Source organism: Nicotiana tabacum, chromosome 16 (genome assembly GCF_000715075.1).
Source record: "Nicotiana tabacum cultivar K326 chromosome 16, ASM71507v2, whole genome shotgun sequence".
Classification (NCBI taxonomy): Eukaryota; Viridiplantae; Streptophyta; class Magnoliopsida; order Solanales; family Solanaceae; genus Nicotiana; species Nicotiana tabacum.
The window spans coordinates 153,376,345-153,448,433 of NC_134095.1; the positions used below are offsets into that span (position 1 = coordinate 153,376,345).

General features: G+C 35.7%; 2 protein-coding genes and 1 pseudogene across 2 annotated transcripts; 1 reads left to right on the top strand and 2 right to left on the bottom strand.

The window, feature by feature from the left end:
* Positions 1–15,222: 15,222 nt before the first annotated feature.
* Positions 15,223–36,252, top strand: LOC107779210 (MAP3K epsilon protein kinase 1). Its single transcript, XM_016599583.2, has 24 exons — positions 15,223–15,639; positions 16,690–16,824; positions 18,948–18,968; positions 19,124–19,197; positions 19,285–19,375; positions 19,457–19,540; positions 20,089–20,190; positions 21,940–22,071; positions 22,244–22,315; positions 22,784–22,887; positions 23,237–23,327; positions 23,402–23,791; positions 24,603–24,929; positions 25,032–25,076; positions 27,637–27,816; positions 27,929–28,012; positions 28,514–28,605; positions 28,687–28,770; positions 31,114–31,910; positions 32,081–32,469; positions 32,578–32,712; positions 33,850–34,256; positions 35,059–35,173; positions 35,821–36,252. The coding sequence occupies exons 1-24, from the start codon at positions 15,580–15,582 to the stop codon at positions 35,995–35,997; spliced, it is 4,188 nt and encodes a 1,395-aa protein (XP_016455069.1). The 5' UTR covers positions 15,223–15,579; the 3' UTR covers positions 35,998–36,252.
* A 795-nt stretch (positions 36,253–37,047) lies between these two features.
* Positions 37,048–44,762, bottom strand: LOC107779209 (eukaryotic initiation factor 4A-3-like). Its single transcript, XM_016599582.2, has 8 exons — positions 44,331–44,762; positions 41,834–42,074; positions 41,636–41,716; positions 40,870–40,977; positions 40,619–40,738; positions 39,640–39,807; positions 38,208–38,294; positions 37,048–37,405 (listed from the first exon to the last, which is right to left on the bottom strand). Exons 1-8 carry the CDS (start codon positions 44,639–44,641, stop codon positions 37,292–37,294), a joined length of 1,230 nt encoding a protein of 409 aa, XP_016455068.1. The 5' UTR covers positions 44,642–44,762; the 3' UTR covers positions 37,048–37,291.
* Positions 44,763–50,498: 5,736 nt separating this feature from the next.
* LOC107779208 (DNA-directed RNA polymerases II, IV and V subunit 6A-like) lies at positions 50,499–53,878 on the bottom strand (annotated as a pseudogene).
* Positions 53,879–72,089: the final 18,211 nt, after the last annotated feature.

A 72,089-nucleotide genomic window follows, 5' to 3' on the forward strand; every position in this document is an offset into this window, starting at 1 on the left:
TTTGACAATTCCATGTTGTATTTATAATTATAATTTTGGTAATATTACTTTCCATTAATATTTGTTTTAAACTAGTCATTAATATGTTACTTTTAAGTATGTAGAGATTGATTTTATAATTATAGACAAACTTAGTAATAATAAAAAATGTAGTCATTAAAGGGTATTCATAAAATAAGGGAGGATTTCGCTAAAAAATAAATAAATAAAAACAATTCAAAATTTGCAGTCCTCCAATCTTATTTATTTATTTTTTTTAAAAAAAAATAATAAAATACCTAGATTCTGAGATGGGCGATTTAGTAAATTTTACAGTCCTACCTAATAGTATCATAACGCGTAGTATTTTGGCGCATATTTAATAAGGTTATTTTCTTAAATACGGGCGTGCATTTATGTAACCCAAATCACGATCTTGACGAAGTCAAAATGCGTCAACAAATCACGTGTGCACTGGTTGTGGCGTGGTTACCCAGCTAACCCTGCCTCCACCCCATCACTAGCCCAAACTCAGGATAGTCCTGCCACTGAACTATCCCCAAGTTTCCCCATCTACCAACATTACCGAGGTACCACCTCTCATACACCGCAGTCTCCACCTCCTAAAACAATTTCATACCCTCCTCCACCAGTAACTCCTGTCTTCGTGGCACCTCCCCCAGCTACATTCCACAAATCTCCTAGTGAGCCAATATTCCAGGCCCAGGATAATCAATACTACCCCCCGGAGCCCACTTTCAAAGCTTTTGAAATCCATTCATTCACTCCCCATTTTGACCTCCCAACAGAAATTGGCAAGCCAGTCAAAAATACTGAACAAGAAGAGATGTTCAGGAAGGTCAAAAGCTTAGAACAATCGTTCCGAGACATGCGAGGGTTAGGACGTCAGGTCAGTGTAGCCTACAAGGACTTATGTTTGTTCCCAAATGTACAATTACCAGTTGGTTTCAAGATGCCCAAATTTGACCTATACAACGGGCACGGCGATCCAGTAGCCCACTTAAGGGGTTTCTGCAGCAAGATGCGAGGAGCTGGGGGAAGAGACGAATTATTAATGGCTTACTTCAGTCAAAGTTTGAGCGGATCAGCTTTGGAGTGGTATACCCGCCAGGACCATGGGAGATGGTACACCTGGGATGACCTGGTACATGCATTTGCTTATCACTTCCAATACAATCTGGAAATTATCCCAGACCGACTATCCTTGACAAAATTTGAGAAAAAGCACAATGAAAGTTTTAGAGAGTATGGTTTTCGGCGGAGGGAACAGGCAGTAAGGGTGGATCCTCCTATGAAGGAAAGTGAAATGGTAGACTACTTCCTACAAGCCTTGGAGCCAACTTACTATGCCCATTTGGTTTCAGCGATAGGAAAATCATTCAACGAAGTAGTGAAGATGGGAGGTATGGTGGAAGAAGGCCTCAAGACGAATAAAATCATGAGTTATTCGGCTATTAAGGCAACTACTCAAGCTATTCAAGGCGGAGTAGGAGGGATTGGAAAGAAGAAAAGGGAGGAGGCGGCAATGGTTGATTCAGGAACTTGGTCGGGATCCAGAGGTTCACCTCATTACTACAATCAACATCGACCCCACCAAATCAACTTATCACCACAATTCACCCCAACACTACTATCACCCGTCAGAACCTCATTTTTCCGTCAGCCATGTGCAAGCATACAATCAGTCACCTGCCCATGCTCATTGGCATGCTCCTGTCATACCAAGTACCTACCCTTATCCGCGGACCTATCCCGGACCAGGTTTCAGGTCTAATCAAGCATTCAGGGGTGAAAGGGGGCAGAAAAAGAAAACCTTCACTCCACTGGGAGAATCCTACACTAGTCTATTCCACAGGCTAAGACAGCTAGATATGCTAAGGCCAATACAATCCAAGCTGCCCAATCCTCCTCCAAAGAATCTGGACTACACCGTTAGCTGTGAGTATTGTTCTGGTACACCAGGCCATGATACAGAAAAATGCTGGCATTTAAAAAATGCAATACAAGAGCTGATTGATACTAATAAAATTGAAGTTCAAACCCCCGAAGCTCCCAATATCAACAGAAATCCAATGCCAGCCCATGAGGAGGCCAAAATGATAGAGATAGTGCGGGCTGATGGGGAAACAAAGAAGCCGTCACAAACTGTCATGATGATTAGGTCTCATGAAGCCAAGCCAGATGAGCAGTTAGCAGAGGAGAAGTAGGTACCTAAGTAGAACAAAAATGGTGATGAGCCATCTGTGGTAGTGGAGAAGGGATCTTCGAGCAAAGTTGCTACGAAGCAGGTAGGATCAAAAGTGATTGTACTAGGGGTAGGCGAATGGATCAGTTGAGGCAGCCAACAAAAACATAAAGAAGATACTTCGGAAAATGGTAGAAAGTTCAAGATAATGGCACGAAAAATTACCATTTGCATTGTTGGGATATCGCACTACTGTTCGCACTTCGGTAGGAGCAACTCCTTATTTGTTGGTATATGGCACTGAGGCGGTAATTCCTGCCGAAGTTGAAATTCCTTCTCTTCGAATCGTCGCCGAAGCTAAGATTGATGATGATGAATGGGTCAAAACCCGTTTGGAACAGTTAAACTTGATTGATGAAAAACGATTGGCAGTAGTATGTCATGGCCAATTGTATCAAAGAAGAATAGCAAGAGCATACAACAAAAAGGTGTGTCCCCGAAAATTTGAAGTGGGTCAACATGTGTTGAAACGTATTATTCCACATCAGGTTGAAGCAAAGGGCAAGTTTGCCCAGTAATATTTAAGCATAAAATTGTACATTTGTACATTAAATGCTAAAAATGCAAAAGATGCCTATTGTTGTAATTTTTTAATTTTTGTAAAACAAACTTAATTACTAACAATTGTAGGATTAAATCCTAAATGCAAATGCGACATATTTTTTGTATTTTTTATTAATTTAACAAATAAACATGCATAGACAAAAATAAAAATACTTATACAAACATACCACAAAATACAAAAATTGTATACAAAGGAAAATTGTTTTATTTTGAATTTTTTGGGAGTGATTCTCATATAGGACTCCAATACCTGCCCTACCATGTTTGCCATTTCTCCTCCGGTGATGTTGCTTGGTACATATGCCTCACTCAGCACCTTCAACAAGGCATTCTTATGTACGTCGGAACTTTGCAGCAAAGCTAGGATAGAAATTTGTGCCGGTGTTTTGTTCAGCTGATCAATGACTGAGTATTCCTTGGCTTGTATCTTTCTCCAGAGATCATTGAGCCCGGTTTTAGTGATGGTCGGCCGACCAGAGGCCTGCTTACTCGACTCAGCTAAATGCTCCGGAGTATAAACCCCTGCAGGTTCTTGTCATACCCTGTGCTGCAACTGTTTTCCTGAATTTAGCTTTCCCTATCCTTCTCGCCTCGACTGTGTAATCCCAAGGTATGGAATTTGTATAGAACGGTGTTACAGCTGACATCGCCATTGGGATCGGTGTGCACATCTCTACTCCTAACGGAGCATGTGCTTTGGGAGGTAAAATTGCAACTTCAAATTGTGGAGGTGCATTTGCTGGAGTCACGAATTCGACCTCGATTGGTGTTGGTGTCTTTTCAGTTGCTTCGAACTCAAGTTGCACAGACATGTTTACCTTAGTGTCCCTAGAAGGCCGAGTCTGGACTACAATCAGATTAAGGGTGACTATTGGCTTTTTTGGTTCGTCACCTTCTGTGATTAAACCGATCGATCCTTTGGGATTCCAATCATCCTCTATTTCAATCATGTGAACACCTCCACCTTTATGGTCCGGCAAAGGGTTGTTGCAGACGTTCGGAGTAGGCTCCTTTTCTACAATGATCTTGTTATCAATCAAAGTCTAGATCTTGTCTCTCATAGAGCGACATTCATCAATGGTATGCCCTTTATGCCGAAATGGATGCATAAGATTTATTTGGATTGACCTATTGAGAAGGGTTTTCAGGGGTTATAGTAGGGATATAGGTGACATAACCAGCAGCTTTGAGCCTTTCGTACAGTTGGTCAATCGGTTCAGCAATGGCGGTATACTGTTTGGGGCGTCTGCGGTCAAAATTTAGTCGAGGTCTAGGAAAGTTTTGGCGTATGGGAGGTGATTGATAGTGGGATGGCTGAGCATTGTAGGCTTGGTAGACATGTGCAGGTTGGGAATATCTGGGTGAAGTAGGTTGATATGTGGGAGGTAGGGGTGATTGGTAAGTAGGTGGTGGAGTTTGGTAAAAGGGTGAGGGTGTTTGGTAATTCGGGGCAGGCTGATATGTGAGTGGAGGTATCGGATAAGCTTGGTATTTGATAGAGGATTTGGCTCTTTGTGCAACTATTACGGCACCTACGTCCCTTTTCTTGGACGTATCACTAGACTGTAAAGCCTTATTGGTAGATTTCAAAGCTTCAAAGTTTGTAACCATACCACTTTTGATGCCTTCCTTGATCCTTTCCCCTAGCTTGATGATGTCGGAAAATTTCTAGCTCTCAATCAACATCAGCCTTTCATAGTACTACGGGTCTTGAGCCCTGACGAAAAACTTGTTCATTTGTTCTTCTTCTAAAGCTGGTCTGACCTTAGCAGCTTATGATCTCCAGCGAGTGGCATACTTGCGGAATGTTTCTGTGGGCTTCTTCTTTAAGTTCTAAATGTAGAACACATCTGGTGTATTTTCTGTGTTGAACCTGAACCTGTCCATAAAGTCAGATGCTATACTCACCCAGTTCGACCATTTCTTCAGGTCTTGGCTAATGTACCAAGACAGAGCATCTGCCTTCAGACTCCTCATGAAAAGCTTCATGTGAATCCTTTTGTCCTTCCCTACTCCGACCAGCTTGTTGCAGTATGTTCTCAAGTGGACTCTCGGATCTCTTATACCATCAAACATTTCGAACTTAGGAGGTTTGTACCCCTTGGGCAGTTCGACATCCGGTTGTATGCAAATATCTTCGTAGTTCAACCCTTCAATCCCCTTACTTCCTTCGACACCCTAAATTCGACTCCGCAGCCAGGTTCTTGATGAGTGAGTCTTTATCATCAGACTCGGGTGTGCTTGAGACAGGTTGGGTAGAGTATGGCATGGTTTCCACATAGATGGGGGTGTTATGGTGGAAATGGTCATTTGTGGAATTTAGAGGTTCTAGGATGAGCAGCAGAGTATTGCTGGATATGTGGCATGTATTGCAGTGGTGGTGAGGAGCGAGATGATTTTATGGTTTTGGGATATTTTGTGGAGGCGTGGGGTTCTGAGCGTTTGGAAAATTGATATCCGGAGTGGTGAGGGAAAATGACAAGTTTGCCAGATTCCGGACTTGATCAAGTTCCTCCTGAAATTTCAACAGTTTCTACTCAAGTTGGGACGTGCTTTCTTTGGAGACTTGAGCACCATGAGTGACTTCTACCCGTTCAGTTGAGTTTTTCTTTCTGGTGTTGCTCAAATCTTCCATCTTTCCTTTGTTTCTGCTTCTGATAGGACTAGGAGGAGGAGTGGGTGGAGGGCCCTTTGATCTTGTGAAATATGATGATAATGCCAGAGTGCACGAACTAACCTTTGGGGAGGGGAGTAAATAAACAAAAAGTAAAAACAAAAAAGGTAACAAGTCAGTGGGGATTATAAGAAAGTGTTACGATATTTAAACACATAGTGCAAGAATGTAAATCGTGTCCTAATTTAGGAGCCTCGTTGTGCCCGAGGTAGGCCTAGCGACAAATTGATTTGGAGAACTTAGAATGCTAAATGCCTCATTTTATTGATAAAAAGTGGACGAATCCCAAAACGACACTAAATAACAAGGAATAAAATATCACTAGTGGCCATTGGCCTTATTATATTTCATAAAGCAAAAGAAAACTCCTATCTATTTGGTCACTGAAGGACCTTCCCCAGACTCGACATCTTTGGCTCCATCGAACAACTTTACCAGCTCGTGAAGTTCCAGCAGCAGGTAGGCTCTAGTCAGGTGTCCACCCTCGTTTCCTTCAGCATTCTGGCAGTCCTCGATCCTCTTGAAAAACTTCCTTTCCAGCTCCACTAAACCTTATTCCAAGTATCCTGATCGCTTATTGGCACTAATAGTCATGTCTTTCCACTCTTAAATCAGTTTTTGGTGGGCTTCTTGAATCTCGTGGTGCTCGCTTTCACATTCCTAAATCCTCTTGCGCAGTTGGTTGTATTTGACATGTGCTTCAGCCCTTTCATCGATGATTCTGTGACCTCGAACAAACCCGGGTTGGCCCAGACCATTGTGATTATCCTCCAGGCAACCTGAATAGTATGGGGTGCAACCAGCATGGTATCTGTCTAGTTCGATAATATCTCTTCCCATGATGATCTTGCAATGCCACATATGCTGAGCTTGGCACTTATAGGGACTATCATCAGCTTGGAAGGCAGCCCGAAAGTGACTCATCTTGTCGACCCTTGGTATAACCTGCTTCCTACCAGCCTGTCTCATAACTCAGAGAGGGACATAAGGGTAGGTTCCTCTCAAACCGATCAGTATCAGAAATGGTGCGTCCTTGGATCGGGCGATGAACTCTTCAGTAGGGAACCACTCGAACATCCATTGTATTTGATCCTCAGTTAGATTTTCAAACAGCTCCACCCACCCTTTGGCATCTTCTGGCTGAGCAAACATGTTGGGCATGTAGTTCATTCGCCTTGGTTGATGGAAAGCTATGTGATCGTCCTAGTTTCTACGCTGAATCTCTTGCCGATTTTCACCCCTTTGAAGATGCTCCTTGAGCCAGAGCTGGAGTAGCAAGTTGCAGCCCTCGAAGTGTTGGGCTCCTTGTTGACCCTTTTCCAAGACTCGGTATATCTCTGCGATGATCATGGACACTATGCTAAATGGTTGTCCACCAATTCCCTCCATTAAAGTTTTGGTGACCATGGCTAGCCTGGTGTGGATCCTTGCTTTCTTCATTGGAAACACTATCATTCCCAAGAAGCAGAACATGAAGACAAAGACCTTTTGGTGAATATGCCCCAACGATGTCAGGGTGAACTCATCCGGATAAGTACGGTAGGATTTGTTATGACCATACCTCTCGTACAAATAATCAAAGGGAATGTAGGACTCCTTCAAACATGTCAAGTCTGGATTCTTCTTTAGGCCCATCATTTTGAGAAAACCTCTACCCTTGCGATTTTTCGGCATTAACAAACCCGGGGTCTCTACCAGCCAATCCTCCTATTTCCTCTAGCAGGGGTGTCATCTCAACCTCTCCGAAGCGAAACACATGCCTATCACAATCCCAGAACAAAGTAACAACTTCTATGATTTTGTTGTTGGGTTGGACCTCCAGGAGGGAAGGTAGATTACCTAGGTATTTCCAGACAAGAGTCTGATCACTGGAATGAAGATCCTCCCACCAGCTTAGCAACCTTGGGTGGATGTTTATGACCATGCCGAATCTGGGGACTTCGTGCCTCATGTTTTTACAAGACAAAAGGGTTAGGCCCTTACCCCACCAGACTCGACTATTAAATACCAATAATTGGTATAAAAGCATTTAGTTCTCCAAATAAATGTACAAAATGTGATAGTGTCCATTTGATTTTTTGGGAAACCTAGTGGACTTTGGACAAGGCTATCTTATAGAGTCATTATGCGGACAACATAACTGACTCGGCCAGGTTTGACCATGATGCATGAACACTTTAAACAGAGTAAGGTTTCTACGGGATTTTAGACCGGTACCCTTGAGCGGACAACTCAAGAGGGAAAGGCACGGAATCGTCGACTACACTGTTAATCGACTGGTTTTACCGCAAATACGCTTTTACCGGATTTAAAGGGTGATAATATCGAAAAAGCGCAACCACTAATTATAAGCATTGTTATGGTATTTTGTTGGGCACGAGTGGAATATGATATTGAAAATATGCTTATGCAATAATTAAAATAAGTTGTCACATATTTGCATGTTCATAAAGTAATAATTTAAAATAGTAATAAAGGATGCAGTAAAGGAAAGCAGTGAAAGAAACAAGGGAAAGAAACAAAAGGCAAGTTAGTTTTTGCAGTAGAAGAGGGAATTAAATGCTTAAAGGTATTAAACAAATAAAGCACATAAAAAATGTAAAGTCACAGTAATAGCTTGAAATGGTAAAAGCCTAAAAGTCTTCCCCAGCAGAGTTGCCACACTGTCGAGCCCCTTTTTCCTCGCGGAGTCCGAGTTTGTGACATTTGGGAGGACAACTCGTTCCCTTTCGGGAAATGGTTTTGAATTTAAGAGTCGCCACCTAATGATTAAAGTGCATTAGGACACTAGGAGGGGTTTGTTTTGAGTAACCAGAGATTGGGTAAGGGCTTGAAATTATCCCAAGGGGAAGGTGTTAGGCACCCCTCAGGATCTACTAGTATGGTTCCCGACCAAACTATTGTTGTGACTTAAGTGCAAATAACACATAGGCAAATAAAAGCTTCAAATAAGAGGGAATTTTCACGTAATGGTTACAAATAAACAAAAGTAAGAAAAAGGAACTAAAAGAGTTGATTTTCTTAAAAGAAATGGTTTAAAAAGATTTAAAAGAAACAAAGAAAACAAAAGGAAAGGGGGGTCCTAGGTTTATTAATAATATGAATCACCCCACACAACATCCGGTAATCACTCCTCAGTGAGGGCTACACGTGATGTTATCGCGTGGTCATCATATCCATATCTACCCTTTCCCACCCCGTTGAGGTATTAAGCATAGAATGGTCTCGCTTACTTATTGCATGTTATTACCCGTCCCCATTTTATCAGCCCCGGAGGCATTTGGGACTACTAATCCTAAAGAGATGAGGTATTGGGCTTATTTGTGGTTTCAAAAGGTAAAATGCTAATGCGACAATCAAAACACGTATGGCAAGTATGAGGAAGCATATAAACAAATGAAAAGGCTCAAACAGACCTCCTTAAATCAAAGAAAAGCATATAGTTTAGCATGTCTTACACGTACTGATTAGGGTCTGATTAAACTTAAAAGTTGGGGCAGACTGATTTATTGCATATTTCAGATAAGAAGCCCGAATCAGGCCTGCCTGTTGGTTGTAGTTAATAAAATCTGATTCAGTTTATAAACTGTCCTATGGCTTGCCTAAGTGTTAGACAAAAACCTATAGGCATGATATCTACTGATTTCAGAAAAGGTGAAGTATACTGATTTTAGAAAAGGTTGTCAGTTATTTAGGAAAGACGAGTTTTGACAAAAGATCATAAATTCTGTAGACATTAGACATTGTTGTTACTGGTTTTAGACTTATAAGCGAGTGAAACGTTTCAGACTTGGTTGATAGTTCCTATAGACATGCTTTCTATGTGTTGCTGATTTTAAAAAAACTTTTGGACATAATAAGAATGCAGAAACCCTATAGGCATGACATCTAATTGTAGTTGATTTTCATAACCTATATACATGTTCTCTATATGCATATGCAGAAGTCACGATATCTACATGAAAGTGCAGGGTCCCTATAGTCATGGTATCTAAATAAGAATGTTGAAGTTCCTATAGACGTGGTAACTAAATGAGAATGCATAAAATCTTATAGACATGGCGACTAAATGAGAATGCAGAAATTTTATAGGCATGATAGCTATATGAAAAATGCAGAAATCTTATAGTCATGGTAGCTATATGAAAAAAATGCAGAAACTTTATAGGCATGGTAGCTATATGAAAAATACAGGAATCTTATAGGCAAGTTATCTACCTTTTTTTACATGCATGGTTACCCTTCCCTTTTCACTAACCATCCCCAAAAGTTATTACAATCCAAATAAAATAAAGAAAAATACATCAGAAATTGAAAATTACAACCAAGGAGAGCCCGATTCAGACTTCCTGTCTGAAGTATGAAGTGAACCAACTCCAAAGATCATGTTTCAAAGCCTTTCTCCCACTTGGGTGTGTCAGAGTTCCCTAAGAGTTTCATAAGAACTCCGGGCAGTGCTTACACCCAAATATATCACCATATTAAGCCAAAGTGCAGTGTGGAAGGGTCAGCCCTCAGGTGTCCAAGTTTAGAGGGAACTCAAGGTCCCAAGGCAAGGCTCACAAGAAAGGGGCAGAACTTAGGAACTAAGAGAGAGTGTAAGTGCAGAATTCTGAAAGGGGGAAAGGGAAAAGGAAATAACACACATGGGGATATAGGGAATGGGGAGTTACAAGAGGTAAAAAGCAGGCTAGTGGGCATAACCCAACAATGGGAGATGTTGGCACACCCATAAGCCTACTGGAACACATTGTTTAGAGGTTAAGATCCCCTAAGGGATCAAGTTCAATCCATAGACAATAACTTGTATATTGCCATGTCTTAAACTGTAACTCAAAGCACATAAAGGGAAATAGGGAATATGGATTCATAGCAGAAACAAACAAAAGGGAATCAACATGCCAGTTTAAGTATTTAACTCTGCAAAAGTAGTAAAGTAGACATAGATGCAGAAAGCTATAAGTAAACACATTGTGGGGATGCTAAAATTTGAAATTAGGACATACCAGTTTCAAAGAAACAAGTAGAAAAATGCAGTAGTCTGGTAAAACCTCACTGCAGACAAGAAGAGAGTTCTATTATATGAGTAAGAGTTCGGGAGAGATTGTGAATTGTGTCGTTTGCAGTGTGTGTTTGTGAAAAGGGTCGTGCCCTTTATAGTGTAAAAACCAAGTAGAAATAAGGTAAGAAATAATTGAAGAGATGATTGTCAATCAATTACACAAGACTCCCTTTAGTTAAGGGATTCAGATTCAAACGGGTATAAACCAATTAAGGAAAGAAATTAATCAACCACTTTGTGCAAAGTAGGCAATTAGGGGTGAATACATAAAGTTATTTAAGGACAGGGTTTTTGAAATACAAGGTTTGTGCGAATAAGGTAAGAAAATCAATTAACAATCAGTAAATCAAAAGAGCCTGAGATTTTTCATGAATGAACCGAGTCAAATGATGGGAAAGTTTTTTTTTAACTTAAGGGAAATCAGCAAACAATGGAAAGGGAATCAATTAGACCCATATTCAGAGGGAAGTAGGAACTAATCACAAATTCAAAAGCTACTTTAAAGGGAATTCTATCATATATAAGGAGCATACGAACATGTTAAGCATGAAGGAAGACTGTAGTGTCATTGTAAAGTCAGTAGAAAATCTAGTATATAAAAGTTTAGCAAAAGGTCAGAGTCATATGAAAGCAAGGAATGGGTCTGAAAGAGTTAGGGATTTTGAAATAAACCCTAAGTTCAATCAAATCACATAATCAGCTTGGCGGAACCCCCAAATTCTATGGTTTCTACATTGAATCAAGTACAGAGATGAGAAGGCAAGTAGTTGAAACAGGCTCAGAGGTTTCAGAGTTGAAACCTCTTGCATGCTTCTTTCATCAACAGAAACTCACTAGAAAAACATGATAACAAAGTAACATGCAGAACACAGTAGAAGCATTCAAAAAAACATTGATAGGAACAGTAAAAGAAACATGCTTAAGAGATTTTTCAGAAGAAACTTAAACAGGGCTTAGTAGAAGGAAAATAAGGAAACTTAAGAACTTAGCAGGAAAATACAGTAGGAGAAACATGCTGGAATATAGTAGAAGACAAAAAATATAAGAACACAGTAGAAAAGCATATGAGAGCATAGTATGGAAAACATGGTAGAAGAGAACATACAAGCATGAAGTATATAAGACTCAGTAAAAGAACATACAAGAACTGAGTGTAAAAACTCAGTAGAAGAACATACCAGAACGGAGTGTAAAAACTCAGTAGAAGAACATACAAGGTAGAAGAAAACATAAGAACACAGTAGAGGCAAATAAACACAAAAGACAAAGGAGAGAAAGTCAGAGAAACACTTAAACATTTTCAAAAAACCCTAGATCGAAAATGAAGCGGTTTTGAAAGTAATTTTTGAAAGAAAAGTTAGGGAAATCATTTGAAAACTCAAGGAGAGCATAGATACACAACAGATCTAAGGAAATCGGAGAAAACCTCGAAGGGTTAGGGTTTCAAAAGAACCCTAGAAGTGAGATAGGCTTTGAGAGGTCACCGATCTGAGTCGGAGAGGTTGGAATCAGGCTCAAACCAACATGGTACGCTGGAGTAAAGCCGGAGATGACCGTGGAACCTTGAATCGACAAAGGTCTGGGTGCAAACCTTCGAGGTCAGGCCTCGAATCTTCAGGTATCAGGCACGTGAGAGCAAGAGAAAGTGAGTATAAGACTCCCATAGCCTGAGAAGCCATGGATTCCGGTGGGTTTCAAGGTGGAGGTGGTGGTAAGAGGCGGTTAGGGTTTGGGAATGTTCGAGAGAGTTTGAGAGAGTTTAAGAGTTCAGAGGCGGATGGTAGGTGAGAAATGAGAAGGTTAGGATGGTCGTTTGGGTTAAAAAAGGTAAGAGCGAATAGGGGCCATTGATCTCAGAGATCAACGGCCAGGATGAGAGGGGTCTGGGTCGGGTAGGATTTAATCGGGTCAGGGGCAGGTTTAAATTAAAATTGGGTTGGGGAATTGAGATTGGGAATTGGGTTCATTTGGGGCTCAAATAAGGCTAAAATTGAAATAAATGGGGCTAACATTTAAATAGCCATTTTTCCCTTGTTTATTTTATAAAAATAGTAAAATAATTTTTGGAAATAAATTCAAGGTACTAAAATAATTAATAATACGTAATTATCAAATTAAAAATACTGGAGTCAATTTTATAATTATAAACACAATTAAATCTTAAAATAGGCTAAAATTGCAATTATATGCAATTTAACTTTAAAATGCTAAATAAATCTGTAAAAAATGTGCAAAAATTACATTAGCCATATTTTGGTATAAATATGAAAATTCAATAAAGGAGTTACCAAAAATGATAATCTGGAAAATAATTATTGGTTTTTCCTGATAAAATAAGGCGATAAATTGATTTCAAAATCTTTTAAAAATTGGAAAAATAATAAAACACTTGGTCATGCTTATACATGCATACGTATGCTATTTTGAAAGTATTTTACATATGAAAAATATATAGGAAAAAAATTAGGTATCAACACATATAAGGTAATAAATTATTTACCTTGTCTCTCAAAGGAAATAATATATCAGATAATATTCTGTAGTTATGCATATATGGTAGTTTCTTTGATGGAAAGAAATTACCATATATTAAGAGTCCCTGAGGTAATTATAGTTTATGGAGAAGTCCCTAGGGCTAAAGTATTTGCCTAAGAGTCCCTAGCCTACCTATAAATACGCATGTGACTCCATCAGTCTGGTATCCTACGATAGGCACAAGCTAGAAGACTCTCTACGTTTTCTGCTAAAGGTTTCAAAGACAGTTCCCTGAGACGCTTGAACAACAATGACTGAAGGTACATTTCTTAGTTAATTTCCGCTGCGTTGGCTCTGTGTTTGCATTCGAATGTCAGCATATATATGAAACTTGTGGTGAACTCTCATTGTGCTATGGAGTAGAATCTAATTAACTGATGTTGGTCTCAATTTTATGGGAGGTTCTCATGGGTATATGTAAATTATGTATTTTGTAAATTGATTTATGCGGTTGAATTTGCTTGAGTTGTCATGGGTTGGTCTTTTATTTTAATTGTACCATTCATTGATGGGATTTGGGGGCACAGGCGCACAGTAAATAATTCATATTTTTATGAAACAAATCCATTCAAATATTAATATATAAAAAGTCTGATTACCACTTTTATCAGATGGTATACTTTGTATTTTCAGTGAATTGAGAATTTACTAATTTCATCGTCTAATTTGTTGCCAAATTAGCAATAAATATTATTCCATTAGCAATTTTCTTGATCAGGTGTTAATATCTTTTGGTAGTTTACTAACTCTTTCAGGTGATAATTTGAAGATATGAAAACAAGGTTGAAATTATGGGTTGTGGCTTGTATTATCAAGTTGTATATTTAGAAGAAAAACGAAAAGGGAATGTGAAAACAAGAAAGATAACGAGGGATAAGGGGTCATTTTCTTTTTATATCATGCTATGGAGCAAATACTAACACAATTATGTTTTGGCTGACAATGAATTGGGGCTGCGATAGCTAAAGAGCCAACATGCTTCTTTGCCTTGAGAGTTGACACATACACTCTCCAGCAAGTCCATCAACCCTTCGTATGGATAAGTTTTAAGCAAGAAATTGCTGGAGAGTGTTATTAAGGTACTAGAACCTTATATTATTTTGAAATTGAATTTTTTTCCCTTTGAATTTTATTTTATTCCTCAATCACATGTTTTGATAATGTTTATAGTTTTTTTCAAAAAAAAAAAATTGAACCTATTGATACGGAATACACGTGCAACGCACGTAATCAGAACTAGTATGTAATATAACAAAGAGAAATTGCTAATAAAATAAAAATTTATACAGTTCAAAAATCACGTAAACTTTTTATTTTAATCCAAACCTAATATCTCCTCTTTCCCTCTCTCTCTACACCCCCACATGTCCCCACACACAAGAAAGCACGCACATGACGAGCTTTTAAAAGGTTACTCGATAATTTTAGGATAAAGTTCTTAACTATTATAAACAATTGAAGCATGTATGAGCTCGATATCTAACATTTTTGGTAATCTTCGAATATAAAAAATAATTATGTCGGCCGTTAAATGTAAAAATAACAAAAATAATTATGCTAGACAAACTAACTAAACAGATAGAAGTACATTCTTATCTTCTTCTAATCTAGTATCGAAATCAGTATCTTACACTCGGAGGTTCAGATCTTCTAAATTTGTATAAGAATAGAAAGAGATTGGAGGAGTGGTTTGCCTTCCCTATATAAATTGAGAAGTGCAGTTTTCGAAACTCGAGCAAGTGATATTGAAACAAAAAAAGAATGATAAAATGAAAGGATTGAATTAGAGCATTTTTTTAATATACAAGCCATTTTTTGTGTGACGGTAGTACTCGATCAGTTTGTGTGTTTAAATAGATGGGAAGAATTACCTAATATTTTTATTTTTGTTAGAGCCTCACGATTATCTTTCTACTTCATTGGTTGTTACGCCACACTCTTGAATGTGCTTAGTGAAAAATTACACTTTTTGATCAAATAACTATTTAGAGTTCCTTCTAAGGCTCGTTGGAAAATTCGTCATCGTCGAAGGACTTAAAATTGGAATAAAGCTATAACTAACTAAAAACATCAATTTTCCCTAATTAAAAAGAAATAATATAAATAAAATTCCATAAAGGGAAAAATTCAAAATTTCCAACCGAGACATAACTGTCCTCCAAAATCCAAAGACTAATATTTATAGTGTCTATCGAGTTGTACTTTTTACCAGTCATCGCCGGTCATTTGAACAAACGTACCAATTCATTTTCGGCCCATTCGGGCCTTCCAAAGCCCGGCTCAAAACCTTTCCCTTTCTTCTTTACGCAGGGCCCGTCGGAGCTCTTCAATTCTCAAACTTCCGATCGATTCACCGCCGCCGGAGATCTTATCTTTCTATTTCCTTTGAATTCATGAAGCAATTATAGAACTTCGAGAATCCATTCCCTCATTCATTGAAAAAACGCATTTGAGGGGGTGGGTGGGGGAAGAAAGGAGAAGAGATTAATTCGAACAGAAATGTCTAGGCAAATGGCAAATGCTGCGTTCCACAAATCCAAAACCCTCGATAACAAATATGTAATGATTTATTCACCTTATGTATTTGACATACATAGGAGAATTTAGTGCTAGTAGTTATATACATAAACATTTTAATTTGTGTTCATATGTATATGTTTACCTCTGTCTCTATTTTTCAGGTTTTTCTTATACAGAGAACTTCTAATACTGTTTATCATTTGTATTTGCATAATATTGGCATGAGATTGCGTATGTTGGCATGAGATGAGTTTAAATAGAATGACATGGTCAGTGAAGATCCATATAGTCGGCCTCAACTTGTTTGTGACCAAATCATAATTGTTGTTGTTGCTGTTGTTATTCATTTAGTTGCTATATTTCGAGTACTTGTATAAAGGGCAGTCCGGTGCACAAAACATCCCTTACTTACGCATGGTTCGGGAAAGGGCCGCACCCCAAGGGGCGTGATGTAGACAACCTAACCTAATGCAAGCATTAGTGGCTGCCTCCACGGCTCGAACCCGTGACGTATAGTTAACACGGAGATAACTTTACCGTTGCTCCAAGACTCCTCTTCATTTCGAGTACTAGTATGCTCTGAAGAAACGCAAACTAGAATTAAAGTTTCAATCTTGTTAAGCTTCCTTGCATTTTCTAATTAAGTGAGATTATGCTACACAACCAGCGGAGGCAAAGAACACTAGCTGATTCTTCTCATCTGTCTAAGCTAAGGTGGGAGAGTTTACCCGATACTTGTGTTGGTGGGAGTAGCAGGTGCTCAGTGAGATAGTAGAAGTGCGTGCAAACTGGTTGGACACCACTGTCATCAAACAACAAAAGATGAGATTATGTGTTGAAATATTTAGTGGTATGGATTATTAGGGGAAAATTTTGTTGTTTTTTGTCTCGGGCATGTCAGGGTTTTGGAATTTTTCTGCTGAGCTATTAAAAATTTTGAAGGTGTAAACAATGTAGTATATATCTTAGTATAATATATGTGTTCTATGTTTGTCTACATTTGAGTTCAAAGCAAATTTTGTTGCTCTTTTCGGAATTGAGGCATAGCTGTTCGATTGACTGATTGATAATTGTCTTTGTGGATTGAAGATGCTTGGAGATGAGATTGGGAAGGGAGCTTATGGTCGAGTCTATAAAGGTCTGGATTTGGAAAATGGAGACTTTGTTGCAATTAAGCAAGTCTCTTTAGAGAATATTGCTCAGGAGGATCTCAACATCATTATGGTACATCGTCACTTCTTAGCTAATTGTTTACTAAAGAGAAAAAACATAGAAGTCCTGATTTTTACCAACTTCGTGTGTTGCCACATGTACATTGTGTCTGCAAATATGCATCTATGGGAATCAATTTGCTCAGTTTTCTTGATAACCCAGCTTTTGCTACTTATATCCTTTGATATAAAGTTGGAACTACATCCAGTTGTATAAATATTTACAACCAGGATTACTGTTAGTAGTTAGTACTATAATTATTTTGTTGGGGCTCCTGTCTTTCTTCGTGTTACTGCAAGCGCGCACCCATAGTCTGGGAAATGTGTTCCTTAATCCAGCTGGCTTGGAAGAAGATTATGTCTGTTTTATACTAAGACAAACACAACAATGGCTATGTGGTTGTTGATCTAAAGCGTAATTTCGAACCTTGAAATAGATTTAATCCTCTTGACAGTACTTTAACAATTGTACTTGTGTATTTCTTTCATTGATGGATCGATGTTAGGATGACTACCTTTTCTTTTCTGAACGATGATTGCTTGCAAGTGCAGATGGACTTGGTTAGTGTTGAGCTTCCTTTTCCTTACTCTGGCACCACTCCCAGCCCCCAAGCCTGTTGGCCGCTCTAATCAATTGGCAACTCGGTTCTGATGATTTTTTCTAGTTGTTATTGCTACCAATTCCCACATCTGATTCCTTGATATGGTTCCTATTGGTCCCGTAAAAGATTTCCTGCTGTTGCGGTGACAATTGCAGCAGCTGATTTCCTAATTCAGATTCAGTTGGCGCGATTCACTTCTCCCTCCTGGATGTAAATTATGCCACTCTTGCTTTGTTAATGCCGGCACTTCCTGAAACAGATCCCTAAACTCCTCTTTGTGTTGGAATTGCCCATAGTGATTGGTTGTGGAACCAATTTGTCAGGTCTCCCGGTTAGGGGTCGAATCACAGGGATATTTTCTTCTCCTGTTCTCCAACCTTATTGTTCCTGGCTTCTGCCTCTTGAAGAGACTATGAGGAATGGCAATGAAACTCACATTTACTTTACAATAATATTATTTAAATAGATAAATTATTTTTATATTTATTATGAATCATCCTAATTAAGTTTTCAATTTTATTTAATTAAATGTAGAAGACAAAATCGCAAAGTACATCAGGATTTTTAATCAATATAAATATTGTTAAACCAAAGTAATAGTAGTGGACATGTTAGAACCCGGTTGAGCCCTATGTTAAAGCATTTATTTCTTCATCAGAAGTAATAATAGTCCACATCTTATATAACTTCTTAATTTTGGTACATATAGTTTGAGAAACAAATGGTTAAATTGATAAGAGGTAATATGGTAAATATGGAGTTTCCTAAATATATTTTTGTCCTGAAAAAAATTACTTTTTCTACTTTTCCTTTTACTTTTAAGGACAAATTACAAAATTCTACTTCTTCCTGTACTAGAAGAACTGCTTGTGCCAATACGTAGAATTGCTTATTATTTTTTGTAAGATGATTAATACTTTTAACCACCCAAAACGATTTTTTTTTTTGAAAAAATAAGTACTTTAAAATTTTCAGAAGTTTGGCCAAACTGGCTATTAAACCTTTGTATTGTTTGATAGAAATAATGCTTGAATATTTCCTCCGAACATTCTCTTAAGTAGATGTAACATAGGAAAAATAGGAAAGCTAAAGTTAAGGATTAAAATTAAAATATTCTTTCATAGTGAAAATACTTAGAAAAATAGAATCTCTTATTAGAAACAAAATTACTAGTTAATGACTCTTAGAAGAATAGAATCTCTTATTAGAAACAAAATTACTAGTTAATGACTCTTACTATACTGAAAATGCTTGCCAAAATAGAATTTCTTACCTGAAACGAAGTTACTATAATGAAATATTTGCCAAAAATAGGATCTCCTAATTAGCGTTGGTCTTCCTTATTCCAAGCCATATGTCTCCAGTATGTTTTTCCGACAAATCATCCATAACATTTGGTAGTGTTAAATTAATGTATGATAATTACTGATATGTGCATGGTGTCATTTGATGAATTGTATTATTTACTTAATGTGACTTACGAGTTGTTCTTTTCTTTGGATGCTATACTTGGTCGGATGCATTAATGTCACAGCAAGAGATTGATTTGCTTAAGGTAAAGATCTCTTACCTCTTTTGGCCCTCATCATAGCATTCCCCAACCCTCCCAAGGAGGAGAAAGAAACAAAAGGAAAATAGAATGCACCTGAAGGTATACTTTTCAGTAAGGACAATTAAACCTGTGTGATCATATTTTCTTTTGTTCTCCAGAATTTGAACCACAAAAACATTGTGAAGTATCTTGGATCCTTAAAGACAAAGACTCATCTTTTCATAATTCTTGAGTGAGTGAGCTTGAAACATATTTTCATATTTTTTTGCTTTATTTCTGAAAGAGACTAACTAATTGAAATTCTGATACTTCTTTAAAGGTATGTAGAGAATGGTTCACTTGCCAACATTGTCAAGCCAAACAAATTTGGGCCTTTTCCAGAATCTTTGGTTGCTGTTTACATCTCTCAGGTTTCATATTGAGTGCCAAGTTAGGTGTCTCTCAGATTAGTTGTGGAAGTTTCAGTTTTTGATGGCTCTGTTCTATCGTAGGTATTGGAAGGGTTGGTTTATCTACATGAGCAAGGTGTAATTCATAGGGATATCAAGGGCGCAAATATATTGACAACTAAAGAGGTTTTTAATCGCACCCCCTTTTCTAATTTTGCTACATTCATGCAGGGAAATTCCTACTCTCTTTATTCCATTTTTTGTGGCTTTATTACTATTTGGGTAGTCAGAGAAAGGTTTTGTTGTTTCTTTGACCACAATTTTCTTATTTTTTTGAATAAATATTTCGATTTATTAACTATAGGGACTAGTAGTTCTTTTTACGTAGTTCCACAATACGAAATTTCTTACTTAAAAAACTCAAAGAATCTATATCCGAATTCAGACTGAAAATTAAGTAGTTTGACCCTCATATTCCGAACCCCACCACATAAAATGAGATGACTGGAGTAATTAGTTATTTTCTCATTGTGCTATTATCTGATTTCTTTTGTCCCTTGTTTAGGAGAAAGAAGTTTAATGAGTTCTATAACTGCATGGCTAATTACTTGCATTTCCAATCTCATTGTTACCATCCATTCTCATTTGGATTATAAAATCAGCTCAAGTAAACTTTTGCTGACGTGTGTGTTTGCCTTTCCTAATTTTTTTTTCTTGATAATTTTTGTTTGCAGGGTTTGGTGAAACTTGCTGATTTTGGCGTAGCAACAAAATTGACAGAGGCAGATGTTAATACACACTCAGTTGTTGGAACACCATATTGGATGGCACCTGAGGTGTTTAAAACTTATTTTGCGTGGTGTCTATATTTGGATTGGCATTTTGTTTTTCTTTCTTGCCTGTTATTCACCTCTGAAAGGGAAGAGAACTTTCTTTGAATTAGTTATCGACTAGCTGTTGCTTAGCTGAGATTTCTATCTTGTATATTTACTCATGCACATGGTGTTCCTTAGAAGGAAATCAAGTACAACTAAAAGTTTTGAGTATCTTAGCTTGACTTATTTTACCGTTGTAAGAAGCCACCTTTTAAAAGGCATAATTCAGCATGTCAATGTGATGTGTTGAAAGTAGACTTCTCTTTTGAAATGGTAAGTTTTTACTCATAGACATCACTGAGAATGTGCTGGAATTGAAATGGCATTTACTCATAAACAGTACTAAGAGGGATTGCATAAGAAATCGCAGAAGACTTGGAATACCATTCCTCAAGCCATTTGGTGGACTGTTTGGCTTAAAAGAAATAGAATAATTTTTGAAGGCAGCAGGAGAAACATACATAGCCTTAAACAAAGATGTATATGTTTGCAAGCTTTTTGGTTCAACCTGCTTATTGTACATGATGAAGTTGGATTTCTAGATACAATAGAGGAACTGCACATTTTGTAATTATGACTTTTAGCACTGGCTTTCTGCAAGTATTTATAAATCTTCGATCACTTTTTAAAAAAAAAGGACTCTGCTGGAATTATGTACGTTGCGCCAAAAGTATGAAGACAAAAGTATAGCCCTGTCTAAATGTATAGGGATTCTAGGAGCTGTAGAATAGATTCAGCTTCATTTGCCAGTTCCATTCTACACCAACAGTAAAACAAAAAGTTCCGCTGCCCTTTATCCTCTGGACGTGATTGTGCTCATCTTCAATCTCATCTTCAAAGCATCTCAAGTTCCTTTCTTTCCAAACAGTCCACCAGATTCAAGCTGGTGTAGTGTTCCACCATGTTATCTTTCTTCTCTCTGAACCTGCCCTGATCCAGCTTTTCAATAAATCAGCAGTGTTGTTTGGCATGGGCCATTTGACTCCCAGGAAGTTCCAAAATAATTAAAAAATCTGAAAGCAGACTTTCTTCTTCTGGAAAAGAATGCTAAACCACCCAAAAAGCAAATAGTTTGAATGGACAGTTCACTGGTTAGAAAAGGGAAGAAAATGGGATTTGTTGAAATATTCTGCTGGTTATATTAGTGATAGTATTGGGGAGAGGTGATCAGGCAGGATATGGCGCGACTTAGGGTTACTGAGGACATGGCCCTAAACAGGGAATTATGGAGATCGAGCATTAAGGTTGTAGGTTAGGGAAAATTGTGATTTCTTTTTACAGCGCACTAGAGTGAGACTAGCCAGTTAGGAATTAGTCTTAGGATGCTATTGATCAGCTACTGATGATGGGCTTTATCTGCTGTTTATTAGTATACCTTACATCTTTCTCGTATTTCCTATATCTCTTATATTGCTGTTATTTTGTTATTTTATGGTATTTATGTTATGTTATGGATTTTATGGTATTGTATGTTATTTTATTATGAGTCTATTGATAGTACTAATATAGTGTCTCTTGTTGCCTTCTTGAGCCGAGGGTCTCCTGGAAACAGCCTCTCTGCCCCTCGGGGTAGAGGTAAGGTCTGCGTACATATTACCCTCCCCAGACCCCACTTGTGGGATTACACTGGGTTGTTGTTGTTGTTGTATATTAGTGATAGTAGAAACTTGCACCTAGAAGATCTATCCTTAATGCTTTCTGGTGTTTCAGGTGATTGAAATGTCGGGAGTATGTGCTGCATCTGACATCTGGAGTGTTGGCTGTACAGTTATAGAACTTCTTACTTGTGTACCTCCGTACTATGATCTTCAGCCCATGCCTGCTCTCTTTCGGATTGTACAGGTGAGTTTTAGTTATGCTATGTCTTTTTGTCTTTACGTATGAGGAAGACGAGGATAATATTTTGAATTAAGGTAGTGGTGATATTCCTTATTCCACTAGCTTGAATCAAATGCTACCTTAAGTGCTGCTTTTACGATCTTCATCGATTTAATGGATCCTTGTGTATTTCCAGGATGATCATCCCCCAATTCCAGACAGCCTTTCTCCTGCTATCACTGATTTTCTGCGTCAGTGTTTTAAGAAGGTAATAGAATATATTAATCCTGCATCAATTAAGTCTTGGTACTTGATATTTACTAGTTTATTGGCTTAATGAGGCAAAAGGGAGACTGCTGTGCGTTTGGATTGGGAAAATATGAGAAGTTACAGGTGACATGACCTAAGTTGTCTACTCTCACATTTATAATGCTCAAAGGATGATGATAGTCTGATGTTGGACGTGGATCTAATAGAACTACAAGTTCACCGGCCTCTATATAATTGGCATTTTTAAAGTAATGGAGTTCTATAATATTGTCAGAATTTGGAGAATCTTCAACTACATTTTCTGACTTTAATGTAGTTACAGAAATCCATCCAAACATTTTGTTAAATGGAAACTTGAAGCTTTAGATACCTTGGAGATTGATAATTTTTATGATTTTGTCTTCTCGCTAGTTTATCCTTTGACTGCTCCAATAGATTTTGGTAACTATAGATTAGCGTGTTTCAGGATGCTAGACAAAGGCCTGATGCTAAGACACTACTTTCACATCCATGGATACAAAACTCAAGGCGTGCTTTGCAGTCCTCACTCCGTCATAGTGGGACGCTAAGGTAGATTTTGTAATATACTCTTTAGTTTTTCTTTGATAATTGAGAAATCTCCGAGGGTCAGTGGCACACAGTTCGAGACACAGTGGATAATGGGCCCGCCCCTCTACACTTTACACTTAAATGCCAGGTTCTTATCTTATCTGTGTTAGGGTTCGAACCCATAACTTGTGTTCAATCCACACATCAGGGGTTGTGATCGGGCCACTAGACCAAGCCTCGGGGATTGTAAAACACTCCTAGTCATCATTAGTCTAGTACTTTTCCTCTGGGGTTCCCCCTAGATATCCGTTCTATGACGGTATAGTTTTTTGATCCACACCATATTTTTCTTGCATTTGTTATCTTTTAGAAATATAGAAGAAGATGGATCGGCTGATACAGATGCATCGAATGAAGATGATAAGGGTGCTGCTGGAAGCTCTTTTTCGGACAAAGCAAAAGTATTTTTCTTTGGAGTTTCTTTAATATGATGAAAATATCAATTAAGTAATATAGTGATACTCTCCGAATCCAGGAATCTTGTTCAGTGTTGGCATCACCTGAAGTCTCGGAGATTAGCAAGTCAGAAGAGTTTGATGGCTCAACTAGTAGTCACTTAGAAGGAAGAACTGATAATAATGAAGATCAATTTACGTCAGATCAAGTTCCAACTTTAGCAATCCATGAGAAGTCTCCTATTCAAAGCTGTGCTGATGGATTGGCTGTGAATAATGAATCAACGCTTCAAAGTTCAACAGACTTGGTTGAGCCTGAGAAAGTTCTTGCAAACGGTGAGCTTGAATCCAGTCAATCCAAGGGTGGAAATAATGTAGGTAAGAAGGTTGAAGAAAAAGGACGTGGCATTAATGCTTATTCTGCATCATCCAGTTCTGGACAAAAGAACCCAGATCATAGTCCTAGAAAGGTAAAGTTTATGCTTATAATTCTTATTGTTGATTTCTTAATGTCATTGCCAAAGAAATCACTACAGGATTCCTAATGTATTTTGCTTGAAATGTACTTTTGATGAGGTGTTCTTTTTTGCATCTATTGAATGCATATCAATAAATTCACTTCTTTGAGGAAAAATGTAAGAGGATATGCTTATAATTCCTATTTTCTTTTTGCTGCTTGCTGAACAAGATCCTTCTTTTTCAATGTTAGAAAATTAGTAAACAAGTCTTTAGTATTTAGCTGTCATAAGCTGGAGATGGTAACTTTTACACCTCTTGTGTTGTAGGTTTAATCCAATTATGACCTTTTCTTTTGTTGTATGTTATCTATGCAAATGGGATGATTTTGATGTCAGTTATCAAGTCTAATTGGTGGAACCGTGTTGGTGTGACTAACTTCATCACTAATCCAGGTTTTTCGTGTTATGAATAGTAGTTTATCGGAAGGAAGAGGTTGGTAAGTCCATGTCCTGCCTGAGCTCAGAGTTCTAATTTAGAAAAAGAATATCTATCTCTGGTTTCGGGGTATTCACTTGTTTTTGTTTCTATAATTTCATCCATGTTATGTACGTTCATCTCACGCTGGTTACTATTAGTGGATTGATTTTTATTTATTTTTTGCAAGATCATCTCTGATCTATTTTGAAGCTCAACTCTGCTTGTGTTTCTTTGCTCCTTTATGTCTTTTGCGCTGCATCAAACGTTACTCAATGTTCTTGTGTCGTCTATTTAGCTGCTTGTTATTTTATGCTGAATCATATTCGTATCTGAAAATTTGTGAAGGCTGTGAAGACATCAGTAGTTCCGCGAGGAAATGAACTGAGTAGATTTAGTGACCCCCCTGGTGATGCTTCGTTGGATGACCTGTTTCATCCATTGGAGAAGAACCTGGAGAATCGCGCCGCTGAAGTTTCTCTTTCTTCATCATCTTCACAAATTGCTCAAAGCAATGCGGTTTCCGAAACTGGAAAGAATGATTTGGCAACAAAGTTGAGGGCCACAATTGCTAAGAAACAAATGGAGAGTGAATCAGGACCAGCAAATGGTGGTGATTTACTCAGCATCATGATGGGTGTGTTGAAGGAGGATGTAATAGACATGGATGGTTTAGTATGTGTGCTTATTCTTTTTGCTTGGTTTATGCATATTCTTTATACCCGACTGTCTTTCTCCTTTCATTATCTTAATTCCTTATTTTTTGGATGCTTTCAGGGCTTTGATGATAAATTGCCGACAGAAAATCTTTTTCACCTTCAGGTACTTGTAGACATGTTTTCTTGACTTATTTGTGTGTGGACGCCTTGACCTTTGTCTTTTTGAAAAGTTAAGGTAAATTTGTAAATGATTCAGCACAAAGACAGTGCTGTTTTAGCTGTACAATATCAGCACGGAAACACCAATTAGCAAAAGACAGCATCAGCTATTAGTGATTCTAAAATCTGTAGCACTATTTCAGCCTCATTTACATATTCCAGTCTACAGCAAAAGCAAAAAGAAAATATACAGTTTGCCGTTATCTTGTGAATGGAGTTGACACTATCTTTAAAGCATCTTCTATTTCTCTTGTTCCATATAGTCCACCATATGCAAGCAGGTATAGTATCCCACCAAAGAAGCTTCATCTTCCTAGCTCCCTTTCTGTCCATCTCCTCAAAAGGTCAGCTGTTGTCCTTGGCATAGCCCACTGCAGCCCAATCATATTCATATACAAATGCCATAATCGTGCAGTAACATGACAATGCAAAAGCAAATGACAGGTACTCTCTGCTTGACTTTCACAGAGAACACATTTCCTAGTTAGGACGCCCCCTCTTTTGCAGATTCGCATGTGTGAAACGAGCTTCATTGCTCACTATCCATGTGAAGCAAGCAACCCTTGATTGGAGCTTTGGACCTCCAAATTTGTTTCCATAGCCAACAACAACAGCAACAACCCAGTATAATCCCACTAGTGGGGTCTGGGGAGGGTAGTGTGTACGCAGACCTTACCCCTACCCTGGGGTAGAGAGACTGTTTCCAAATAGACCCTCGGCATCCTTCCCTCCAAATTTGTTTCCATAGCCAAGGCTTCGTTAAATAGTCCCACCTTTATCAGATCCTTCATCCTTGTAGCAAGAAAAGAACTCACAGAGAACACTCCTTTGCTGCTGGGCCTCCATGTAATGCTATCTTTTGTTTCTAATAGCTTCAGATTCATGCTCAACAGATTAATAAATTGAGCAGTCCTCGTTACCTCCCAATCATTAAAATTCCTTCTGAAGTTTATGCTCCAAAACCCCATTGATTCTGTAATCAGGTAGTGATGAAGTTTTGTTTACTGCTAAGGGAAACAAATCAGAGAATAAGTTCATCAAAGGGCCATTACCAGCCCAATCATCCATCCAAATGGCAATGCTTCTACCATTGCCAACTTTAAATACAATTTTGGCGATGGCCATCCAAACAGAAACTTCAAAGGGTGTTAGAAGGGTGTTCTAACATACTGGAACACCATTATCCGTCAACACCATACTTGTTTCTAATTACACTCACCCACAGTGAGTCCATCTCTTCATTAAACCTCCAAAGTTACTTCATTTACAAGCATCTTTTATGTTGTCTGAGATCTTTAATGCCCAACCATCTTCTTTCTTGTTTTTTGTTAGTCTTCCATTTCACCAAGTTGAAGGTTCTCCTCTCCTTGTTGCGTTGCCACAGGAAACTCCTTCCAAGCTTATCGATTCTTTTCTCAATCTTGACAGGCAAACAGAACAAAGAGACATCACATATGTAGGAAGAGAGTCAAAAACACTATTTAAAAAATGGTTTTAATGCCTCTACATCATTCAAGTAATATTTTGTCCTCAAACTCTTTGACAGCATTGTACTGTAAAACAGTTGATAAAATCTTATTGGAGTACTGATACCATAAAAATCTGGCATGTTATTTATGAGCTGATTCTGAAGCAATAATTATACAATCTCTTCCCTTTTGTCTCTTCTGAAAGCCAAATTGAGAACCCATCTGCTTGATAGATTCCTTGGTTGCTACCGTTTTTATATGTTTTTCTTTGACGAAGAAAATCAACTGTTAAGATTATGGAGGTTTATAAAAAAAAATTAAAAAAAACTTTTTTTTTATTAAAAATGGAGGTTTATAAGTATATTTTCAACACAGCAAAATATCCTTTCTTTAGCAGCGCTGTGCCAATTGTTTCATTTTCCATCTCACCGGGGTCTCTTTGTTAGATGCACAAGGATTGCAAATAAAGTTTTCTTTGGTTGCTAATGTTTTAGGTTTGACAAATCAGTACCAGGCACAATCTACATTAGAGCATACATATAACACTTTTCTTCCACATTCTTGAAAATTATGGTTTCTGATTTGCTAATGTATAGAGTTTCGTCTCATTTCCTTCTTTTGCAATGAATGAATCATCTTGGGAGATTGTCTTTCTTTCCAATTGAAAAAAGAATATTTACGTTGCTGGAAGGTTTTATCGGGAAGTTTTCAAAATTGTGTTCAAATTAAATTTTAAAGAATAAAACCAAAGCAACGATAACAGGGGAAGAGAAGGGAGGGGGTATGGGGAGCTTGCGCTCAAAAGAGAGTGCAGCCAGTAGCCTGTAATAGGGATTTTTAGCTTGTGCAAGAGAAGTATAAGATAATTTTCCTCGTGTTTAATCCTGTAATCTCTAGTTTATATACCTTTTCTATATGCTTTATTTGCATTGACCGTTACATAAGTTCTATCTCCGTTAAGTGATATATGAATTTCTAGACAAGATAAACGAAAAACCTGACTCACGGATATTTTGGAACTTATCATATTGGCAGGCTGTAGAATTCAGCAAGTTGGTATCATCTTTAAGAACAGATGAATCAGAAGATGTTATTGTATCAGCTTGTCAGAAGTTAATAGCATTCTTTCATCAACGGCCAGACCAGAAGCTTGTCTTTGTCACCCAGCATGGTTTGCTTCCTCTAATGGAGTTACTTGAGGTTCCCAAAACTCGTGTATGTCTTTATGGTGTGATCGCATTAGTCCTTCAGTCTCTATGCACATTCAACAAGCTGTAGCAGATTTATTTCCGGTTAATCCGTGGACTAATGTGCTTTCATTTTTCAGGTCATCTGTTCAGTGCTGCAAGTACTAAACCTGATTGTTCAAGATAACACGGATTCCCAAGAAAATGCTTGTCTCGTTGGCCTTGTAAGTGTTACTAGCATTTATTCTTCTGATTGTACTTTGAATATTTGTAAATAAATGTTTTTTGTTAAGAAATGGGGGAAACCCCGTATACAAGCCATATACCATAAAATAGAGAACCTACACCAAAACATGGTTCTCTACAACATAAACCCAATCTTCTAAACTAAAAGGAAGCTCATGGGTACACCAAAAAGAAACTAGAAACAAAAGAAATTTGTAAGTAAATTTTAATAATTCTGAAAAGTAAAGACTGCAAGTTTTATTGATACTGGGGCTAAACCATTTTTCTCAACTTGTATTTATGTTAAAGGTAACACGTATTCCCAATAAAATGCTTGTCTTGCTGGCCTTGTAAGTGTTACTTACAGTTAAACTTCTGGTTCTACTTTAAATATTGATAAAATAAATGTTTAGTAATTCTAAAAGTAAATGCTGCAAACAATAGTTTTCTTGATACTGGGGCGTAACTTTCTCAACTTGTATTGTTTAATTGTCTTGTAGATCCCTGTCGTAATGAGTTTTGCCGCCCCCGATCGTCCTCGAGAAATTCGTATGGAAGCAGCTTGCTTCTTTCAGCAGCTTTGTCAGTCGAGGTATAGAGATTATGGCTCTGGGTTTTTGTGTTGATGACATGAAAAGTTGCACACCTTAACTGATGATTGCTTTGTTTACAGTTCCTTGACGTTGCAAATGTTTATTGCAAACCGTGGAATACCTGTTCTTGTGGGCTTTTTAGAAGCTGATTATGCCAAATATAGGTTTGTCTTCTATATCTTTTGATTAGAGCATTTCATTTACTGACGAGATGTCGTAGCTCTCATGTGTTCTTCACTTCAAATATTTGACTTTAAATGAATGTAGTTTCTCTTGTACAATTATTTTGGTCTGCAAGAGGGCAATTTAATGCATATATTGGAACTTTGCTTATTGTGGAGTGTGGAAATCTACATTTCGATTTTGTTCATTGTTGAAAGAGAATTTTGTTAATTACAAATGAGTTTGGTGTTAATCGAAGTGTTAAAGCATTTAACTGCAGATATAATTGTGTTGGAGATTTTAGTAATTCACCTTCAAGAATTGCAAAATTGCTTCTGAGGCTACAGAAAACTATTTATTTTTAAAAGAAAGAAATTCTTTAAGAAGTGTCATGACCTGGATATTTTCAATCAGGGACCGAGATAGTAGGTAGTTGAAAAAGACCTGAGTTCAGATAGCAGCGTCACCCTGATTTAAGTGTGGTTGGCATTTAATATAGTGACTCCAATAACTAGTCCTATTTCAATTTTGTCTATGGGTGGACGTGATTCAACAGGGTAAGAGCGTTTGCAATGTTCTTGAAGTATGACAGATCATACAATTGTTTGATGAGATATCGATAACCAGTGTGATCTCTGAGAGTGACCTTGCTACTTTTGGGGAAATATTAGGCTCCAGACAGACTTGGTAAAATTTATTTGGGGGGGGGGGGGGGGGGGGGGAGTGTGAGATTGGGTTTCTACCAACCACTCCCTGGACTTTTTACAATTTGAAGCAAATATAGAGAAAAGTCAGTTTGAGATGTGGTTCAAACACATAGAGAAACAATTGGCATCATGAACAGACATCTGTCTTTTGGAGGTTTTATCACCAGAACCCATCTTTCTAGTAATCGCCACTAAAAATATAGCTTAACTACTGTTAGTAATGTCTTTTGGAGGTTTGTCAAACAAGTGACAAACAGTTTGACTTCATGTGGTTAATGCTGATTAATACTGTGGTTAGTAACATCTTTACCTATTTTTTGTTAATGTACCCTTTCTGGTGTAAGTGGAAAAGTATTTAGACATGCATGGGAGGTTTCATGAATAATGCAGCTACTACCTTCTCAAGGTCTTGAAAACCTAAGACAATAATCTGATGCTTTACTATGGTTGGGAGAAAATAACGGAAAGTTCACACCGAAACCTTTCTATTCCCGTTGGTAATGAAAGCAGAAGAAGGTATCTGCAATCTATGTGGATATATGTGGAAAGCAAAGCTCCTCTCAAAGTTGCTGTCCTTAGCTTGACAGCAGCACATGAGGCTGTTTGCCCAATGGACCGTCTGCAGAAGATATGGAAAGTACTTTGCAGCATCTGTTACCTTATCTGAGGAAGAAGTTGAATCTGTAGACCATTTCTTCGTGCATTGTAAAAGGAATACAGATGCTTGTAGTATGTTCCTGCTACTAGTCGGGGTTGAATTGGTGATACAACATTCTGTCTTTGAGCTCCTACCAGTATGGAGTGTAAGATAGAATGATTTTATTTATTTTTGGGACATTTGGAAGGAAAGAAACTAGAGGTGTTTCAAAGGAGATAAAGTCGACCATGCACAAGCAGAAAGCCAAATGTTTTAGAAAACTTTTGCAATCAATTAGAAAGAAATGATTTAGGAAGCTTTATGAAACTTTTTGGCAAAGTTGAAAATGTAACTGCAGTTCGCGTAGTTTTATAGCATTGACTCAGAGCATCATACTGGTATTACCAATTACTTATAAAAAAAGACAAAAAAGAAAAAGGTATGCTCCAGAGTAAGAAACTTCACCACTGGTTTCGTATCCTACTATCCTCAGAATCAAAAGAATATCAGATTGTTTGCAGGTTCATGTTGGACCCCAGAAATCAAGGATATCTTGCTGATGTTGCCCTTCGATTTCCTTTGATGGAGCATCTCGTAGGTTCTCAATGCTCTCGGATGATAGGGCTGCAAAAGAAACCGAGTCAGTCAGTCCAAAAGCATGAAGAATATCAATCAACTAAATGAGACTTTTGCCTTTACCTAAACCTCACATCTTATATCTTACAAAGACACTAGAACTTTTATGAATTTGGCGATCCAGATGTTGATAGGATGGGAATGCTATAAATAATGGATAATCTCTATGAAGCCCATGCTATCTTCTCCTTTTCCACTTTGCCTTTTTTCTTTCTCTTTAGCTTTTCTTTAGTTTAGAACTTTTGATAGAAAACAGGAAGACCTAAATACCTAGGCGTGATTAATTAGCATCTTAATATCATGACCTAAATTAACTGTTATGCAAATAATATTTTCTAAAGTCTCCCCTCCCAAAATGCATGCAGGGAAATGGTTCACATGGCTATAGATGGCATGTGGCAGGTGTTTAAGCTTCAGCGATCTACTCCGAGAAATGATTTTTGCCGCATAGCTGCTAAAAACGGAATTCTGCTCAGGCTCATCAACACTCTCTACAGCTTGAATGAAGCGGCTCGTTTAGCTTCTGCATCTGGTGGAGGTGGGTTCCCTCCTGATGGATTGGCTCCCCGACCACGGTCTGGGCCACTTGACCCTGGCAATTCTTCATTTATGCAGACTGAAATGCCCCCTTATGGAACTGATCAGCCAGATATGCTTAAGATTAAGAATGGAGAGCGTGTTTTGCCAGCTGGAATGCAGGAACCTTCACGTACTTCAGCTTCACATTCACCAGATTCTCCATTTTTTCGACAGGATTTTGAGAGGCCTCGGTCAAGTAATGCTACAGTGGAAGCTTCAGGTCCATCAAGATTGCCAGATGGAACATCTGTTTCTAGAGATCGAGAAAGCCTAGACAGATACAAAAATGATCTCTCTCGAGCTGAGATTGACTTTAGGCAGCAAAGAGGTGGCAATACAAGTAGAATATCAACTGACAGGGCATCATATGGATTTCCTGCTTCAACAGCTACTCTGCAAGAGAATGTACGGCCCCTTCTTAGTTTGTTGGAGAAGGAACCCCCATCTCGCCATTTTTCGGGTCAGCTTGAATATGTTCACAATCTTCCTGGACTGGAGAAGCATGAGAGCATACTCCCTCTTCTGCATGCATCTAATGAAAAGAAAACAAATGGCTTGGACTTTTTGATGGCTGAATTTGCAGGTAATGACTCAGCTGCTTGTTTCACTTGTTTTTAAATTGCAAACTTCCCTGCCTCCTATTGGAATTTGATAAGAATTGAAGTGTTTGTAATACTCCTTTTTTACAAGGCATTGTCTTTTGATTACCATCCAGCAGACTCTTATTTTCATCTTCTCTAAATGGCTGAACAGAGGTTTCTGGACGTGGAAGGGAAAATACTAACTTGGAATCATTGCCTAGAAGTCCACATAAAGCTGCCACTAAGAAAGTTGGAGGGGCAGCTTCTAATGATGGAATTGCTTCAACTTCTGGACTTGCATCACAGACTGCGTCAGGTGTATTGTCCGGCTCTGGAGTGTTAAATGCTAGACCAGGAAGTGCAGCATCATCTGGAATACTTTCACACATGGTGTCGCCCTGGAATGCTGATGTTGCTAGGGAATACTTGGAAAAGGTAGCAGACCTTCTGCTTGAGTTTGCTGCAGCAGACACAACTGTAAAATCCTTCATGTGCAGCCAAAGTTTGCTCAGCCGTCTTTTTCAGATGTTTAATAAGATAGAGCCCCCTATTCTTCTTAAGGTACTTCTTTTCTAGTAAAAATTTCTGCCCTGCAATGCTTTTTATTATTATTATTATCACACAACTATGCTCATGACGGTTCCTTTTTTTCCTTTTTTTTTTTTGCAGCTATTGAAATGCATTAATCACCTTTCAACAGACCCACACTGCTTAGAACATCTCCAGAGAGCAGATGCAATCAAGTATTTGATACCCAATCTTGATCTCAAAGAGGGTCCTCTTGTGTCCCAAATACATCATGAGGTAATTTAAGCATTTAATTCATCGGTTAACCAGAGAGCATGGTGATGCATATGTTTTTACAACGAAACCAAATTACGAATTGGATGCATCATTCATGTACATGGTAAATTAGGATTTGGAGTACTAAGTTTATTGTTTTGCAGTTCACTGCTCTTTACTTCTATGATCCTTAGCAAAATATTGTGCTCACTCAGTGAAACATAAACAACAAAACTAGAACTCTGTATTATCTCAATATTTTTTCCTATAATCTTTGTGAAAATTCTCTTTGATCCATAAAATGCCTATTCTGTAATTAAGGTTTGTTACGAAGTGCGAATAATTCAATTTGAGAAGCTTATTTGTATAAATTTCACTCTTTGTTTAGTCTATGTTTGCAATTGAGGATGTGAACTCTGTTATTTGGTTTTTTCTTGAAGAGAGACCATGTTATACGCCTGGCCTTGTCACTTCTTGTTATCATTTGGTTGGAGATTGTCTGCTTATGGTTCGTCAGTTGTAAATGGCTGTTCTGATGGAACTTCGAGCGCTCTGATCTCTTATAACAGAACAAAATCGTTTAGTGGAAGTGCAGGGTTTTGAGAGTTTCTGCAGATTGCACTAGCAGTTTTTTTTTTTTTACAACTTTTTAGTTTTGATATTGTGTCTTGCCTTAGTCCTTGGAATATAATAAACTATCAACAAAATAACACTCCAATCCCAAACTAATCGGGTTAGCAACATTAAACCTCTGTATAGTCCACTCTATTTGGTCCTCTTACATTTCAATGCCAGTAAGTAACCTGTCTTTTAATGCAAATTATGTCTCTAAAACTAAATTCTCTCTAAATCTCCCACTTATTCATACGGAAACCTAATGTTAGTGTAACAAGAAGAAGTAAATTACCCCAATGGTGGTTCTTGTATAATATCGAATATGACGGTGCCTTGATTCTTTATTTGCCTTGACCCCCACCCCTCTCAAACCCACCGCGGTCAAGTGACAATAATATAGGTATATTCTTAGTATTTTTTTCTTTTTTAATAACTAATTAAAGCTTACACATTCACTGTAAGGTAACTGCTCAGCGTATATTCCTAGTTGTGATATCTAAGTCTATGCTCATGGACTTTTTCTTGCTTTTTTCCTTGCTGCAGGTTCTCCATGCATTGTTCAACCTCTGCAAGATCAATAAGAGAAGACAGGAGCAAGCTGCGGAAAATGGAATTATTCCACACTTGATGCATTTTATCATGACCAGTTCTCCGTTGAAACAATATGCATTACCTCTTCTATGTGATATGGCTCATGCGTCACGTAATTCAAGAGAGCAACTTCGTGCTCATGGTGGACTTGATGTATACCTGAGCTTACTTGAAGATGAACTCTGGTCTGTCACAGCATTAGATTCCATTGCTGTTTGTTTGGCACATGACAACGAAAGCAGGAAAGTGGAACAAGCTTTGCTCAAAAAGGATGCTATACAGAAAATGGTCAAGTTCTTTGAATGCTGTCCAGAACAGCATTTTCTGCACATACTGGAGCCTTTCTTGAAAATTATCACGTATGTCACTTTTCGAGTTTTCACTTTGCCTGTTTGCTGCTTGCATATGTTCAGTGGCGGAGCCAGAATTTCCCTCGGGGGAGTCAAAATATAAATAAGTAAGCATATGAAAAAATTAAGAGGAGTCAACACATAGTATATATGCATAAAAATATAATATTCAACCTACCTACGCGGTATAATTTCCTGACGAAGGGGTGTCAATTGACTCCCCTTGCCAATGAGTGGCTCCGCCACTGCATATGTTGCGTGTTTGTGTTTTTTAAACTTGCGTTAATGAATCTGCCTACAATTGAATGACTTCTGGAAACATGGTTGCTTGGAACAAAAGCAAAAATAGTGGCAAGTTTGACCATTTTGGCTTGACAATAGTTTAGCTGGCAAGATGCACCTATCAAAAGAGAAGGAAAATAGTGCTGCTGCCTAGATACATTTATCCAGATCCTGGTAGATGAACTCTTATGTAATAGAGCTAATACATCTAATATCATTTCATAGCTTATTTGGCTGTGAGGCTGTTTTTGATTAGTTAGTCTCTAAATGGATTCTATCCTACTAGATGAGCAATACTCTTAATGCCTCTTTTTGCCCTTTCTCAACATTGTAACGCTAGTTTGAATTCCTAATTGTCTTTTTTCATATGATATGAGTAATTAATAAGCCCATACAGTATAACAGAGGTTGTCCACTCTAGTCCTGCATACTGAATTTGCATTGCTGACCTTTTCTCTTTATACTAGTTTTTCATGGAATTTAATTATGAGTTTATTCTTCTGTTGATCTCTGGTTAATTTTGATGCAGGAAATCATCTCGAATAAATACAACTCTCGCTGTCAATGGATTAACACCATTGCTTGTCTCTAGGCTTGACCACCGAGATGCTATAGCTCGACTGAATTTGCTCAAGTTGATAAAGGTGTGAAATTATTGCTTTTGAGTGGTTCTATTATGGTATTTGTTCTAGAGTGTCTAAGTGGACGGAATGATCTCCACTGGTTCCCGATTAGAAACTTTCTGGTCACTGATTCTGCCTCTCATGATCAGTTCTATTTTACAGAGGGGGACTATGTTGCAATAGCAACAAGTGACATATGATATACTTGATGAAACTTCCACCTATTCACTCTCAGTCCTATTCCCTGTGACTGGGAAACCTCCTTCAGATGACATGATATTGTCCTCTCAAGATTCAATTTTCAAAAATTCTGTGTTGAATCCTGTGTAGCCATTTTTTTTTTGAATTGGTAACTATTGTATATATTAAAAACATCAGTACACCCTATGCACTGAAAACCAGATTTACATGGAGAGGATTTGTTTTTGGTGCAAACAGATTTACATAGAAGATACATTGACAATCATAGACATACTAGGATCTTGCTAGGTCTCGAATTAGAACATCTACTTTTTACCTCACACACATTTCCTGTTTACTCTATGTAACTTAAAAGTCGTATCACTATGGGGCTAATTAGATACTCTTTCTGTTAACTGTCACTGCCTGAATGATAGTATTAGGTAAAGCACTTGCTAATGAATTGCTCAAAAATGTTTTGATGCCAGGCTGTGTATGAGCACCATCCCCGACCAAAGCAACTTATTGTGGAGAATGATCTACCTCAAAAGCTTCAGAATTTGATTGAAGAGCGCAGAGATGGACAGAGTTCTGGTGGCCAAGTTTTGGTGAAACAGATGGCGACTTCTCTGCTTAAAGCACTCCACATAAACACAGTTTTGTAAATTACCAGTTGGCCACCTCTCTGCTAATTGTCTTGCAAGCTGTATATTTTCTTGGTTTCATGTCTGTAATTAGTCCTTTTTCTTAGTTTGCATTATTGGTTGTGCTTCGGGTGTTTTTTAAGCCCTCAGTTCTCCTTCCAATGTAATTATATCCCGAGTGTCTAAAAAACGAGATGCTTATATCGAGTTTGTGAGCCTGTCTGATTCTTTTCTTTCTGAGCTATTGACTAATGCAAGTAGTTTTATTTGGTACAATAACATAAAGTACTCTCCTCTCTGTATTTTCTAAATAAATACTGAAGATATTAGATAGGGGGAGTTGGTCAATCTTTGAGATGAATCATCTGAGGGGTCAAAGTTGCATTCATTTCTTTCTTTCTTTCTTGAAGCTGATACATTTACTTAATGGTTTCCTGTTTCCGAATCCTTTGAAAAAGTTACACAAACGTGTAGCTACAGAGGGATGAAGCAAAAGAGGAGAGGGATTGAGGACTTCAAATTTTCTTTTTCACTAGGGTTAACAGTGACATAAGAATTTAGGAAAAAGCACCGCCTACACAAACCTTCATTTAACCATGGTTTAGCTTATTAACTTAATCATGTTGATATAGTTTGATGTAAATATCAAGTAACTCACAAGGTGGACTAAGAAACTTGGACTTGCTCGTCATATCAGTAGAGGGACGACAAGACGAGAAATGTCTCTTCGAGAGGAACACTGTAGCGATATTAATCTCGATAGATCACCCATAAATCGCGAGATATACAGGCAAAAATTAATGCTTTCGAATTGCCAATAACATAGACCTCGAACAAACAGAGATGCTGACCCCAGGAGTTCTAATTTTACTAAGTGCCTGAGTGCTCCGCTAATACGAGGGCAGCTTGTGACTTTGAAATACAGCTACTTGGATCGACAAAAATGTTACAAACTTTTCAGCCCATAGGTATGGGTTGAAATAGAAGGGAATTATACACATCATCACCACATTCAGGATAAGTTTCAGATAATTGTACATCTTAACAGACGAAACTAACACCACATGCAAATTCAGCAAAGCTCTTCAGACAAATTTATCAAGCCTATGTTAAAACAGATCATCCAGTCATCCAGAATTACACTTCGCAACAAAATATGACGCACAAGAAAGCCAATATGTCTCACAGTACCAATAAATAGAACATCCACCAATTTCTCGCCATCAAAAACTTATCCTTGGTACAAACCACTCAGAAGGCAAACCAATGCAGCCACACCAGAGACATATTCAGAAGGATTGGAAGCTCCAGCCTTTCATATCAAATCAGCAACGTTCATGGGCATTTCATCAATCTGGGTACTGTAGTACTGCTCTATGTCTCTCAGAATTTTAATGTCATCACTCTTCACAAAATTTATGGCAACACCCTGCACCCCATGAAGGAAAAACAATTCACAAGTCATATCACATGAATGAATATTAAAGTAGTTCTTTTCGGAGCGATTTGAGAAAAGGAAGCAAATGTCTAAAAGGTTCCCAAGCAAATAAATGATTCCGTAAGTTCTCTAACGTTTGGGACGATGGGAACGCGCAATGAAGCCACAACATTCCGGAAGGTATATTAAAATTTAAAGCAAGTACAATAAGTTAGCTATTGTAAAATAAGTATATGTCTCTGCACTACTGAGTGGATGATCAATAGCTGAACAAATGAAGCAGTTGTCAAGAGTGCTGTGGAATTTCTTTAGATTAAACTTCCTTCAGCAAAGGGCACTGCAAGAGATAGCTTGGAGTACGAGGCCTTTGTTACACCACTTTTCAGTAAGTGGTCTTGGCCCGCAAAATAAAAACATCTAAGGAGCTGTCCTCTTTTAGCTCTGTGGAAGCAGTTGTCAGAGCGCTCTTTTGAAGTTCTAAAGGGCATTGCAAGGGATTGTTTGGAGTATGAGGCATTTGGCATCCCACTCCCGTTAGTAGGTCTTTGGCTGTAAAACAAATATATCTATGGAGACGTGCTTGTTTAGTTGTAATCTTGTATTGAATAGTTATATTCATCTGCTAAATGCTACACATTGTACTAGAAATTTCTACAAGCTTTTCGTAGTCATATGATGAGCTTAAGTTGCAGCACATGGGAACAATTATCAGGCATAGTGAGCAAGAAAAACAGAAGACAACGTGAAGGTGATTAAAAAAAGGATTAATTTATGAGGAAGACAAGAAATATACCTTTCGACCAAAACGACCAGAGCGACCAATGCGATGAATGTACAGCTCTCTATTGTTTGGAAGGTCATAATTAATCACCAGAGACACCTGAAATAGAAATAGTAAGCAAAGCAAGAAGAATAATACAGCAACATCTAAGAAGAATAATACAGCAACAAGATTCTCCTAGATGTAGCAGCCTAAAGAGGCGAACAAACAAGGATACTCAGACGAGAATGTGTTTGCCACTGTAGGTCCGAATATCAAGTATGAACTAAGTCAACATTCTAGCTATTGGCATTTGTAAATCATTTGTCACTTCATTCTTATCCTTGATAGGGATACCATCAGGTATGCCGAAATGCATTTTCTGTAAAATAGCTTCTTGATTGTACACAAGCCTATCAAATATCACAAAATGTATTTGCACATAAGTAAATAGCTGCTTAATCATGGGCTATCATATCTTTTGTTAACCTTCGCTAAAAGAATGTAAAATCATATCCAGAATCAACAGCAGTAATTATTGCATTAAAAGCTACTCCTATATATATCCAGAATCAATTCCACCAACTACGACTTAAAACCAATATATATATATATATATATATATATATATCCAGAATCAATTCCAGTATAGCTATTGCCTTAGAAGCCTAAGTCAAACACTGCAATCTATCAAGAGATTCTGAATCTACTTCTAAACTCTGCCTCCCTGATCCACACCACCAAAGAAATTTCGAGATGGGTATGAGCGAAATCTTTCATATCCCAGATCAACTCCAGCATAACTATTGCAATAAAAGCCCAAGTCGAACACTTTTACAATCTATCAAGAGATTATGAATTATCTATATTCTCCCTCCTCTATCCACAGCACTGAAGAAATCTCGAGATGGGGAAGAGGGAAATGTTTCCTGAATCAGGAGTGAGTAGGATGTCCGCAGAGAGAAGGTATACTCCTCTTCACTGATTCTTCTCGATCCTTTGAAACCTTTTTCTCATCTATATTAATTGACTTTTGCCGCAAGGTAAGAAATGAAATTATACATTCCAAATGAACCGAGTAATATTAACTGAAATGTTTACAAAGGAAAAACCTAGAAAACAAAAAATGCAAGCACCAGATCAGTCCCTGTAATAGTCTATCATTGTATCCTTAAGGTAACAAACAATCTCCATCACTAAAAAGTACAGTATCTAGAGCTTTTGTACTTGATCATAATGGACACGTTCCAACTTCCAGAACAAACTCTACAGGCAAAAACAACCTAATCTTTACATAGATCTCAACGACAAGTACAGTCTTGGGGATTGCTTAGGTAAACTTGGATTACCAAGACTGTCAAAATTAGTAATAGTAGCTTACAACCAATTAAAAATTTGATATCACAAATTAAAGAACTGAATTAGGGCATGGAGGCTGTGTAACAGAAAAGGACATAGAGCTTGCCTGTTGAACATCCAATCCCCTTGCCCAAACATCTGTGGTGATTAGAACACGAGTCGTGCCACCTCGGAACTCTGCCATAATAGCATCTCTCTCCTTCTGTGGCATATCTCCATGCATAGATGATACTGTAAAATTATTTTCACGCATCTTGCTAGTCAGCCAATCAACCTGTCACATTAATCGCACTTCATTTAGAAAGGCATAGTACAAAAACAAATGCACCTATTTGCGGAAAAAGAAAGAAGAGATTCTTGACATTCCCTCAAGCATGTAAGAATTTAAATAGTTTTTTCGACTAAATAAAAAATGGGAAAAAAGGTGATTCCCGTTCCTATAACACAATTACTGGTAAACCTTTGCCATATTCACAATTTCCTAATATTGACATTCTTAAAACTCCCTCTCAAGTTGGAGTATACATACTGTATGCTCCTAACTTGCCGCAAATGTACTCGATTTTGGAGCCACAGGTTGACTTTCAAAGTATCTGCTGGCTAATCATTCGAGTTGACAAAACCTGTCAAATGACCCCGATTCAATCTTTTGCCGAACGAAATGGCACTCTACTTATATATGCTTTGTTTTTTCATGGAATATTAGATCTGAAGCAATGTGCATTACAGCCTCATTGTCAAAAACTTATTTCATTAGTCCATCTCCAACATACATTAAAGTACAATGATTTCTTTTGGCTTCTCCACTGATTAATACAGAGAACACAATTCACTGAAATGGACGCTCAACATATATCGGAATGATTTCAAACGCTATCCAATTACTCACATACAAAACATAAATCTATCCTGAATGAGAACCACAACCCCCACCCCAAAAAAAAAAATCAATCAAACCCCTAAAAGCTCCTAATAATCCAGCATCTCTTAGTTAATGCAATAGTCCCACTATAATTCACTTGACTTGTCAAAAAGGAACCCAATGTGATTCACTTGGGAGCAAAATAAACAGGTGACAATGTTACCTTTCGTTTTGTGTTGCAGAAAATAACAGCCTGGGTGATGGTGAGTGTATCATAAAGATCACAAAGTGTATCAAATTTCCACTCTTCTTTCTCAACCGCGACAAAGAACTGTTTGATGCCCTGCAACAACTCAAAACAAAAACCAACATGAGGAAAACAAATTCAAGTTGAAAGTTAGTACGTCAGTATCATTGTGACAGTGCATTTGCATTTCCTGTATGTGGGCATGTGTGCGAACAATCATCACTTGCCTCTAAAGTCAACTCATCACGTTTTACAAGAATCCGAACAGGATCTGTCATAAATTTGCTTGTTATCTCCAGAATTTCATTTGGAAGAGTGGCAGAAATCAGTACAACCTGCAAAGTTAATATACATATGTCAAGCGATAATATACTTATCTATCCCCCAGTCCAAAAGAAAAAAAGAGACGGATACACACACATGTAAGTACATAAAAGCACAGTGGGAGAATCTAATGAAAATTTTCAGTTCCATTTTTTAGTTGGCGAGAGGGCACAGACCGTCTCTTCCTCTATACAACAAAGTATCATACATAACAAACAACAAAGAGGACTCTACCAAGAAAGTGGAACACCCAGACAATTTTCATTCCCGTTTCTTTCCCTCAAAGCAAGGAAAACATGCAAAGCAAACTGGATTCTTGATTTTCTAAACTACTGAATCACAGAGTTAAAAACAGAAACAGCAAATCAAAATGTAAAGAATACAAAGTAAACCTCTAGACATCACATAGACACCAACAGCATGCATGAGAATCGCATTCAAGCAACACTATCAACAGATAATGATCAATGAGGGATCAATAAGGAGCTGCACAATCAATAGGATTCAGTGGTGGGCAGCCACATGCCAAAATTAACAGCGTAAAGACAGTTCTAGATGAAGATTTGTAATATCTTGATCAACTTGAATAATAAACGTTTGTAGAAATAATCAAACCCAATAAGCAAGAACGAAAGTCTTTGTATGCGTTTAGAGAAACAGACAACTCACCTGAAGCTCCGGTGGAAGATATCTGTAAACATCATATATCTGATCCTTAAAACCACGGCTCAACATCTCATCAGATTCGTCCTAACAAACATCAGAAGCAGAGTAAGACCTCAATAAATTTAATGGAGAAGTAATCAGACAAAAAAGAGTTCAGCAAGCAAATGAAAATATGAGGTCAGAAGAAAGCCATAAACTTACAAGAATCAATAATTTTATACCCCTAGTTCGTAAAGTTCTCCTTTTAATCATGTCACAGACTCTTCCAGGAGTTCCAGAGACTACTTGTACTCCATGCTCTAGTTTTCTGATATCTTCACCTACGCTTTTGCCTCCAATACATGCATGTGCCTGAACGTTAATGTAATCTCCAATAGCCAAAATCACCTTTTCTGTTTGAGCTGCGAGCTCCCGCGTAGGCGACAAAATTAATGCTTGTACCCTAAGGAAATACATGGCAGTTCACCCAAAATTGTTAGACTTCATTAAAGAGCAAACTGCATATAAATTCATAATCTTTTTTTATACCGGAAAAAATTGAATATAAATTCATAACTTTTTTTACAAGGTAAAGATTATACAAACTCATAACTTTATAAGTGGCCAAAAGGAAATAACTACTTTTAGTTCAATAGCCCCATTTCCTTACTATTTTTGCTTCACTTGATCAAATAATTTAGAAATCCAGGAGCAAAGGCAATCATCTAATTCTGAATTATACCAGAAAGCAAAATCACCTTACTGGTCATATGTTGTTATAACTAAACACGTCAATAATATCTGCATTTCGATAAACTGAAAAGTCATAGGAACGAAAATATAAACATCTCACCATCACAAATCATAATTTCTTATAAACAAATAGCATGTGGCTTTAGGATTTTAAGGAGGTGGGAGAGGAGTACTCTTTTTGAAGCAACAAGTGTAAACCTAGATAATGAGTCTAATTTCAAAATTTCAAATACAAACTAAAAAGAAGTTAATTGAAATGCCTTTCTGACTTTTCATGGTACTAAGCTTCTTTATAAACTCTGCTGAGATGTTCTGGATTTATGTCGCGCATGAAATGGTGTGGTGAATAGAGAATACAATAAATATGTCTTTCAGGCTTGTGCTTTAACTTTGTTGGACTAGCCTTCTAAGTTGCTCCGACACGGCAGTTTAGGTGCCGCACCCGTGTCGACACGACACTAGTAAAAATTCGAGTTGAAGAAGATAACATACCTTATCTAGGAAATCAATCATTTACTTATCTACAACTTGAGAATAAAAAGAAATTCACACTTTATAAATTATACGTAAGTATTCCACAAAATGTCTCATAATTTAGAGATATTCTTAGATTTTTAATTTTTAAAATTATTTTTAGCCGGATCCACGCACCTGTATCCATATTAGGATCCGTATCCACGAATTTTAGAATTTACATCTCGGAGGATCTGACCTCTAGATCCGCACCCCATGTCCGAGCAACTTAGCTTACACTATGTCCGGGCTTGCTAGGAATTTTTTTTGATTTAGTACCTAACTTTTTTGGGACTGAGGTGTAGATGCTTTGTGCACCGGGCTGTACTTTTATCACTGACCCCAACTTGTTTGGGACTGAGGACTATTTTTTGTTTAGACATAGAATCTATAATTTTAAAGAACCCCCAAAATGTCTTAAAAGACAAATCATTAAGTATTGGAGCAAAACAATCCCAAAATAGAACGGTGTGATTAGTGAGGATTCATATAGCAAACTACAACTACTTTTGTATTGAGTCATAGTTGTTGCATTGGAGCAAAAAATCCCAAAATAGAACTACATGATTCGTGAGGATTCAAATAGCAAATTACAACAACTTTTAGGATTGACACATAGTTGTTGTATTGGAGCGAAACAAGACCAAATTTCATATTGCCAACTCCACATCTCCACCTAGTTCTAGAATGAGGCAATTATTATTGTTGTTGATGGTTTAGTAATAATATAAAATGTTCTTTTTATAACCGAGGGCCAATGGGGCATGGTTTGAAACTCAATGGGTAGCGGGCCAGTCCCTCGACCACTAACCCATTATGCACATAAATATCAAGCTTTGTATGGGGAGTTTGAATCCTTGACGGGCGCCTAATCCACACATCGAGTTGCGTTCTAACCACTAGACCAAAACCCTCGGGGCCAATAGCCCACAATGCTCTTTGATATTAATCCTACAAAATAAGATAATTTCCCCTTTATTCGGGCATAGAAATAGGTAATCTAAAATATATAGTCAGAACTTGAGTTTGATAGGGAGCCTAATGCTGCAGTCAAAGTGGACTTATTATGAAGAGATTCCTTGCATATCAGCAAGTGCATCCTCAGCGCCTGCTACTTGAACAATATTTATGTGCAAACATTATCTTACCTTATAGAAAAAAAAAAAACCCACCCAATGTCAATACCCTCATATTCACGGCAGGTAGTCCCGGTTTTTGGAGGAACATGCTCCCTACCAAAAGGAACTCCATTCTCACCACAACTCCGTTACGGATGGACGGATACTGACCACCCACCACAACTATCATCAACTACTACTAAACCTAAATCCCAAACTAGCTGAGGTATATCCATCTTATTACATGCTTCATTCAAATTGAACCTTCCATTAAAAAAAATATTTTTTTAAACTATACCCTAGTGAGGAAAAAGTAAGGGAATGATAACACATACTCGGAAGATTTGGTATCCACAATTTGGCAAACGGTGAGTGCAATCATGGAGGTTTTACCGGTACCGGATTGGGCCTGAGCGATGACATCACGACCCGATATAATAGGCAGCACAGCCCGTTGTTGAATGGCGGACGGCTTTTCAAATCCGTATTGATAAACACCTCTAAGAAGTTCATCTTTAATGCCCATCTCAGCGAAACTAGCTATGGGCTCCACGCCCTTTGATGTCTCGAAGACTAATCTGTCTTCCTCCATCGGCGGCCGCCTCCTGTTCGCCGGAATAACAGAGCCAGTCGCCGCCCCATCCATGGTGTTTGATGAAATGCTTTAGAGAGAACAGAACGTGTATCACCGTGTTGAAATAGAGAGAGAGGGAGACGGAGAAGCCCTAATAATTAGGGTGTGAATTGATATTTGACAAGCCCGACCCGAATTGAGCTCTTCTCTTTAACTATTGATTATTTATAAATTATATTTATATTTATTAGTTACGCTATCTCAATGAAAAAAAGAATTAGGTTGATGAATGATATTAAATAATAGTTTCCTGCTTATTATCTCTTCTTCCTTTTCTGTTTGAACCTACGATAATTTGACTTGGCTTTAATAGGGAAATTAAATATTAAATTTTCGGTTCTTTTTTCCCTTTTAAACCAATGACAATCATGTTTGTTTGAGATATATTAATTTAAAAAGGAGTTTCTCACTTATACTTTTCTTCTTTTCCCTTTTTTGCCGTACACAATTTTGAATTGTGTAAAAATAAATTTTATTTGTATTTACAATTTTGTCCAACTTAAAATGCACTTACGAAGAATAAAAAGGGAAACGATATTTTACTAAGGGGCATTGTGTTTTTAATATAGTATAGATAGATATATAAATACAGATATAATTATAGGTATAGATATAGATATAGATAGATATGTACATAAGAAAATAGTTCAAAATAACTAAATTTCACTATAAATGCTTTCCAACTGATAATATCCTGATTTAACTTTGTATAACTATCAAGAAATTGAGAATAACACATATTTCATAGTAAATAAGATATGATGTTACTTAATTTAATCAAAATATAAGAGAGAAAATATTATATTAAGAAAAAGAAACGTGAATCGTCATGCTATTTTGGACAAAAATGTGTTCCCTTCCGTTTTAAAGTAATGTCCATCTTTCTTTTACTTGTCATCAAATAAACTCTTTAAATGAAATTTATTTTATGTTTGTTTTAGTCTTTAAGTTTCAAATTGATACGGCACTTGAGAATAAGAGTGAACAGTTCTACTATTTGGTAAGAGACATCTAAGTCAAAAGCGTGCTTTAGTATTGAATTACAATTATTGGTTAAATATTTGATGTTGAAGTAATAAATTCTAAAAGGAAATAAATTATATAACTAAACTCTTACTCGATTTCAAAATTTTAATTGTATAAGTTTGCACATAGTTCGAATATAGAAAAACTTAATCAATAAACTTTAATTAGTTTTGTAATCCTAAATATTAGGAAAATAATTATGACTATTCCTAAATATTAGAGAAATAATTTAATTAATATTCCCAAATATTAGGTTATATATTAAAAGACTATTTTGTCCAGGGTGAACTCTATTTTAAAAGGGTAAAAAAGGCGAACGACATTTCGCTAAGGGACTTCGTGCTTTTAATATAATATCCATAGTAAATACTATAATTTACAATAAAATAATCTATACTATATTAAAAGCACGAATGCCCTTAGCGAAATGTCGTTCGCCTTTTTTACCCTCTAAAAATAGAATTTACATTAGACAAAAAAGTCGTTTAGTTATTTTTCTAATATTTAGGACTTTTAAACCAACTATAATCTTTAGTATTGAATCTATTTCCTTATTTAAATTATGTAAGAATCCTAAATATTTAAGAATTTGAAATCAACTAAATTTTTCCATATTAAACTTTTACTTATTCCAACTATAACCAACTATGCACAAACACGCTTTGGCTTAAGTATTCTCATACCAAATAGAAAATTTTCACTCTTTCTTCCGTTTCCATTTGAAATGCTTGGACTAAAATAAATTAAAAGATAAATTAAAATTAAAGAAATTATTTAATAACCAATAAAAGAAAGGTAGACATTACTTTTCAATGGAAAGGAACATATTTTACTCCATAATAGTATGAAGGTTTACGTTTATTTTTTTAAAGTTAATAATCAAGTAACATGATGTCTTATTTATTGAATCCAAACAAACGATATATTATTTTTAATTGTTAATGATTATGTAAAGTCAATCAAGATATTATCACAGTTTGAAGACGTGCATACGAAAATTGTTTTCAACTGTTTTCTTACTTATCTGTTAATTAAAATTAAGAAAATAATTTAAGAGGAAGAAGTTTAGCATTTTGATACCAAATATTCAAATGTGATAAAATATTAGAATAATTGCGGTAATTTTTTTCTAATATCTCTACCTTTCAAATCAATAAAAATTTATTTATTATGTCTTGTCTTACTCAAACTATGCAGGATATTATAATATTTAAATTTTCAAAGTCAATTAAAAGTTTATCTTACTAAATTATTCTCTTTAATTTGTAACAATAAATTCGTGACAAATATCGGTATCAACATTACGATTCTAACAACGCCAATTCACGTTATAAAAGAGAATATCAATCTTCTTTTTAATTAAGTAAGATTCAATCAGTTGAACTCAAGTGCAATGTCAGTGTATAATATTACTAACAAATAATTTTAATTAATTAACTGTAATTTTATATCATAACTCAATAAAATATCTTAAAATATGTATACAAATAAAAATAAATATTTTAAACACTATTGTAATGATTATAAACTTTTACACCTTTTGAGAATTATATTACACTACAAAATACTTCGTGTTAAATAAAATAGTAATCAACGTTAATTCTCTACCTTAATTTTTTTTGACAATCATTGTTTTCTTTCAAGATAAAACTTAGTTAGATACAGACAGTACCCATCCAATTGATTTTTTTGGTACGATAACTAAATCTAATAATATATCTCATTGTTTTCCGTATTTTTCAATTTGAGTTTCACTAGAAATAAGATGAAATTCATACTATTAGGTATTTAAACTAACATAATTAATTTTTAAGAGCATGGTTGTTGCATAATATTTGAATACAAGTCGACATATTATTCAACTACTAAAGCAAATGCATAACTCATATATGTTGAAGTTATGATAAGACATTAAAATACTCTTACATGACATAATTTTTTTTTATTACGTCGGGTAAATATGACAATATTCATTATTATTAAGAGCTTGTGCTTTTTTAAAAATTTATTTTATAATTTAGTCACATAGTTTAACAATATTTGTGTGATTTTAAAATTCATTTTACATTGGACGAAAATAGTAATATTATTGTTTTCCTAATATATAGGATTCTAAAATCCTACAATTTTAGTTATTAAATCTTTCCTTGTTTGAATTATGTAAGAATTTCTAATATTTAGGAACTTGTATGTGAATCTATCTTATATAAATTGGCAAAAATATATTAACCCACAAAACCGTTTATTTAATGCAAAAGCATTATAACAATGAACCACAAGAATTTTTTAAAATTTATATCTAAATAATAAGGTTTAAACTTTAAATCATATCGGCCACCTTTACATGGTAATATATTTATTCCGACCTTGACATGGTAATGGAATTCACCATTTTCTACTTTGAAACAGTCTTTAAGCACAATTTCACGATTTTTAAAAAATAAATTATTAAACAACGTAATCTAGATCTCTTCAATTACAGTTCAATATTTTTCTTCCATCAATATAATATCTGATTAAATTAACATATTAAGTTATGTACGAGTCGAAATTGTTATATTTATCTAACATTTTCTTCCAGAATGAACTTAAGAATATATAATTTTTCAAAAAAAAAAAATCTTAAATGTTTAATGATTATACTTTCTTGCTTAAACTTTAAAAGAAGCATGATAACTTGTGAAATTAAAATAATTGCATTATAACTGGAATCAATTTTAAGTTGTATATTTACGAAGATTATTGAACACTTACATAATAGTTTTTTTTCTTCTTATTGAATAATTAAATAGGATAAATAATTACCATTTAAGGAACTTAATTATACTTTTTATTTTATAACTAAATTACAAGTTTTAATGTAATATTTTTATATTCTTATAAAAATAAATTTTATTTGAACAGTGTTGAAACTTTTAGCATTCACAATACTTTAAATAATTAAATTTTAGTTACCTTATATAATTATTTTCATATTTGAACGACACATAATTGTAATCCCTTTCATGTTACAATTAAATATCGAAAACTTGGGATGAGCTAATATTAAGAATTTGAATCAACAAAAAATAAATTAGTTCTTTTAATATCAAGGCCAAATAGTTAAGTCAAAAAATCCAATTCAATTATTTGTTAAATTCATCGTATAATTAAAATTATCTTTCAAGTTAGACAAAACTCTTAGGATTCGTAAATTTGTTTGCATAAGAATAGTATTTGGGATGAAAAAATAAAAATAAGATAGAAAAATTAACGTGGAAAATTTTATAGATAAGCCTTTTCAACTAAAACTATATATATTTTAAGGAGTATAAAATAATTTTTATTTTATAATACAAACATACTATATTTAATAGTAAAACATAATTTTCTAAAAGATCTTATATTCACTGGTTTAGATACATGCGCAAAACACGTACGGTAAGATTAGTTTATTTAAGTATCACTAAGTATAATTAATTGACAACTAGGTAATAGCTTGGAGTAGATGATAAAGATATTAGTAATCATTTGGTTTAAGTCGGTAACAGATTGTGCTATGCTTTCCCGAATCATCTCATAATGAATAATATTATTCTGTGAATAATAACGTAAGAAATTCTATAATAAATAATATAATACACGTTTTGTGTTTTAAAATCAAACTTTTACATTTCTTATACTAAAAAGTCCTACATAAATAATAGCTTGAATAATATGTTTATTTTACTAAGGTGTTAAATGTTTTATTTTTTCAAAAAGAAGTTATATATAAAAGTATACAATAGCAAACTCAGTGTATTTCACACGTGGGTCAGGATAGTGTCTACGCAGACTTTATCTCTACCCTTAAGAAGATAGAGAAGTTTGCATCGGCTCAAAGAAGTTATATTTGTAAGTATTTATATTAAAAAATATATTACTAAAAACAAATTAAAATTCTAAGTAAAACATTGCTATGTATTTACTTTAAAAAATTTAAGAGGATAAATATTTAGGAACCAATTTTGGCAAACTTCATTTTACTGTTGTTGTTACTCCTCCATAATATTTTCGAGTCTAAAGTTAGAGCCTAACTTCTAGAAACGGAGCTAAAGTGCTAGCTACGAGTTCGGCAAAATTCAAATCCTTGGCCACAATAATGTATTTATATTAAGAAGTTCACGAAGTTATGTATAAATAACTACTCAATAATTAACAAGAAGAAGTCTATTAACATCTGTATGAGGTCTGAATGTATACTGCAACCAAACTTCAAAACTAAGGTCTAAGGTCTAAAATTTCAAACTTCATACCTGAAGGTCTGAAGTTTAAATCTAAAAAGTTCAATATTGAGAATTGAGACGATTAAACTTTAAAAACCTTGTATACTTGATTGTCATTCAAATAACGGTCCTAAAAGGCTAAAAAATGGTTATTTGTGCACTTCACCCAATCTTATGGCAGGATTGTCTCTACTTATACGGCCACAATCAGAAAACCTCTTTCTTCTTTTTCCATTTACCTTTCCCAAGAGTTTTTATTTTCTTGAGTGTGACGGTCAATTGCGTGAAAAACACAATATAGTGCGGCAACTGAAAGAAGGTATAAATTATACCGATGTTAATTACCCCACCCTCTATGAGGTATAAGATATTCCGGTGTTATCTGGTTTGTTACCAAACAGAGTATTAAGGTGGTATTAAATTTTTATACCACCCCTATATCTTCTTATACCTTATGCCAAACGACCCCCAACAGTTTTTTACCTATTTATTTCATGCGGTCACTATTCATGTGCAGGGTAAGTGTGTTTTGATTTGTAACTTAACTAAAAAGTAATTTAAGCAGTAAAGATAAAACAGTAACAAGCAAGAACAGCCAGCAGGAGTAAGCACATGTGCTTTCCTTAGAAAATCAATGGCAGAATACCATTTTAAGATACCAACTAAAAGCCAGAGTCTATTAAACACTATGATGTGAAAACCAAGACCAGTAGTAAGATCTTCAGGGAGCACCAAGCATTTATCTACATCAATAGTTCTTCACAGAGCACAATTAGTTTGGGATTTCATAGAGAATAAGTTGATCGACCGAATAGTTCTTCACGAGCCTACAGGTAGACAATTCAGACAGCATGTAAACATGTTTCAAGCTCCTCCGACTTGTCTCTTCCATGTATCCTCAACGATCAATTCATCAACTCCCCAATCCTCATAACTGGTACAAACAAAAGCAAAATAATCTATTTTAGTAAAGGAACAATGAGTAATGAGAGGACAACAGAACATAACAAAGGAAGTCTTGCCTTCCATCAGGCAGATATCGACGAATTGTGAAGGGTATCTTCTTTTCTCGGAGCTCTTTCATTGCAATCTATTAAAGATGCACATAAAGAAGATTTACTCAACATTATACAAACTTTACAAGACAGACTCTTGTTTTGCCATGACTTCAGATATAATTTTTGTTGATATGTCACTGAGAGCAGGTAAAATAACAAAAATTAAAGGACAGTCTCACCTCAAGCGGATCAGTTTCACCCTCCAACTCAACCATAACAGGAGCATTCATGCTGCATGAGCACAAAAAGAACTCTCAAGTTATGAAAACCCCAATTTTTCAAACTACAAAATGGCTAATTGGGGAGTAAAAGGCAAGGACCTGATCTGGAGCGCTCGAGTACCCAGGATTCTTGCAAGTTCATATTTTGTCATATACTTGGAAGTTTTCCGAGGTCGTTCCACAGGCTCCTGCTCTGGTTTTCCTCACCTTCACCCAAAAGGGGGTCTGGCACTTCCTCATTGTTGACATTATCTTCTTCGACCTCTGCTCCTTCCTGACAATGAAACCCAATAATGTGTGATAGTTAGTACTGTTTACGCAACACGAATTACATTCCAATACTGAGGAGCATGAAATGAAATTATCTTACATCAGGCTCGGGCTCTATGGGCTCATCCTCGTATCTGCATCAATGTACACAGTTAAATGCATAATATAGAAGAGACCAAATGACTTTTCCCAGGTCCAGCATAATTCATCTCCACAATAACCAAATAAGCAAGGGACGACAAGAAGAAACCAGTAAGATAATGCTTAACCATAAAAGATAGTAATTTTTTGTAGAGCTAACAAGATCAAAACAACACTGATGCATAAGTTAAGTGTCATCCCACCAATGTGATGCGCATAGCATAATCCCCATAATTTGTAAATTCATGGTTCCATGAGATGCGCATATGCATACAGAAGGTTTAAGAAACTTTAGCAGTTAACTCCATTTTTAACTCCTTTAGCCAATTGCACTCCACGACTTCATCTTGATCCGCACTTAACACCCCCCACACACACTCCCCTCCAACCCACCCAAAAAAACCTCTAAAACTCAGTTCACACCCAAGAAGTTAAAGTTTTGAATTTTGGCATATTCAAGCATGTGATTAGCTATAAATCATATTTCAAGCAGTGTCAGGAAGCCCCTACAAAATCAAAAGCCCCACGGCCAAACACCCCCACAGCTGCCCCTCTGTTCTCAGTCCACCACTAGTGAATGTTATCTGACTGCAGCTAGCTAACCAACACAGAATCATTTAAACACCACAATAAAGCCCCAATATTTCTAAGAGACACAGTAATCACTTTGAGCCAAAGGGATGATCCATAAAAGGCACCATCTAGCCAGAAATACAGTAACTTCCTCAGTGCTAGGACCACTATAGAGCACCCCTATCTACCTTATCCTAAAGGTCCTTCACTAAGACTGTTTCCATGCAGCATAAGCATTTCCAACTCAAAAAGAAAGAAATAAAAGGCTCAGAGGAAAAATAAAGAAGTTCTCAGCTGTTTATATGAGCCCCAACAAGCTTTGGCCTAACGGTAAGAGTACAGCTTGTGGTTAGGCGCACATCATGGGTTTCGAGCCCTACCGTAGACAGAAGCTTGGTATTTAAGTGGAGAAGGGCAGGCCCATTATCCACTGAGTTTCAAACTATGCACCACTAGCCCTCAGTATTTCTCGGTTATAAAAAAAACTAGTTATATGAATTTTGCTATTCAAACTAAAGGCCCAAAAAGTTTTTTAATTAACCGAGAAATCCACTTTTTCTAGCTTCAAACTCGTAACGTGCGCCTACCAAAGTACCAAATATCCACGTTGTACAAGGATCAAAAGGTTTAAAATCATAATAATAACTTCTCCCTCATCCTTAAACAGAGGTCTCGATAGCGACCCTTAGGCAGGGGCAGATCTGCCTTAGCCCAAGTGGTGTCACGTAACACCGCTTCGTCGAAAATCTTTACTAATTATTTATAATTCAAATGAAAAAACAAGAAAAACGGTAAAATTAAATAAGTGACACTACTTGTCACAAAGAAGCGTCTAGCTTATCTGGTCAAGCCTAAAAATTTCTGTGCAGGGCCATGAGTTCGAACCTGTGTAGCCTCATTCTACGTTTTAATACTTTTGTACTACTTGACTAGCAGATACATTTTTTGAATTGGAGGGGTGCTACTTGTTTTCCTGATTGTTTTTTAAATATGATATTATTATTATAGTTCTTTTATTTGTTCATGTCTAAAATGGTATGGAGTCGCTTTTGCTAGGGAGCGCTTTACCCGGACTTCCTGCACGAACCCAGATTAGTTGGGCCCAAAAGCAGGAACCATACGCCAGGTGGAAAACCCAAATAAAAAAGCTTCTCCTTTGAGAGTCCCGAGTCTCTCAACTCCAAAAAGATGACTTTTTTCATAATTAAATATGAACCCTGATTCATAAACCTTAAATACACCCTAATACACGAACTCATAAAACTTAACGCTAAGCTCTACACAGATGACAATTGTATAACCAAATAAAATACAAAGAAAAATAATTCAGTAAAACAACTACTACAACGTGAGTGTCAATATCCTGTTTCCTTTCATTTAAACCCGTTTCATTCAAATACTCAACAATTTCGGGTTCTCTAACACCAAAAACTAAATCAGGGAAAGAAAGAGCTAATCTTTTTGGGAAAAAAAAAGTACATACTCGTAAAAAAGAGTATTAACACATAAACCAAGTAAAAAATTCAATTACGGAAGATGGAAAAATAAATTGTACGAACCCTCCGTCCATATCATAATCCTCGTCAGCCATTTACGCGTCCGATTGAGAGCTCTAACTTCCCTTCAAAGTTGAAGCGGCAGAGGTGGCAAGAGCAAGAGGAAGCAAAATATGGAGTCTCTTTAAAAATATAGAAGAAAAACCGAACTTTCCAGAGGTTCTCCTCTACAAGTGGATGTACAAAATTGCCCTTGTAGCTAAAATCTTCGCAATATTTGGACCAGTAAATTATATTCTTTTTGGGGAAAAAATAATCTTCACTATTCTAATATCTATTTTACCAGATAATTAAAGTAATCCTTGAAAAGAAAAATTCTTTCTAATGCTAGAAAATCAAAACGATGTGCAAAAAAACGAAAACCAACTAATGTAATAACTATCGAAGGTCTTGTCCAAATGTAATTCATAACTTAGTGAAATAATTACGTTTCGTATCATCTGTTTGTTCATAGACTGGTGTAATAATTATGTTTTTCGTGCGCATTGTCTATCCATCTTCACGAATTGGGCGACAGGCTCCTAATCACTTGAAGTTGTGGGCCCATAAAATATAATCTAACAAACAATAGTCATGGTTTCGCCATAACCGTTTGTCATTTTGACGTTTAAGGTCATGATGATTTTTAATTTTTCATGTGTTAATATTCACGTCATTTTCATAAATTCGGGGACAGACTCCTAATCGCATGAATTGTGGGCCCATCAAAAACAACCAAACGAATAATAGTCATAATTTAGCCATGATTGTTCATTTTTTTTGGGCGTTTTAGGGCCATAAAACAAGAATTTAGGGCGATTTTTAATTTTTCGTGTGTTAATGTCCACGTCATTTTTATGAATTCGGACAACGAATCTTGAATCACCTAAAATTTTGTGGGCATGTGCATGCTCTTAATATTGGAAAATTAATTAGACAAGACCTTCAAAATCGATAATCACGCGCCTTAATTTGCACAAAACCTTTTGTATTCCGTCATAATTGGTTTGGTTTTTAGGTAAATCTATATGAAAATTATTCATAACTAGTGAATTTTTCCGTGTTTTACGCGGTTTAATAAGATAACTTTTGAAATGATATTTTTTATTTAGTTGAGAAAATAAATACCTAGCTTTTAGCTATATGCATATAGGAGTATAAATTAATTATACAAATTGATTATATCACAAATATAAACTTTTATCATCATGAACAATGGACTAAAAAAAGGAGAAGCGTCATGCGTCATGCTTTTGTAGACCAGCTAGTATACATTAAAGAAAGTGGCTTCCTCAATTAAACTAGCTTCCTCATCTTCTCTTCCCCCCACAATTTTGACAAATATGTTACTATTTTCACTACTGTAAAATAATTGAGCATTTATTTTGCAATGTTGCTCAACTTCTAAACACTTCAATTGTCCTTTATTTACGTAGAAATGACATGGGATAGCTCTTTAAATAGAAAATAGAAATTTCGGTCAAAGCTTATTTTTAGAAGTATTCGGGCTACTATTAATCAAATAAAGGAATATTTTTGCAATGAGGAAGGAAAATTAGAAAAAGAAGTAGCAGAGTAAACAATGTAAAGTAATGTAAATAAGTATATTCCAGTAATAATCAATGTGTCCATACAAATGTTATTTCTCTCCCTTTATAGCTATTTCTAAGTACAACATTTCTTCTCTCTCATAATCGAGTCATAATGAGCAATTAATGACATTAATAAAATATTATAATTGACAATCGTAACTGTTCCATGAAGATTTTGTAATGTTTCCAATTATTCATGCTCATTAATTAAAGGTAAACGAATTTGTATTTTTTGCTTTCTTGGTTCATTCCGTCGGTATCTCTTCAAATTATGAAGAGACCCGAGCGAACGTTTCTTCTTGTCTCTTAGACGCCTTGCTCGTACCTATTAAGACTCGCATCTCTTTAAATACTCTCCTCCAGCTGTCACTTTCCTAATGATCCACGTGTCTGGCTACGTCAGCCACATAATTAATTCCAAGTGTAATATTAATTTTCTCCAATACAATAGCCATTTTTAATATGGTATTTAATTTTTATCCAATATTTTTAATGCTGGACAAAAATAGCCACTACTCCATTAAAATTGATAGGAAAAGACATTTTTACCTTTTCTTCATGAGTGCTGTGTAGATATTAAGGACATGGTATCCTTTACATTTACACTATACACATGAAGTTAAGGATGCCTTGTCCTTAACATTCACACTGCACATATGAAGTTAAGGACACGACATGACACTTTGTCCTTAATGTTTACACATCATTCATAAAGTTAAGGACGCAATATCCTTAATATTTACACAACACTCATAAAGTTAAGGACATTTACACTGCACACATCAAGTTAAGGAAACCGTGTCTACATTTCAATTGCACATATGAAGTTAAGGACACGAGGTCCTAAAGTTTAACAATAGAAGGTGCAAATACAAGTTAAGGACATTATGTCCTTAATATTTACACTACACACATGAAGTTACGGACGTCACATCCTTAACATTTACACTGTACATATAAAGTTAAGGACATGATAGGACACTTTGTCCTTAATATTTACACAAAATTCATGAAGTTTATAAGGACACCATGTCACACAGCACCCATGTCTAGCACGTGGGTGTTTTCTTCCGGGTGGATAAAAATTTATTAAGTACTGGCTAAAGAGTAAATACATTTTAAACAGTGGCTAAAGAGTAAAGACATTTCTAGTTAGTGGCTAACTATGCACTTCCTCCTTTATTTACGGTACTTAAATAGGAAATTTTATAAAATAAGATTTTCAATCAAATTTAGCTTAAGAGATATATAATCGCGAGTGACCATACACAGAGAAGCATGATACACTCTTCCTTTCAAATCAGTAAAAGGAAAACCTTTAGCTATCAATGGCTTATTTTAAGAAATTGTTTGAGACAATCTCTTCAAAACTTTGTCGAAATTCCTATAACACGTGCAAAGAATTTGAGACCCTCCTTAAGGTTCCTTTTTTGTCATCCTACTATGTGGATTCACATACAAATCATTTCAGCTATTTGAGATAAGGAAAATAATCATATTTTCTCAAGTTATCAATTGTCTTGAACAACTATATAATCATACATCCTCAATTATTTTTTAGTTGTTGGAAAAAATGAAAAAATAACAAAAACTTAATGTGAATTGCGTACAATCTATATATATATATATATATATATATATATATATATATATATATATATATATATATATTACTTTTCTATTTATTTTTGGCCCCTTTTCTACCCTTAATGTGGTTTTCTTATTTTAATTTTATCTTTTTTCGGTGTTATTTCAACTTTATTAAAGTATTATTCTGTTTTATTATTGTTTGATCCACTTTCTCTTGAGGAGTATAACTAGTCAGTCCCTCTGGATTGGGTTGAATTCTTTCTGTGAATTTTAATGCTTCCTCATATAATGGATCTAGTTCTAGTTGTAAATCACTCATGAAAGAGCGATTTCTTTTATTGTGTCTATCTTTTCTTTTAAGGTACTTATCTCACTTTTTAATACTTCTACTTGATGTGTTATTTTTTCTACTAATCTAGTTGTTTGTATTTCTAATTCTTTAGGTTTTTCTGTAATGGTTTTAATTAATTTTTCTATTTCATTTTTCGTAGGTATTTTTTCTAGATTAAACTTATTGTTCAGAAATTGTATTTTTCTGTCTATTTCTAGTCTATGTGATTTTAGGAAATCCAAATTTTGTTCTAATTTTTCTAGAGTCTTTCTTTGTTTAGTTTGTAATGCTTCCACTAGTTCTAGTGTTCTTATTATGTTTTTATTATGTTCTTGGGTTTTTTCTCCAAAGTTGATTAATAAATCTACTAAGGTATTGTATTTTTTATCTTCGGTATGTAATATATGTTCTCCACTACTAAAATTGCACTTTATTGCCGTATTATCTTTTAATATTCTATACTTCTTTTCTGGGTATATTTTTAAATCTAAATATTCTAGGTTCTTTAATTTATCTATTTTGTTCAACCTAATGGCATCCAAATTTTTCGTTTCTTAAAGAATTTTATTCTTTGATTTTCTAAATATATTTCTCATTCTATATATTGTATTTTCTACTCTAAAGCTGATATGATTTCTGAACTAATACTAGGTTTTACTGTATAACTCAGTTCTCTATTTATTTTTAGATCTGATTCTTCTATTTGTTTAGCTAATTCTAAAGTTGATATTAATAGAGTCTTAGTCTTTCGTAGTATTTTCTTTAATTCTTTTTTTCTCAGTATATTTCTATTTAAAATCCAATAGTTACAAGCTATTTCTTTAGCTAAAGGATGTTGTCTTAACATATATGTTACCCTAATGGGATATGTTTTATCTTATTTCTGATGGTTCGGATATAATCCTTTTCTTGTTGTATTTCAATATTAGTTCTTTCTATTTCAAAAAGAAGGAAATTTTGAAAATCTTCAGTATTTAAAATATCTAGTTCTGATTTTTCAAAGAAACTCTTTTGTGATTCTAATGTTTCTCTATATTATATGTTATTTCTAATGCTCTCAAGACTAATATATATTAGGTGGTGATGGTAACTTATGTATTTAGCAAAAATAAGTTGTTTCATAAACTTTTTGGTCCGAAAATCTTCTTGCTCTGGTACCAATATAAGAGGGGGTTGGATAAATATTGGATAAATAAAAAGGGGGGTTGACTAAAAATTAAAGTCTTAAAAATGGTAGTCTCTGTCTTTAATAGGGTTAAAATCTTCTTCTTAGATGGTATAAATGATATGATTGATGGTATGATAATATTAACAATATCAGATGCAGTTGTTTTCTATATATATCTGAACAGATACTACTACTGTGTTGTATGTATATAAAATATACGGCCAAATCTACTATCGAATAAAATCCGATTTCTATGTCTAATATAAATTCTTCTAAACTTTGGGTAAGGCTCCTAACAAAACTTTTTGGATGAGTATAATTATTATGATTAATGGACATTAACAATAAAATTATTTTTTTGCGATTAAACTCTTATGTTGTGAAAATCCTACTCGGTATTCTCTCTCTCTTATTCTATAGACTTGTATAGTTACAATATTATCCAAATTATGAACTGAGATTACAACAAATATATATATAGAAAAGTAAAACCCAAAAATAACTAAGAAGGGTATAAGTGTTTAACCGTGGCCGGGGTGAGGTTAAAGAAATAAGAGTTAAGAAAAGAGTTAAAATCTTTAAAAGATTGGGAAGAAGAGATGAGCAGAGTGAATTAAAAAAAAGGGTAGAAAAGGGGTAATCTCAGTTCATAATTTGGATAATATTGTTACTATACAAGTCTATAGAATAAGAGAGAGAGAGAGAGAGTACCGAGTAGGATTTTCACAAATAAGAGTTTAATCGCAAAAAATAATTTTATTGTTAATGTCCATTAATCGTAATAATTATACCCATCCAGAAAGTTTTGCTAGGAGTCTTACCCAAAGTTTAGAAGAATTTATATTAGACATAGAAACCGGATTTTATTCGATAGTAGATTTGGTCGTATATTTTATATACCTACAATACAATGGTGTATCTGGTCATATATATATATATATATAGAAAACAACTGCATCTGATATTGTTAATATTATCATACCATCAATCATATCATCTATACCATATAAGAAGAAGATTTTAACCTTATTAAAGACATAGACTGCTATTTTTAAGACTTTAATTTTTAGCCAACCCCCCTTTTTATTTATCCAATATTTATCCAACCTATATATATATAATACAAAATGAGTTGACACCTCTCTTTGGCCAAGGATCCTATTTATCTATTTTCTCTTTTTTTGGATTTTTCTCATTCTTTCCCAATTTCATACTCTTTTATGCTTTCAATGTTGTATTAGAGGAGTCTAAAGCCATTTTTATTCTCTAATTAAATTTTCCTAATTAATATACCTCCACTTTTTCTCTTCTTCTACAGAGGTTACATTTTGTATGGAAAAGGCATTGAAATATTTAAAGACCCTACTTTGTCATCGTTACATTTCAAGGTGTACATGTTGTTTTCACTTTCTTTTTCTTTGTTCATCTTCTTCCATTTCAATCTTTGTTTGGATTTAGTATTTTACATCTCAGTGCATCATTCTTGCCTATGTCCACATTTGACTTGGTTCATTAGCATAAGAGATGTTAATAAATTACGAGAGATTTTTTTAGGTGGTAGTTCTATCGAACTTAGAGCTATATTGTTGGACAAGAAATTATATTTACATAATATTCTCATGTTGAGTTTAAACTGTCCCATTTTCTGTGGTTGTGAATAGAAAAGTTTGCAGCAAAAGAGAATCAATATGATTAGCATTTTTCGTATTTGTACTAATTATTTTACTATTTCTTTAATTACAGATACACCATAAAACTTCAGGTTAAAAACATGAGGACAAGAAGGAAGTCTGGATCAGGATATTAAGCAAATTTCATTACTCTTAATATGGTATTGTGAAAGGTTTAGTTAATGATTATAAGGCCATGTAAAATTTTGCATGATGTCTTTTATTTCTCTTGCAACCCTTTCTTTTCAGAATTTATTTATAATTACAAGTAAAGGTTCATATGATTGTATGAAAGTTCTCAGCAAAAAGCAGACTTGCAATGAGAAATTGATGCAAGTGTTGCTGCAGGCTTCAGTAGTTTCTTTACTATTTTGCTTGCTCTTTTAAGGATTTTCAAATGAGATCGGGTATTTTTTTCTCATTTTTGGATATTTCCCCCCCTTTAATGTAGATGCACAGCCAACAAAACCTTTTTCTTTAGCCACCGGAACCATAGAGAGGAAAAACTCATTTTATATGAACATAGGATATTAATTATTCACAAAAATTTTATATGGACATAGAATACAAATTATTCACAGATATTAGTTATGCATAGGATACAAATTATTCACAAATGTAATTCCTGCAGAATCTACATCTCCTCACTTTCTCATGTATAGCCCTTTAATTTGTTTTTCAAAGAGACCGGTGGTTGGACTTTCAGTTTAAGCTCTTGTGGATTCCTTTTTCCTGACCATCCATTTTTTATGAAGTCATATATTGAATTTATAGGAGAACTTTCAATAAAAAAGAACATTTTTTTTAATTTTGCACAATTTGGAATAATTTGATGATATTGAGGGTAAAAAGACATAATACTATACCGTATGAGTGATTGGTTATGGGATGTTACGAAAATGATAAGAAAAATGAAGTCGAGTATGGACTTTTTTTATTGAAAATAAATGGGTAGAAAAGTATGAAAGTTGGAAAAGAGGAAAATACAATAGGAAAAACGTTAAAATAGAAATAATGGGGAGGAAAGAAATTCATTTGATTTTCATAGATTTGTGATATTTTCCCTCCCTTTAATTCACCTTTCTTATTTTTGCTTCTTGATTTTAAACATGGAGAAAATTATGAAAATAATAAAATTTAACTCTATAATGAAAAGGAAAAAGTTAAATACTTATATACATGTAAAATTTATACATTACCCACATAGAGATCAATTTTAATTGAAATTTATTTATTCACATATATGGTTTTTAAGAAAAAATTAGCTTCACCTATACTATTATACAAAAATCAAAAATTGAGAAAAACACAAATTAAGTGTTAATCTAATTTATTTGAATTGAAAATAGTATTTCAAATGTTTAAATTATAAAATATTTGTATTACTCCAATACTATTTAAAATTTAATATTAAATCTATTAAGGTCTTTTATTACCGCGCGAAGCGCGGTCAAATTCACTAGTTATTCCTAAAGTCTAAGATATACATGGTATTTTTATGCCAATCAAAAGGTAATATTATTGCATCTGAATATATGCAGTACACTACACGCATGCTGTGAGAAATAGTATTCTACCCAAGATACTCTCAACGTGAGATTGTCTATTATATATAGAGAGTACAATGTATCTAATCAACAAGGACTCTACCTAGAGTACAAGGTTATGTAAACAAGGACTCTTTATAATACAAAGTGTAAGACTAAATGAATTCTACCTATTCTATATGTGCTAATACACCCCCTCAATCTGAACTGGTGGGAGTAACAGACAGATTGTTCGGAAGAAAACAAAATTGAGATGAATGCAAGCCCTTCGTAAAGATATCTGCTAACTGCAGATGTGTTGGAACATATTGAACTATAAGATCTCCTTGTGCAACCTTATCACGAACAAAATGAAAATCAACATCAATATGTTTCGAGCGATCATGAAAAACTGGATTACGGGTCATGTAAGTTGAACTGATGTTGTCACACAATACACGAATTGGTTCATGAAGAAAGATACCAAGCTCACAAAGAATGTGACGAATCCAACAAGTCTCAGCAACAGTGTATGCAATAGCCCGGTACTCGGTCTCTGTAGATGATTTTGGAAGTGTTGGTTGCTTCTTTGCACTCTAAGAGATAAGATTAGATCCTAAAAACACAGCAAACTTGAAGTAGAACGGCGACTATCTGGACAACCAGCCCAATCAGCATCCGAGTAGGCAATAACCATGGAAGTCGGAGATAGGGCATGCAAAGTTAGACCATAAGTCAGAGTACCCTGCAAGTACCTAAAAATACGCTTGACACAATGCATGTGAGTGGTACGGGGAGCATGCATAAATTGAGAGACAACATTTACAGCATAGGCAATATCCGGACGAGTCATAGTCAAATACTGAAGAGCACCTGCCATGCTCCTATATTCACTAGGATCTGAAAGTAACTCACCATCCATTAGAGAAACAGAAGTGCGAGAAGCAATGAGAGTACGAACTGGTTTGCATGTGTGCATATGAAATTTAAGTAACAAATCAGAAATGTAATTTTGCTAAGACGAGTGAAGACCATGAGATGTACGAACTGCTTGAATACCAAAAAAAATGGAGATTGCCTAAGTCCTTCATAGCAAACTGATGGGATAGACGAGAAATAAATTGATCAAGAAAACCATTATGACTACCTGCGAGAATGATATCATCAACAGAGAGTAATATAATAAGGACATGAGAAGAAGAGCGATAAATAAACATCAAACTATCAGATTTGCTACAAGCAAAACCATGAGAAATAAGAAATGCACTGAAGCGATGAAACCAAGAAGGTTCATGTTCATGGATATTAGCACTCAAAGAAAATTGTTTCTTTGGCTTAGAAATACCAGACTTAGATCGTGTTTGCATTGGATGTCGCGAAGGGGTTGATGGCGAAGTTGAGGAATTAGTAATAGGTAATGAGGTAGACAAGGATGGCGAAGAACCTACATATAATGACTCACTAAGGCTAGGTACAGGTGAAATAGGCTCTACAGGAGAGATCTGACAACTTGTGGAATCTATAGTTCTAGAGGATAAAGTTTGAGATACATGAGAAGTGTTATGTAATGATGGAACATCAGTAGACACAGAAGATTCAAGTTGAGGTGGTAGAATCCTACGATTTAGAGGCGACATGACAACAAGAGGATCAGAATTAGAGGATGAAAGGGAGACAACAATAGGAGAACTAGACAACTCAGAATATGAAAAAATTAGTTTATGAAATATAACATGTCGACTGACATATACACGACCAGATTTTGGATCTAAACAACGATATCCACATAGCCAAGGAAGACACATCTAACTGAACGAGGTGTAAACTTATGAGAAACTCGAGCAGACAAATTGGGAAAGCAATCACAACCAAAAACTCGGAGAAAGTTGTAATCTGAAATTCTATGAAAAAGTTTCTCAAAGGGAGAAAGGCCATGTAAAATAGGCGTAGATAACTTGTTAATGGTAAAACAGCATAAAAGGCTGCATCAACCCAAAATTGAAATAGGAGAGTAGCATCTTTTATAATTGTGCGTACCATTTCAATAATGTGTCGATGTTTCCGTTCAGCAACCCCATTTTGTTGAGGAGTGTCCGGACACGACTTACGAAAAGAAATGCCAGAATTAGTAAAATGTGAAAGCATGGCCTTATTGTCAAACTCGCCTCCTCCATCACTTTGAAAATATTTTATCTTAGTGTTAAACAAATTTTCCACCAGCTTTTGAAAGACACAAAAATGAGTAAAAATTTCTGATTTATTTTTCATTGGATAAAGCCATGTAAATCGAGAAAAATCATCAACAAAAATAACATAATATTAAAAGCCCAAATTGGATAAAATGGGTGATTGCCAAACATCTGAGTGGATAATATCAAAAGGAAAAGAACTACAATGTTCCACTTGATTGAATGATAAACGATGAGACTTTCCTAGACGACAAGAGACATATTTATTAGTAAACGAAATTGACAAACTAATAGAATTATTGTTTTTAAGCGTAGCTAAAACACGAGCCCACTATGTCCCAAGCGACGATGCCATGTATCACCAGACTGACGAAAAACAACATAAGCTTGAGGAGAAGAAGACCTGGACCAAGGAGATAAATGATATAAATCGTCCTCACTGGAAGCTTGAAGGAGAGTTTGACTAGAGGCTTTGTCCTTAACAATAACAGAAGATGAGTCAAAATTATAGCATAATTATTATCCTTACATAATCTTTTGACAGATAGTAAATTATGGCGGAGATGGGGAACATGAAATATGGATTTCAAATGAAGGGGACGAGATAGAGTGAGCAACTGAGCATAGCCAATATTTTCAATTTTAAGCAAAGATCCATCCCCAACCAAGACATGATCAGAACCATTGTAAGCAGATTTATGCATAAAATTACCTTCAAATGGAATTATGTTAGTGGAAGCAGCTGAGTCTAAATACCAAGTAGCATCGTTTGTTTCACCAACCGACATAGCAGCGAAAGACTTAGGCAGATCGTTAGCAACAAATTCATGGTTAAAATGATTATTACACTGAAGAGCAGAATGACCAGGATTTCCACAAATTTGACAAACAGTTGGAGAAGGTGGAGGACTTAAAACTCCAATGGACGATGAAGGTGCACTAACAGATGGTGAAATATAAAGGACAGTTGGAGCACTACCAATACCTGACGATGATTGTCCAGGGAAACCATTACGAGTAAAAGTGTTGCCAGAAGATGCCTAATGTTGTTGACCCCAACTAAAGGAGCCTCGACCTCTACTGCCACGGCCTTGACCCCTAGATGTGAAAGAACGACCCCTGCCACGACCTCTTGGAGAAGCAGATTGAATACCCGAGATATTTGAGTGATTTGAGATTACATTTTGAGCAGCAAATGCTTATGAGTGACAACTGTATCTATATCCTTGAAACGCTTCAACTATTCTTCATGGAGTAGAAGCTTTGTTCTGAGTTCTTCAAGCGACAATGAACTAGGAACGTGCATAATAATCCCAACAGTGTCATATTCCTTGCCCAATCCAAGAAGCACATGATCAATAAAATCTTGAGAAGAGATAGGAGAATTTATTGCTGCAAGATAGTCATGATGTTTTAAGCGTCAATACCATACAAGAGGGTGGTGATTTATGTGGTACCCAATTTTTGCTATAGAACAACCTGGTTCTTCTAGGTGTTCTAACTACTACTATTTGCAGAATAATATGTACATAAAATAAAGAACACAGAGATTTTTACGTGGAAAACACCTAGCTCAAACGGTGAAAAAACCATGACCTAATACTCAGTAGGATTTTCCCAAACTTCCACTAAAATCACTGAGCCAAAACAGCATTTACAAAAACTCTTTGTAAACCTAAGGATTAACTCTAATCCCGTTGTGGCACACAACCTCAACTGTTGCGATAACTTCAAGTTAGCTATACTTGAACAATCTAGGTACTTAATACAATTGCTTCTATAAAAGCTGAAAGGTACATCTTTAAACTACATACTACAATTGAACTAGAGTAAAAGATTGACACAATGGAACTGGTTCTTCTATCTCGTTCAAGTAGCTTCAGCAGTGCACACTCAAATCACACATAAATTACTTGCAAAATCGCCTTGCGTTTTGCTCTCAATTTAGTTTCACTTCTGCGTATGTGCAATACCTGTAAAAGAGAACAGTCACTGTCATTTAATAGGTTAGTAATCAGAGTTTGATCGGGACTCAATTGCTAAACTTCTATCATAGAAGAGTTCATGATGATCTCAAACTCTAACATTATCTTTATCCTAGATCGTGTTCTCTTCATATAAGGAAACTTTCTCCCCTTATCTAATATACAACCTTTTCGATCAGATCAGAAGATATTGCTGCTTGATCAGTAGGACTTATCACGTGCATCCCACATGCATAGATTGATCATGACTGTGCTTCACAAGATGGACATGGTCCATGACTGAGTTCATTTGTCATTCTTCAAAACTTCACTTGTTCTTGGGCCAACAAATTCCCCCTTTTTGATGATGACAAACTTTGTGCTTTTTACTGATTTGAATCTTGTAAGAACTCAGGTGAACCATCAATACTAAACTTAGAAAATTCACTTATCATTAAGGACCAGGTTAATTAGGTTATAAATATCACTTATTTTCAGAATGTGTAAAGCACAATATCTCTTCCCCCTTTTGGCATCATCGAAAAGTTCCATACGAAGTGTGATACCCAGATTTTAATAAGTACCCATGGCCACATGGGAAACTGCAAGTGCAATCATGGTGCAATCATCAGTAATCAAACAAACATATTTAACTATCAAGGACAGATTAATCATTGAACAAGAGAACAAGTTCAGGAGACAGAAGCTAGGAATCCTAAGGCTTGGAGGAACTGGAGGGTTGGGTTTGAGTTTGGAGAAGATTCAACATGTTCTGAAGAATTCCATCATTTTTTTCCTTTTCTTTGGTAAGCTCAGTTGTGAGACCATATCTCTCAGTTTCCACTTCAACCACACGAGCCTTGAGCCTAGCAATTTCAGCATCCTTGGCTGCACATTCCTGAACTAGAGTCCTAACTTTGTTGTTGATGGGGGTCTTCTAGGATGAACCGGGTTTAATGGGGATGGAATTGACTAAATAGTCACAGGCAAGAAGAGTTTTGATGCCAAAGTGTTCCTTGCTCGAAGCCATTTCCCATTTCTTTAGAGGTACATTTAGCCTGTCCAGAAGTGTGGTAAGAATGAAGCCATATGGAGTAGCATGAGCTTTGGAGCCATTTATGACCCTATCTAGCAGTTTGATAATGAAGGCAAACCAGTTGATTTGCTTTCCTCTCTCCAGGCACTCTATAAGAACCAGATCCATGTAGTTAGTAGTGTGCCTTCTCTCATGTCTGTGCAATAAGCACTTGTTGACAAATTCAAACACAACCTTGTGCTCAAGCCTTATTTCACTTTTCTGCACAGCCCTGGCTTCAGTCACCTCTTCTGAATCACAAAACCTCTTGGTGATTTCAAGGGCAGTAGGGAGGGAGTCTAGGCATGACCACCTTTGCTTTTTGTAGTCATCAAACACTTCAGAGGGTATGTCCAAGATCTCTCCCAATTTCTCTGCATCAAACTACACTTGAACTCCTTTCACCAGGCTACTAATGACTTCATCCTTAATAGCAGTATTGGCCATGAATTCAATCAGCTCATTTCTTGCTAGCCTACCATCCATCTGAAGGACCATGTCCTTCCATCCCTGAGCAGCTAAAGCATCTACCAATCTCATCATTCCTGGTTCCACCAGGTCCTTCAACAGTCTACCCTTTAGAATCTTTCTTCTGCCAAAAATGGCAAGCTTGTCTTGTTCCTTCTCAGAATCATTTTCTTCTTCTTCTCCACTCCAGTCATCATCATCAGAAACTTTTGATTGTTTGGTTTTCACTGCAGATCTTGTCCTTTTGGCTAGTGTGGGTTCAGCAGCTACATGCACAGAGGAAGACTTCTTGGAAGAGGTCTTGGGCTTTTTAGGCTTGTGTGTAGGAACCTCCACTGTTGTACCCCTTTCTTGATGGACTAGTTCCATCTCCTCTTCCTCAACAGCCTCTGATGATTCTGCAATCTTTTCCTTTCCTTTATCCTTTTTTCTTTTTCTTACTTTCTTCTAAGGCCTTTTGTAGATCAGCTTCAATCCGTTTCACCTTGCTTCTTGTGGCTCTACCCCTTGGTAATGAGGAGGCAGTAGGTGTTGGATATGAAGACTTTCTTTTCTTGGAAGGCTTAGGAACATTTGGAGCTTTTGTTGTGGGAGTTTTGCGTTTCTTTGGGTCATATCTTGCCCCAACCTTTTTCAGTAGATCAGCTAGGGTCTCTTCAGTGGATGAAACATGTTCATCTCTCCTTGTGCTCAAATGAACCAACCCCTCAGCAGCTTCTCCAGAACTACTTCCCCCTGACTTCATGCCACTCTCTTCTACCCTTTCATGTTCAACCCCACAGATGGCAGGCACTATAATTTTCCCAATTCCCCTCTCTTCACCACATGCACCCTCTTTCTCATTTTCTTTTTCAAAATTCTTTTTACCTCCACTCCTACGTTTCTCAGTCACTTCAACATCTCTAATTGGTCCAACCAGAACAAATCTAGTCTTTAGGTTTTCAATCACAGATGAACTTACGTCAGAAGGATATTCTTGAATCTTTTCAGAGTTAGAAGACCCATGTCCTTCACCCTCAGTTGCGGATTGATAGGATTTAGACTTAGAGATGGAGTCAGAATTTGGAACTTGGCTTTTTTTCACTTGGCTTGCTTTCAACCTTTCATTTAAAGCCTTCCTCAGAGCCCCAGATGCTACAATCTTTCGAGAAAGCATTTTCACCCTTCGTAGTCTAGGTTTTGGGGATACACTGGGTGGAGTAGATGAGGATGAATTTGAGGGAGATGGTGGTGGAGAAGTTCCAGAATTTTCTTGTGGGTTAGACATGATTGTTAGTTTCTTGAGAGAATCTGGGAATTTTGGAGAAGAATGCAAGTGAAAGTGAAGAAGAGTTTTTAACGGTTTGGAGTTATGATGAAGGCTGTAGAAAAGATGTGTATTTAAAGGAATAACACATTTAATAAGTAACGGCAGCCTATTTGGCTTCCCTAGATATTAGGCAAAAATTATGATTTAGAGTTCTAGGTGGACGGAACTGGTTCAATGCTAACAGATAGAATTTTCTAGGAATTTGAAGAGTATAGGACTTCTGCTCATGATTGAATTATTAATCTTTCTAATTGTGCAGAGTATAGAAAACATACCTGAGCTTTCATATGAACCCATACTGATGAACCAGGTTCTTCATTTAGAACTCTCTTGAACATGCCTCAAATGCCATAATAGAGAAAATTTTGTAAGAGATCAGTGAGTCATATAAACACATGTCACAGGAGTATACTAATTAAAGTATGAAGCTGAGTAAGAATTAATCTAGATATTTACACAAGTTCAGTATTCCTAGCCACCTGTTCCTCTCAAAGTTTTTTTTTCATTGTGCATTCTGAGCTGGACCTATTAGGTGATCTTAATCATCCCTGTCACACCTCCTTTTTCGCCTGCGCCCGCAAAGGAAAGGGACGTAAAGGGAGTTTTTCCAATTAAAGGACAATCGAAACGAGATTTTATTTAAAGATTCAGAGTCGCCACTTGAGAGATTTGTGGTGTCCCAAGTCACCGGTTGAATCCCGAATCGAGGAAAAGAATGATTCTGTTTAACAGTCTGCGCACCAGAAATCCGGATAAGGAATTCTGTTAACCCGGGAGAAGGTGTTAGGCATTCCTGAGTTCCGTGGTTCTAGCATGGTCGCTCAACTGTCATATTCGGCTTATTTATCTGATTTTTAATACATGTTGAATCTATGTGCAAATTTTAACTGTGTACCGCTTTTATTATTATTATTTTTACCGAGAATTGCAACATCGTGAAAATACATCTCGAACCACGTCACATCAATGCACCCGTGGTTATTGACACATTTCAACTCTGTTGAGATTTGAATTTGGGTCACATAAATGTGCACTCGAGTTTAAGAAGATAACATTCTTAAATACGCGCCTAAAGCGACTAGCATATCATTATTTTGGGTAGGGCCGTGAAATTTTGCTAAACGGTCTATCCCGAAGTCTAAGTAATTTTACCAACACGTATAGAGGGCCCCGCAACTTGTGTATTTTTGTTTGTCGAGGCTCGTCTCATTCATTATTTTTTAAAAGGAATTTGCAACGTCGTGGAAATGCATCTTGAACCACGTCACAATCAATGTACCCTTGATTAGCGACACATTTCGACTTCGTTGAGATTTGAATTTGGGTCACATAAATGTGCACCCGAGTTTAAGAGAGTAAATTATTTAAAGCGCGCCGGAAGTGATTTGCGCGTTGTTATCTTTTGGGGAAGGCCGTGAAATTGGCTAAACGGCCCGTCCCTAAGTCTAAGTATTTTAAAACAAATATTTATTGAGGGCCCCGCAATTTTGTATTTTTTATGCGGTGAGACTCATCTCATTTTTTATTCAAGGATATCCTAAAGCGACTATGATTTCCTATTTATTGGTCTCTAAGAATAAAGAAAAATCCTAATCAATTAGCATTAATAGTTCGGGCTTCAAATTCAAATCCGGGTCCAAACAAAAAGGAAACACCTTCTAGTTTGAACCCGCTACCTAACTTAAGATCCGCCGCCTGCCGTTGTAAATATTAACAAACCAGCTACCATTTCGATCCAGTTCAACTTTAGCTTTATTATATGAATTGGATTATTGGAGTTAATCTATGTGGAATACAAAGCCATTTTTTTTTCTTTTACGGTTTTTTTTAAAAATACATCAATGCTTAAAACTGACATCGAGCTAACATTAATCGCTAACATTCGAGAACTAGCATTAGTTACTAACATTATTTCCATTGCTATTTAAAATGATGTTATTTACTCAAGTGAACTCGCGATTTCAGAATTAGACCTATTTAACCAACATGCTGATTTCCATAAACTATTTGAACCTGTTTTGTGACATAAACTTTTTGAAACTGTTTCACGACTACTGAACAAAAGAATTAAATACAGTATATTTCATAACTAGTAATCACCAACTAAGATTAATTACAATTGATGTTCCATGTTTGTAGAAATAGATTCAATCAGTCCAGTTTATGCATTTCAAAATCATTCCAATACATACTATGAAATTTCAAGTAAACTACTGCTTATACATCAAATTAAACACAAAGAAATAGTTATTTTCAGAAATCCATTCCAACAACTTTTTACTTCCTTTCCTTTAAATTTGAGAGTTGTAGAACATGTACCTGGATAATGAAAATACAAGAAGATGAAGGAGCAGTCAGCAACAATAGTAACACAGCAAAATACAGCAGCAGAAAGCCCAACACAGTAGCTTCAACACCTCAATCCAGAAATCCCAGCAACACGGAGAAAACTAGTAAAAATGGAGAAGAAAAATAGTCCGAAAATCTCTCTTTGTTTTCTCTTTCTAGCTTTGAACTCTCTCTGGTGTTATTCCACTCTCAATATTTCAGAAAATTTGGTTCTATCTTTTTTACTCTCTCCAAAATGAATTCTGTCCCTGTATATCCAGAGTGTATATCAAGTGTATACCGCTCTCTCCGCTCCCTCTTTTTTTTTCTCTCTATCTATTTTTTACTCTTTTTTGAACCCTCTTCTTCCTTAATTTTCTCTTCTATTTATAGCAAAATTTTCGAAATTTTCAGATTTGTTTTATTATTATTTTATTTTCTTTTAATTAAAAGAAATCCCACTTACAAATTGTTTTTATTTTTTTAGAAAAAGAAATCCCACCTTTATTTACTTTTATTTTTAAAATTCCAACTTTAATTACTTTTATCTTATTTAAAATCCCACTTTTTATTTTTTTAAAAGAGAATCTCACTTTATTTAACTTTTCTTTAAAAAAACAAACCACTTTCTCTTTCTTTTTCTTTTAAAAATGCTACTTTCAATTGCTTTAAATTTTTTAAATTTTCAGATACCTTTATATTTATTTTTTAATTTCAACCTTATTTTACTTTTTAATTTTTTAAAAATTTCCACAAATTTTTTTATTTTTTAAAATTTTCTACATTCTTTTACTTTTTTAAAAAGAGAATTCCACTTATTTTTACTTTTATATTTTTTTTATTCAATACTTCCCTTTTTCTTATTTTTTAAATCATTCCGAAAATTATTATTTTTGTTTTAAAATAAATAAATAAATAAATATTTTCGGATTTTTTTATATAAAAAAACAAAAAATGATTAAAAATATTAATATTGATAATTCACCTTTTAATTTTTTTTGGTATTTTTATCCTATAATAAAAAGTGTAATAAAACTAAAATAATAGTAGGTTAAAACCCCCCTAAAATATTTACATAAAAGAAGTGATAAAAAAATTAAATGTTGTTAAAAATTAGGTGTTCACCGCTGCCCCTCTTTGCTCGAAAACACGAAGAGCTTTCAGACAAAGATAAAGTGAACA

Bases quoted from the DNA above. Each gene is read 5' to 3' on its own strand.
- LOC107779209 (XM_016599582.2), bottom strand. From the start codon at position 44,641: ATGGATGGGGCGGCGACTGGCTCTGTTATTCCGGCGAACAGGAGGCGG. The intron at 41,717-41,833 runs GTAAGTTTATGG...GATGTTTGTTAG, and splicing joins GTATAAAATTATTGATTCTT to GACGAATCTGATGAGATGTT. The intron at 40,978-41,635 runs GTGAGTTGTCTG...TTAACTTTGCAG, and splicing joins ATCTTCCACCGGAGCTTCAG to GTTGTACTGATTTCTGCCAC.
- LOC107779210 (XM_016599583.2), top strand. From the start codon at position 15,580: ATGTCTAGGCAAATGGCAAATGCTGCGTTCCACAAATCCAAAACCCTC. The intron at 19,198-19,284 runs GTGAGTGAGCTT...ACTTCTTTAAAG, and splicing joins CATCTTTTCATAATTCTTGA to GTATGTAGAGAATGGTTCAC. The intron at 20,191-21,939 runs GTGTTTAAAACT...CTGGTGTTTCAG, and splicing joins CATATTGGATGGCACCTGAG to GTGATTGAAATGTCGGGAGT.